This window comes from Hemibagrus wyckioides, linkage group LG02 (genome assembly GCF_019097595.1).
Source record: "Hemibagrus wyckioides isolate EC202008001 linkage group LG02, SWU_Hwy_1.0, whole genome shotgun sequence".
NCBI classification, from domain to species: domain Eukaryota; kingdom Metazoa; phylum Chordata; class Actinopteri; order Siluriformes; family Bagridae; genus Hemibagrus; species Hemibagrus wyckioides.
Window position 1 is genome coordinate 20,125,648 of NC_080711.1, and position 70,151 is coordinate 20,195,798.

The 70,151-nt window shown below is 40.1% G+C and overlaps 7 protein-coding genes across 8 annotated transcripts in view; 4 read left to right on the forward strand and 3 right to left on the reverse strand.

The window, feature by feature from the left end:
* Positions 1–404: 404 nt before the first annotated feature.
* sec24b (SEC24 homolog B, COPII coat complex component) lies at positions 405–20,367 on the forward strand. 2 transcript variants are annotated; one of them, XM_058413922.1, is made up of 24 exons: positions 405–731; positions 3,444–4,055; positions 5,241–5,372; positions 8,593–8,712; positions 10,642–10,725; positions 10,824–10,999; positions 11,104–11,288; positions 11,618–11,720; positions 12,053–12,179; positions 12,391–12,500; positions 13,391–13,503; positions 13,666–13,784; positions 14,157–14,212; positions 14,437–14,643; positions 14,893–15,016; positions 15,125–15,283; positions 15,914–16,087; positions 16,237–16,347; positions 16,437–16,612; positions 16,871–17,008; positions 17,224–17,328; positions 17,681–17,773; positions 17,947–18,050; positions 18,562–20,367. In XM_058413922.1, exons 1-24 carry the CDS (start codon positions 629–631, stop codon positions 18,674–18,676), a joined length of 3,546 nt encoding a protein of 1,181 aa, XP_058269905.1. In that variant the 5' UTR covers positions 405–628; the 3' UTR covers positions 18,677–20,367. The 2 variants fall into 2 exon arrangements, with proteins under 2 accessions (XP_058269905.1, XP_058269913.1); XM_058413930.1 differs by lacking the exon at positions 8,593–8,712 and having other exon boundaries at positions 406–731.
* A 10,732-nt stretch (positions 20,368–31,099) lies between these two features.
* hopx (HOP homeobox) lies at positions 31,100–36,083 on the forward strand. Its single transcript, XM_058375165.1, has 2 exons — positions 31,100–31,622; positions 35,786–36,083. Exons 1-2 carry the CDS (start codon positions 31,461–31,463, stop codon positions 35,861–35,863), a joined length of 240 nt encoding a protein of 79 aa, XP_058231148.1. The 5' UTR covers positions 31,100–31,460; the 3' UTR covers positions 35,864–36,083.
* Positions 36,084–39,314: 3,231 nt separating this feature from the next.
* On the reverse strand, positions 39,315–45,198 carry LOC131369512 (uncharacterized). Its single transcript, XM_058416255.1, has 8 exons — positions 44,118–45,198; positions 44,012–44,039; positions 43,875–43,931; positions 43,618–43,752; positions 41,715–41,843; positions 41,234–41,375; positions 40,998–41,132; positions 39,315–39,991 (listed from the first exon to the last, which is right to left on the reverse strand). Exons 1-8 carry the CDS (start codon positions 44,134–44,136, stop codon positions 39,911–39,913), a joined length of 726 nt encoding a protein of 241 aa, XP_058272238.1. The 5' UTR covers positions 44,137–45,198; the 3' UTR covers positions 39,315–39,910.
* Positions 45,199–45,346: 148 nt separating this feature from the next.
* arl9 (ADP-ribosylation factor-like 9) lies at positions 45,347–47,551 on the reverse strand. The gene is made up of 4 exons (XM_058416241.1): positions 47,220–47,551; positions 46,577–46,748; positions 46,242–46,417; positions 45,347–45,968 (listed from the first exon to the last, which is right to left on the reverse strand). Exons 1-4 carry the CDS (start codon positions 47,448–47,450, stop codon positions 45,783–45,785), a joined length of 765 nt encoding a protein of 254 aa, XP_058272224.1. The 5' UTR covers positions 47,451–47,551; the 3' UTR covers positions 45,347–45,782.
* Positions 47,552–48,151: 600 nt separating this feature from the next.
* srp72 (signal recognition particle 72) lies at positions 48,152–57,274 on the reverse strand. Its single transcript, XM_058416226.1, has 18 exons — positions 57,115–57,274; positions 56,299–56,419; positions 55,024–55,147; positions 54,709–54,852; positions 54,082–54,193; positions 52,972–53,003; positions 52,643–52,767; positions 52,359–52,416; positions 51,883–52,014; positions 50,907–51,035; positions 50,602–50,674; positions 50,437–50,501; positions 50,244–50,339; positions 49,887–50,068; positions 49,530–49,667; positions 49,391–49,428; positions 49,147–49,306; positions 48,152–49,015 (listed from the first exon to the last, which is right to left on the reverse strand). Exons 1-18 carry the CDS (start codon positions 57,212–57,214, stop codon positions 48,847–48,849), a joined length of 1,998 nt encoding a protein of 665 aa, XP_058272209.1. The 5' UTR covers positions 57,215–57,274; the 3' UTR covers positions 48,152–48,846.
* A 3,203-nt stretch (positions 57,275–60,477) lies between these two features.
* Positions 60,478–68,267, forward strand: LOC131369076 (uncharacterized). Its single transcript, XM_058415506.1, has 7 exons — positions 60,478–60,607; positions 60,708–60,817; positions 61,603–61,920; positions 62,474–62,710; positions 63,519–63,623; positions 63,900–63,977; positions 66,231–68,267. Exons 2-7 carry the CDS (start codon positions 60,769–60,771, stop codon positions 66,404–66,406), a joined length of 963 nt encoding a protein of 320 aa, XP_058271489.1. The 5' UTR covers positions 60,478–60,607; positions 60,708–60,768; the 3' UTR covers positions 66,407–68,267.
* A 1,833-nt stretch (positions 68,268–70,100) lies between these two features.
* LOC131369082 (T-cell surface antigen CD2-like) overlaps positions 70,101–70,151 on the forward strand; it is a 6,496-nt gene continuing 6,445 nt past the window's right edge. The window contains exon 1 of the mRNA XM_058415519.1: positions 70,101–70,151. This exon is cut by the window's right edge and continues 73 nt beyond it. Within this exon, the coding sequence (XP_058271502.1) occupies positions 70,116–70,151 (36 nt within the window). The 5' untranslated portion in view covers positions 70,101–70,115.

Here is a 70,151-nt window from a genome sequence, read left to right on the forward strand (position 1 = left end):
TCCGGGGGTGCTGTATCATGGCTGACCCTGCGCTCAACCCCTAAGGATGGGATATGCGAAGAAAGAATTTCATAGTGCAGTAACGTATATGAGACAAAGACAACTTAACGTGTCCATCATCTTCCAAGAACACATTTCTCATGAGTCTATCTAATAATTCCTCGCATTTGCATCAGAATTCAGGACAAAGCAATCTAAAAGTTGTATCTAAACCTTTTTTTCCCCCCACCAAGCTACGGTGTCATCCTCGTCTAATTACTTTGCAAATCCGCACGCATCATAAGACCCACACGTGCCTTATTTCCTCTTCTTTCTGACGCGCGCGCTGACGCAAAGCGCCTCTGACGGAAAGGGGCGTGAACGCGCGCGCACACCCGGAAACGCGCACGTCGCCGCTCTTCGACGTTCCATCGTAGCTTTTATTTTGAAATGGACACGTAGCACCGGACTCCGGTTTCCAGTGTTTGGTCCTACAGGCAGATCAGCTCTGATCAGTGACACATCCTCAGTTAAAGCCAGGTCGATGGCATCGCGAAACTGCTGACGTCGGAGTTTTGTTTGCTTGACACCTCACTGAACACGACATTCGGATCGTATAAAGGTTTTAATAAAGGAGTGGGAAGTTAAGATGTCGGCTCCGGGTTACACCAATCTGAACTCAAATGTTCCGAATTACAGCAGCGCAACGCAGAACGGCGCAGGTCCTGGCACTGCACCCGCTTATCAGAACGGTACGGGGATTAGCTGGCTAACACTGCTTATGCTAGGCTAGGTCATTTTTTTTCTGTTCAGGCGCTTTCCCGTTTGGATTCTAATCTATAATTGACTCATTTGAAAGCAGATATAATGCTAACGAGTAGCTAACGAAGACCAGGGCTTTCGTTTCTTGTTAGACGTTTTAGCACTGTGGCTAAGTTAATGACGCGTAGCTTTGGCTAACTCCGGTTAGCTAACTATTAGCTCATGTGTATTCCTGACAGTATTCAGTTCGTGTGTATATTTCCGAGTGTATATTGTATTGATTTCACGTAATAAACGTTCTAACGGATCTCTGAGAATGCTAGCCGTGTCAGTTTTCTTTTCTGAAGCACTAGCCTCCTAGCTAATCCCGAATTCGACCGAATTCACACGATTCACTGTTTATATCAAAGTAAAATTATTTGACTTGACCCGATTTTTTTTGGTTGGCCATGTTTCCAAACGTCAAATCTGTCACTTTCTAATGTGTAGGAAATGTTTGAAATTCCGTTCCACTGGATAGCTAGCTAGCTAGCTAGCTCATGTCTCGCGACATCTTTAGCTACGCTACAGTCTTTTCTGAGAGATTTGAGCTCACCTGGATTAGTTAGCGGTTAGCCGTGCTCTCGCTTTTCTCTTCTATTTGTTATTATTTACTTTTTAAAACTTTTTAAGCTTTCATTTTCCAACCTTACATATTCATTCTAATGCCAAAGAATGACCTTTGGACCGGTTTAATGTATTAAATGGCTCTGGAGGAACAGGTGTGTGTTATCAGGGCAGATTGACACTTGGAGTCCACGTTAAGAAAAGAGAACTTTTATTTATTTATTTATTTATTTATTTAGACGCCTAAAAAATAATATAAAGTATGCTTTATGGAAATTCTTTTCATTAATTTTTTGGTTTCAGTGCTGAAAATAATTTGGATGATTCATCCTGCACTCGTTCAGCTTTCGTCCAATCAGATTCGATTTAGAATACATTCGCTCCGCCCCTGCAAACAAACTTCTTGAACATCTGCACGAAAGCAGTAGTTTGCATTGCTTACGCATTACTCCTAGCCTCCTGCACTATACGTTTGTATGCTCCTGACCATCGCACCCTTGACCTTTGCAACAGTGTTTAAAGAAAACAATTGTCTTTGTATGCTGTAGCAACATAAAAGAAATCTCCTCTACTGGAAATACGAGGTTCGAACCTGCTACAGCATGACAGCAAGGTCCGTGAAGACATGGTTTTTGCGAAGGTTCTCCTGGAAAGACTTGAGTGTCCTACACGGAGCATTGACCTCAAATCTACTAAACACTTCTGGGATGAACTGGATTGTTGATTGCACTCAAAGGCCTTCTTGCTTGACATTCATTAATGCACCTGTGGTTGAACCACAAATCCCAAATCCTCACAGCCGTGCTCTGAAACTTAGTGGAAAGCCTTGCCAGAAGAGTGGCGCTTATTACAACAGCTAAAGTGGACAAAATCTGGAATGAGGTGGTCAACAAGCACATATGGGTGTGACTGGTCAGGTGTACACATACTTTTTTCCCATATATGTTTGAGTAGGATTGTTTGAAAGATCTGTGTGCCGGTGATCTGTGTGCCGTGAGGCAATGTTTAATATACTGCTACAGCGTACGTACGAAACGACAAGGGAGCGATCATTTGGTCATATCATATTTGGATGAGTGAGGAAGCAAGGGAATGTAACTAACTCTCCTCAAGCCCATCTTGCTCATTTCTGCTCATTTGTGTCCTGTGTTGATGATATTTATCATGTCAGGCAAAATGTCACAGCATGAAATTTTTTAAAAGGAAAACAACAAATTAGATTGAAACGGGTTGGAGAATCTGTTCCAATCTAATGCAGAGGTCTTGAAGCATCCAAGAACTTCAGAATAGTCAGTATTCCAGTTGTTTGAGTTACACCTTACCAAATACAAAACTGGAATGTTGACTATTGTGAGGTAAGTGTAAATTTGTCTCCTCAAAGTCTATGCTGTCGTAAGCATACTCACAAATTTTGAAAAATGGTTTCTGTTTTACTACAGCTTTTTCCCTTGGCTCAGTTTGGACCTTACTGCTAACAAGAATTTGATGGCAATTGAACGATGCTAAAGTAGATGTGGAAACAGAATGAGAAACGTTGCTTAGATGCTCTTGGGCAGGATGTTTTAGTCTGAATGGTGTGTTCTCACCTGCCAAAAGATCTGATCCAAGGAAGAAAATGCATCAGGATATTGACTAAATGTGGAATATTTGAAAGCATTGTTATTCTCTATTCGTTAAGTCTCCTTGTTTTCAGATCATATGTTGTGTCTAGAAAATCCTGGAAATGGTTCACCACCCAAATAATATCGGGCCAGTAGTTGCCCCATGGTGGTCCGATAATGAATTAGGTATTGCATTGCTAATAAGTTGAACACATCAGAAGATCAACAGTAATAAACTAGTAAAAAAAACATGACCTCAATGATTGGCTGTTAAACTGGCAACTCGGTTGGATTTGATTATGAAAATCATTGGTAGCTCAATCCTTCTGGTGCATCTGGTTACCTCGGTGTCACAGCACTCACACGGCTCTTTAATCTAAGCTGTTCAACAATGGCTGAATCTGCACTAGGGCTCCTTTAAAGTCATTTATCTGTTTGTTTGTAATGTTTCCTTTTTCACTTCCTGTTTGACTTTTATACTTTCTCATTCCACAGGACCAGGTCAGAGTCACCCAGCCATGTATCCTGCCTCAAATTACTATACTGGTGTTCCTCAGCATGGTTATCCCACTATGCCGCCTCAAAACGCCCCTTCTGGAAAAGTTCCACCAACAAGCACCAACTACAACACCAACTACTACCCCAACAGCCACCCTCAAGCTGGTCCGCCCCCAGGAACAGGCTCTGCCTATTACTCTGCTGCTCCAGCCCAGCTCCCTGTCAGTTCCAACCCCTCTGCCTCTGTAGCCCCCCAGTACCCGGCGCATTCCTACCAGCACCATTATGCCATGTCTGCAAATTACTACGGACAGAATTACACCACCACTGCTCAGGGGCAGCAGAATCCTCCGCCGGCATCAAGTGGAGCTAACCTTGGACCCCCACTTTACCCCATTGTGTCCTATCCATCAGCCCCTGGGAGCAGCCAGTACGGAACACTGCGGTCGACCCAGGCTGCGGTAGGACCGCCACCTACCCAGAGTGCTTTGCAACCTCAGCAGCAGTATTCTCAGGGCAACGGGGCCACGCCCACCCCACCAGCTCAACAGGGCTATGGCGCCCCGCCCCTTCAACAAACGGCTGCCGTTAATGGCCAATCAAATGCAGGTAGGTGAGATTCAAGACCAGAACACATCAAAAATTGTTTAATAAATAAGGAGATAACATTTGCATTGGTTATCACCATAGAATTGATTATTTTCCATGAACAGCGTGTTGTTACTTTTATACCACAGCAATTTATCAACTGTTTTTGTATTAAACCCCTAAAAGACATTCTGTTCACCTAGATTAGAACTGATTATCTTTATTCCTGCAAGTATTATTTATTGTAAAACAGTATACTCTTAAAATATTTCATAGTCAAAATGAATTTAATTAATAAAACCAAATAGTTATGCAACTCCTTCAGATTATTACTTGCTAGAAGCACCCTTTTTCTGCTATAACAGCTGTCTATTTTCACCCATTCTTCCTAAGTTCTTCAGGTTGTTGGATATTGTTAGCTGGCTGCAGTTTGTCTGAGCAACAGCACCACAGGTTCTCACTTTGGACTTTGACTTGGCCGTTGTAGAACATTCTCTTCCCTCCCCTAACAGACTGAAGCAGGTTAACTTGTAATATCCCCCTCTGTTATGCTCCCCCTTAAATTTGGACAAGAAGCCTAAGTACTGAGAGTGAAAAACATCCCCAGATCATGATTCTACCATCACCATGTTTCACTGTAGGGATGATGTTATTTAAGGTATTTCCCGTGTTGCGTTTGTGCCGCGCACATTGCCTCAAACAAATATCAAATATCATCTGGGTCACTCTTGGGCTTTTATATGGCTCTGCTTGAGCAAGGGTTGCTTTCTAACCATCCCCTTATACACTTCTCATTTGTGAGTTCTCAGAGTGACTGATGGCCTGACTGTTTGCACTGGGAGAGTGTTGTCTAGGTAGTGCTTAGGTACTGTAATGCAGCTTCCACTTCCTCACTATTGATCTAAGAGTGCATACAGGCTTGTCTAATATCTTAGATATAATTTTCTACCCTATACCTATGTTGCCAGATTTCCTTATCTCTTAACTTCCTTAGAACAGCTTAAGCTTTCATTTTCATTCCTTTCCTTCAGCCGAAACAGGTGAAAGGTAATTAGAAGTTAATTATGTCCTAGACGTATGTCTGGATGACATTGTTGTGGAACAGCTGCAAAACAAGTCTTGTTATAACTTGCATTATAAACATTTATTCTTTCCGTGCTGCTGATAATCAGAATCAAGTGCTTAACAGCACTTTGTCTGTCGCAGGCCAGCAGCACTACAATCAACCTGCTCCACCGCCTGTGGGCCCTCGTTACGGCACAGAGGGCACAGACGGACATCGTCTGCCAACGGGCACCCCATCCACATCCACCCCGTCTTCCCCAGGACGTCAGTCAGGTAAGGAAGACCTCCATCTCGTCGTCTTCTCTTCTGCCTCTTCGGCGTCATCAAGGGCTTCAGTGCTGCACGGTTCAGGCTACAACTAAATGATTTGAGGATATTCAGACTAATGGTATTGACTAATATTTTTAATGTATTGTCTTGGACCAAGTTGAGCAAACTACTACTGCATTTGGTAATAAAATAAATTGTTGGCTGAATGAAACTAACACCTTACACTAGCATTTAACACCTTCTTCACACTTGTGAGTGAGAGAAAATCTGTTTTTCAGTAAAAGCTCATCACACCTTAACTGTTCCAAAGAAGCACATTTTTTTCCTATTTCTAACATATTTGGAGGCCTAGTGTTTATACTAACACATTTATAATAATGATACATACCCGTTACTTTGAACGTAATCATAATTATGTTCTTATTTAATTAATAAATCCGGTGATCCTTAGTGAAAGTCATTGAGCTTAGACCACACAGTCATTGGTTCTTAATATGAATGTTTTTAACTCTACTACATAAATCTGTTTACTCACCTTTCCTGATCATCTAGTTATTACTCAAACGGTGCAGCTCTGAAGCTCACTCGTAGTTGCTTTCGTTTTGTCCTGTTTCTTATTTCCGTTTTGAAGTTCTCGCGTCCTGTGTGTGTGTTTACACTGTCGCTCAGCGCAGCCCGTCTGTGTGTGCTTGTCCCGAAGCCATCACTCATCATCTCTTTGTCAGTCACTGAGTCATAATTACTGAGACAAACCTGTGAGCGAAGGTCCCTCGGTGGTTCGGAGTCGCGCGCTCAGCTAGCTCCCTTCGCCTCAGGCCCGTTCTTCAGACACCCGCTTGAGACGCATCCTCATATCTCGCTTCTCGTCCCCGCCTCCCTCGTCCCTGCCTTCCTCATCCTCCTCTGGCTTAGACTGAGCATAGTTCTATTGTGGAGGATTCCATTTTGTTCTACTCTATTATTTTTATTTATTATGAGCAGTGGCTCTCAAGACCCACTCCTGGATTGACCTTAAATTTCGTTCCATCATACACTATACGGCCAAAAGTTTGTGGACACCTGACCATTGCACACATGTGGTTCTTCAGCAAACTGTTGCTATATGTACAGGATTTCTTTCTATGCTGTAGCATTACAATTTCCTTTTATTGGAACTAAGAGGCTAGAAACATGTTCCAGTGTCCGTGTACACAAAGTGAACGAGGGTTGGAAGAACTCTGCTTTGGGACGAACTGGAACATCAGTGCCTGATCTCATTACTGCCACTGTGGAAAGCCTACCTAGAAGAGTGGAGGTTATTGTAAGAGAGATTAAACCAACAAGCACGTTGATGTGATAGTCAGGGGTGCAAAAACTTTTGGCCATGTAGTGTATCTTGCTGAATTAAATCCGAAGAGCGAAAGTGTGTGCCAGTAGTCAGTTGCACAAACTGAAAGATTCAAGTAATATTTATTAAAACTCTCTTAGGCTGATGCACACACAGTCGATTACATATACAGTAATTTAGTACAATGTTCATAATGTACACACACACAAAGACCATCATTTGTCCAGTATTTTGTAAAGCGGTTAAATTTCCGAGCTAAATCTTTCTCCGCTTTCAGTATTTACTAGTTTTACTAAAAACACACCAATAGAGTATTAACATATGAATCTATAACGATTGACCCTTACATACACTATATTGCCAGACGTTTTGGGACACCCCTCCAAATCATTAAATTCAGGGGTTTGGCTCGGCCCCTTACTTCCAGTGAAAGAAACTCAGCATAGCAAGACATTTTGGACAATTTCATGCTCCCAACTTTGTGGGAACAGTTTGGGGATGACCCCTTCCTGTTCCAACATGACTGTACACCAGTAACCAAAGCAAGGTCCATAAAGACATGGATGAGTGAGTTTGGTGTGGAGGAACCTCGACTGGCCTGCACAGAGTCCTGACCTCAACCTGATAGAACACCTTTGGGATGAATTAGAGAGGAGACTGGGAGCCAGGTCGTCTTGTCCAGCATCAGTGCCTGACCTCACAAATGCGCTTCTAAAGGAATGGTCAGAAATTCCTATAAACACACTCCTAAACCTTGTCCCAGAAGAGTTGAAGCTGCAAAGGGTGGGCCAACTCCATATCACATTCATGTGCATGTAAAGGCAGGTATCCTAAAACCTTTGGCAATATAGTGTATGTGTATTGAAGTCTCTGATATTAACCGACACCATGAAAGTTTCTACAAGGATTTACAGAAACCACTAGAACTTTTTCCCCCCAAGAACAGGAATACTTATAAAGTGGAAAAAATGGTGCGCTATTTATTACTGTGATGTAGAAATTTAATATTGGTGCACAACTATCACAGGAAACAACATAAAAATACTTCCAGGAGTGGGATTGAGAACCACTAGGGGTGTGTGTGTGTGTGTGTGTGTGTGTGTGTGTGTGTGTGTGCGTGTGCGTGTGTGCACGCACGCACATGTTGACATCGCATCTCAATCTTCTATCAATCAGATCTATCAATCAGTGTTCCATCCCCATCTCAATTCTCTCTTATTCTTCCTGTCTTTCTTCCTCTTTGTCTTGCACTCTCGCTCTTTTTTTTTGTTCTACTTAGGTTGTCACGCACTTATAGTCTTATACTCTGGACTCTCTCTCTCTCTCTCTCTCTCTCTCTCTCTCTCACCCTTTGTCTCTATTGTCTTTTTTTCTTGTTCTGTTTGTTTCCCTCTGTCTCGTTCTGTTTCTGATCATGTTTCTTATTCTGCTTTTCGTCATGTTTCGCGAGCTTTTTTCTTACCTCCGTCCCATGTGCATCTTTGACCTCTGTTGGTCTCTCTGTTTTTTTGTCTTTGACTTTTTTTCTTTTTTCTCACATTCTTCCTCTGTGCATCCTTTCACTCTGTCTATCTTTCGCACTCCCCCTTTTCATGTGTCATGTGAGACATGTGTGTGTCTCTCTCTCTCTCTCTCTTTCTGTTCATGCCTTACTCTGTTTTTTTTTTTTTTTTGTCTGCACATCCTTTACTTTACCTCTCTTCCTCCTGTATCACCTTCTGTCTCTCTTTTCTTTCTTGGGTTCTCCTGCAAATCCTTCTCGCTCTCTTCCCCTTACATTCTCTCTCTCCCTCCTCTTCTTCACTTACTCGTCTTTCTCTTTCATCCCCCCGACTCTATCTCTCTCCTCTCGTCTTTCTCCCTATCTCTCTGATGATTGGCTGTGCTGTATTTCAGGGCTGCTGATTGGTGGATATGGGGGCAATAGAGCTGCTAGTTCCTCCACAGGGTTGCCAGGTGACCACTCCTCATCCAGTTCGGACCACGAGGACGAGGATGAGGAGGATGAGGAAGCAGGTCGGCTTTCGCTTTTCTTCCTCCTCCCGCCCATGTCATCCCTCCGTCTCTCCGTTTAGTTCCCTCAAAATCACCCCACCCCCGATCCCTCCGTCCGATCCGGAGCCCCAACCGGGAGCACACTCATCACACACTCCTCGCTTTGACTGAACACACAAACATATAACTACACTCTACTGAACAGTGCGTTTACACGACTGCTAACACACACACTCAGAATAAAAAGAGAAACTCTAGTCTGAATCGAGACTTGATAGCTCACATTTTAAGCTCAACACACACACGGTTCAAGTCCTTGAGGACTGTATGTTTAGAGATACATTAATTGTAATCATAGGCTTAGGATTATCAGGAACTGTGTGTATATGTGTTTAGACCTTGTGAGGGCTACAGTGTCCTCACAACGGTAGGATAGTGTCAATACTGTGTTTTTACAGCTTTTATTTGAAAATGTAAAAGCCAAAACATTTCCTGGTTAGAGTTACATGCAAGTTATAGCAGAAGTTAGTGCTGTGGTCCTCACAATGTAAGAAAAAAACGTGTGTGTGTTCGTCGCTGAGTAAGTTTTGAAAATGTTTGCATCATGACATGAAAATATGTCCTCATTCCTGGAGGCATTTTGTCCCAGTTGTTCTTTTACTTTTAGACACACACACACACACACACACACACCACTTAATTAAAAATAGGCTTCACTGTGTGATTATGACATTTGGCTATGCGTGTATGTGTCTTTTGGGTACTGTGTGTGTGTGTGAGAGTAAATAAGACAATGTCAAGAGGTTAGCTCTTGTTAATGAGCATCCCTGCATGGTGTGTGTGTTGCTCTTGGGAGGTGAGAGGACGCGTGTGCAAACCTGTGTCTCATTGTCACTCTGCTTGGTTACGTATTGTGTGTGTGAGAGAGAGAAAGCAGACACGTGTTGACTCGTTGCTGGGTTTTGGTGGGTGTGTTGTGAATAATGATAACTCTACTACAAAGTTGACTGGCTTGTGAGTTTAGGTTTGTTAAGTATGCAGTGTAGCTCAGTTCTGAAGGACATTTTGAATGATTTCATTTTTTAAAAAATTGTAAATTGCCCTCATGAGGATTTAACAGCGTGTCTAATCTAAATCAGAATTAGGCTCTGATTTAGACCTGACATCATGGCGGTCTTCAGTTTCATATTAATGAGAAATTCAACGCCATGTATTCAGTTGTAGAGTCTCGGAGCAGGTGTAACTATTATTGTGTGTGTGCTTTTTTATTTCCCCCACCTGCTCACTCTCTAATCTTTAAGTAAAGCCATTAATCCATAGAGTACAGAGTTTCAACCTGAGTGAACTGCAGTTTAGCCCTCAAATCCTCTACTCCCACTCTCTCATTAACCTCACACACTAATCCAATAAAGCTTTAGAAACTCATGAATATTGATCCTGAATTTAATAGAACGCTGGTCCATTAGCTGTGTCTTAGCAAGAATAAGGTTTTGTGATTGATCGAGTGTATTACGGGCTGGAATTTGCTTTCTAGTGGTGTTTGTCTGCAACAAGATCCTCATAGAAATACCCTGAAACTAGCATACAATACCATGTGATCTAAGCTTAGAATGACGGGACAATTAATGATAATGTCAATCAAAGAAAGAAGTAATCTCGGAAAATCTCAAGAGAAATTACTACAATAAATCTGGGCTCACTGAGACCTTCAACCAAAACGCCAGAAAAGAAATGAGTGTGTGTCTTCAAAGCCAAGTTTGAGCTTGGGAAATAGGTATATTGGATCTTTGCAGAGAAGCAATAGGAAGTGTGGTATGGTGTGAGCATTCGCAAAGAAAAGCTTTTATCTAGTGTCACAGCTTAGATTCCTGAGGATGTATGAAAAATGGTTAGGGCCGGGTATTTCAACGTAGTCTCTCACTTTACCCACTTTTGTGTATTCTCCCATAGGTGCAGACAGCTCTTCCACCACCACAGGGAGTGCATCTCCTGTCCCTAACTGCTATGAATCCCTGGAAGGAGGAAATTTCCCAGGTACACCTTGTCCCTTGGAAGACGGCGGAAGTTCAAATGGTGGTCCAGGAATTGTCTTATTGCTGTTTTATTAATTTCGTTCAACCCGTTTTTCCTAGGCTCGCCTACTGTTCCTCCTCCTGCCCCTCCTAGTGAACCCGCCAAACAAGCCCCGCCCTTTGGTTACAACTATCCAACCTTGCAGCCTGGTTACCAACAAAGCCCTGCCCCTCGACCGGAGCCCGTCCCTGCGCAGGGAGCATATAATCAACCTGGATATCAGCCATATTCACAGGTAAGTGCAGGCAATCGTAGTGTTGCCAAGTTGGGCATGAAGTTGCTACATTCACATGTCTGTAAAATGTGAGCATAACTGTGTGTGTGTGTGTGTATGTGCAGCCCTTCCCAAGTCTGAATCAGCTCTCTACAGCATTGGGTGGTCTGAGTGGAGTTCCCGAGCTGGAGGTGGAGGCCTTGCGCCCTGTTAACCTGCTGCAGGAGAGAAACATGCTCCCTCCAACACCCCTCGTCCCACCTGAACCCAAACTAAGCAGCGACCTGCGCAAGGTCAACTGCAGTCCAGAGTAAGCCCACAAACACACACACTTTTTGGTGCTTCCAAAATGAAACCTGCAGACCTTCATATTGGAAATACTTACAGACAGTGTTAATATAGTATGGCGTGTATCAATAAGAAAAAGGTAAATATTCCAGCGTGAATGGACTAGGAATTGGCATTTAGAGCATAATGATCAGAAATAATCCAAATCCTGCATATTTTAGCGTGAACTTTGCTTTGCCTCTTTCAGATAAGCCTCACATTATTTACTGTAACTCTGCCAGATAACAAAAAAAAAACCTTCCTGACCACATCGTTAAACTCATGCGGACATTTCTCTCTATCCCCCCCCAGTACATTTCGCTGCACTCTGACCAGCATTCCACAGACTCAAGCCATGCTGAATAAAGCTCGTCTGCCACTTGGACTCCTGCTCCACCCTTTCAGAGATCTGACGGTACGTTAAAAACGTTTTCTTAAGAGAACACGTGATAGTTTTCACTAGTTTCTGGACTGTTTAACACATGAATGGGATAGCCAGGTGTAATTGGAGTGGGGCATGTGGGCATGGCTTTGAGTGGGACAGTTGGTTGTTTAGATTTGAGTGGGAAAGCGAGGCATGGGTTTGGGTGGGGCATGTGGGCAGGGACATCTGGGAGTGAGGCAGCTCTTTTCCACCTCTTTATCTTTCTATTATTTTACTCTTTTAATAATATGGTATAAATGAGAAATGTACAACTCATCTCTTTTTTTCCCTCAACTCTCCTCCCTCTTTTGTCCTCACTGTAGCAGTTACCAGTCATCACCTCTAACACTATCGTCCGCTGTCGTTCGTGTCGGACGTATATAAACCCGTTTGTGTCGTTTCTGGACCAGCGTCGGTGGAAGTGCAACCTCTGCTACCGTGTGAACGATGGTAAGAACAGGCGTAGTGAGGTAGAATGCAAGAATGAGTGTCCTTTGTTCCTATACACCCTTTATCAGCTTAATTAAAATTTGTTGTATTAAGTCTTGAAGGTTTTAGATATTACTATAGGCATCAGGAGCATAACTGGCAGTGAGTTTATGCATGTAGATGATAATGAATTGTTTTGTTTTTTGTTTGTTTTTCTCTCTCTGTCTCTCAGTTCCTGATGAGTTCATGTATAACCCAGTCACACGTTCCTACGGCGAACCACACAAGAGGCCAGAAGTGCAGAACGCCACAGTCGAGTTCATTGCCTCTTCAGATTACATGGTGTGTGTGTGTTGTATGCTTTCTGGTTCAGAGATGCAGGATGTACATTTGCATCTGGCTCTGTATGAGGTTACAGCGATTGATGCATACTACAGGATTTAACACAAAGCCACTCTCTGCATCTGTTTATTGTCTGTATTCACATATAAATATAAAGTGGCTTTTCCCTGAACTATTCTGTTCCCTCTCAAAAAAATTCTACCCCAAACATAGAAATGGCAGCAGAGTAAGCATGGTGTGTAAATTCTTCCTCTTACAAATCCTCAACCTCAGCTACAAATTATTCATTACTCTCAAATAGAAATACACTATATTGCCAAATGTTTTGGGACACCCCTCCAAATCATTGAATACAGGGGTTGGGCTCGCTCATCCATGTCTTTATGGACCTTGCTTTGTGCACAGTCATGTTGGAACAGGAAGGGGTCATCCCCAAACTGTTCCCACAAATTTGGGAGCTTGAAATTGTCCGAAATGTCTTGGTATACTGAAGCATTAAGAGTTCCTGTCACTGGAACTAAGCAGCACCTGAATCCAATGATTTGGAGGGGTGTCCCAAAACTTTTGGCAATATAGTGTATGTGTGGGACTATTTTTTTATTTTATTTTTTGTTCTGTTTTAATTTAACCCTCCCATAACCCCGACCCAGCACCCTGTCCCACATGAACGTAAGTTGTTGTCTTTCAAGCAGTTGCCCCATAAAACAACTTAAATAAAACAGTGAGCTTCATATTTGCATGTTTATACATTACATTTGCCTAACTGCACTCTCTCTCTCCCTCCCTCTCCCTCTCTCTCTCTCTCTCTCTCTCTCTCCCCCTCTTTCTCTCTCTCTCTCTCTCTCTCTCCCCCTCTTTCTCTCTCTCTCTCTCTCTCTCTCTCTCTCCAGCTGCGACCTCCTCAACCCGCCGTGTATCTGTTTGTATTGGACGTGTCCCATAACGCCGTGGAGACAGGCTACCTGAGCGTGCTGTGTCAGTCGCTACTGGACAATCTGGAGAAGTGAGCCACTTGATTCTGCATAGAAATTATGAAAAATACTTCCAACAGACCTGAAAGTTTTTCATGCTTCTCTGAACTCTCTGAATGTTGCCGGGCGGACGACAAATAGATGCTATATTTGATTGTGAAAGTGTGTTCTGTTTCTCTCTCTCCCTCTCTCAGGCTGCCTGGTGATTCCCGTACACGCATTGGATTCTTGACGTTTGACAGCACTATTCACTTTTACAACCTGCAGGAGGGGCTCTCGCAGCCACAGATGCTGGTCGTGTCCGATATCGATGGTGCGTTTATTTTTATTCCCAGATCTAAGTGATGACACGTCCTTACCGTAGATAAAGAGGCTAAAATGTTTTATAAGCACTATTAGGGTTGAACAGTTTTATCATATCATGATGTCTCATCGATAATCGAATAAGAATAATGAACTGATGGGTTTTGATAATTACGCAGTAGCACACGTACGCTTTTTAACCCATGTACCGTGTTTCATTATTTATCATAAATGTTACATGGCAATGGTTTGTAATTTGGTATAAAAGTATTCTGTGATTTGAGCAATTTTTATGTTACACTTGGCCTAAAAAAAACGAATAAATGTATGTGTATATATATTTTATAATTCTTTTTTTTTTTTTTTTTTATAATTTCTGTAGATGTCTTCACTCCAACTCCTGACAATCTGCTGGTGAATCTGAAAGAGAGCCAGGAGGTACAAGTTTTGTGTGTGTTTGTGTGTGTGTGTGTGTGTGTGTGTGTGTGAGAGAGAACGAGTGAGTGAGTGACATTCACCTGTTTGTTTCATGTGGCTTGTAACGGTTTCTCTCTAACTATTACTGTGTATGTTCTTGATCTATTTATGACTTTTAGATTGTTTGTTATGCATCACTCTCTCTCTCTCTCTCTCTCTCTCTCTCTCTGTCTCTCTGTGTATAGCTGGTGAAGGACTTGTTGAACGCTCTGCCCAAGATGTTCACACACACCCGCGAGACCCACAGTGCCCTGGGGCCGGCCCTGCAAGCGGCGTATAAACTGATGACACCCACGGGTGGGCGTGTGTCTGTGTTCCAGACGCAGTTACCCACCATTGGAGCGGGGCTGCTCCAGTCACGAGAGGACCCTAACCAGAGGTCCAGCACCAAGGTACATACACAAAAAAACTGTCAGCTGGTGCCACTTTTGCGTTTATAATTATTTCCTCAAAAGTTCTAAAAGTTGTTTCAATTGCAAGAGTTAGAGCTTGATTTTTAAATACCTTTGACTGAAAAATTCATGAAAGCCCTCTATATAATAATGATGATAAAGCTAGAGTTTCCATTAAACATACAGTTGTTTTTGCATGATGTGTGTTTGTGTAATAATATTGACCTGGATGTTATCTGATGTGTATAGGGAGTGCAGCACTTGGGTCCTGCTACAGATTTCTACAAGAAGCTGGCTCTGGACTGTTCGGGTCAGCAGATTGGGGTCGACCTGTTCCTTTTGAGCTCTCAGTATGCAGATCTGGCTTCATTAGGTATGCGAATATAGTGATCGGAAACTGCTACTGCATAAAGCAAATCAACTAGATAAATAAAACATCTCTGAATTAATACTGTTGTCTGCTTTTGTTTTTTTTTTTTAGCCTGCATGTCAAAGTTTTCAGCCGGCAGCGTTTTCTACTACCCGGCGTTCCACCACGTCCACACCCCGGCTCTGAGGACGAAGCTGCAGAAGGACCTGCAGCGCTACCTGACCAGGAAGATTGGCTTCGAGGCTGTGATGAGGATCAGGTGCACCAAAGGTACAGGAGTTTTCACCACAGCTCTGTCATTCACTTTACATCACACATGGAGGAGAGCAGGTCTGACTGGTCACATCCAACCAAAGCAGTTTGACCTGTTGGGTTTGCCTCACTAAAACAGAATGACTGCCGTTATGTGAAACTCCTTCACCCATCCCAGGATATGTGGGGAATTACTTCATCATCCAAAACTTCCATATATACAAAAAAAAATCAATAGGACATTTCTATACTTCACTCTAATCAAGAAATCCAGACCCAGTTCTCCATATCCTGTTCCCTGTCCTGCTAATCCAGTGTTGCATGCCCCACAATTTTGTATTAAATTTAATAGTGTGGAATGTTCACAGGACAAATTAGTTCCTGTTACTCAAGTTATTGCAACTGCAATAGACGTTCCTTCAAAACCATTTTTTCTGTCTTGATGTTTAAGACCAAAAACACTCCTGATACTGTCAGAAAACATATCTACAGCTTTGCCCCTCACTATTGACTGACAATTCCACTATAGAGAGCTGTTAGAAGAGATGTGCTGTTCTGACCAATCAGAATCGAGAATTCCGTAGTCTCACATGAGATTATATGCTTTTGTCTTGTAACGTTTCTCTCACTTCTCTGATTGGCCGACAGGAATGTCCATCCACACGTTCCATGGAAACTTCTTTGTGCGCTCCACCGACCTGCTGTCTCTGGCTAACGTGAACCCGGACTCAGGCTTCGCCGTCCAAGTGTCTATAGATGAGAGCTTAGCCGATACCTCACTAGCGTGCTTCCAGGCTGCTCTTCTTTACACGTCCAGTAAAGGTATAGTGTGTGTGTGTGTGTGTGTGCATGTGTGTTTGAGCTAGTAAGAGAGACAAAATGAGACAAAAACCTGAATGAATTCACTGTAATATATCTGCTTCATTTTTCCACATCATGTCCTGATTGGTCAGTGTGTGTGTGATTGACAGGCAAACGGCGAATCAGAGTTCATACCCTGTGTCTGCCCGTGGTGAACCAGCTCAGCGATGTGTTTGCAGGAGCCGATGTTCAAGCCATCAGCTGCCTGCTCGCCAACATGGGTACACACACCCGCACACCATGTTTTCTTTGATAACTTCATGAGGAAAAAAGTCAGAGATTTCTCACCAATACCCTGTCTGTCTTGCAGCCATAGACCGCTCGCTCTCCTGCAGCATTTCAGATGCCCGGGACGCCTTGGTGAACGCGGTTGTGGACTCTTTAGAGTCTTATCGCACCAATATCTCCAACGTGCAGCAAACTGGTGTCATTGCCCCCTCCTGCCTGCGCCTCTTCCCTCTGTACACACTCGCTCTTCTCAAACAGGTACAGCTCTCTGAGAGAGACACACACACACATACACTCTCACTACACAATACAATTTCAATATCAAACGTTGTATTTAACCTTGGCATATTCCAGGAAATTTTTATGTGTATGTCGCTAGACATGTCGTGATACTGATTCCTCGAATACGTTTAGTTTAATTTTCTGTAACAGCATCTCTGAAAGTAATTCTAGTTTCAAGGCAAATCGAACCCTTACTATCGCTTATACCACGTGATACAACGTGTTCATGTACAGAAAGCGCTGCGGACGGGGACAAGCACACGGCTGGACGAGCGGGTGTTTGCGATGTGCGAGTTCAAGAGTCAGCCAATAAAGCAGATCATGCACATGATCCACCCTGACCTGTACCGCATCGATAACCTCTCCGATCAGGTAATACACCATGGAGGCACAAGCTTGTGACACATTTCTTTGTCAACACTAGAGGATCATCACCACAATAATTCAGCCAGCATTAGCTGTCTTCACATGATATGTTCGAGGTGTAAAAATGTATAGAACTTCAGTAGTCAAGTATCAAGGTTCTTCTCTAAAGGTTGTGTACCTGATGGTGTGTGTGTGTGTGTGTGTGTACGCATGACCTGTAGGGGGCGCTGCAACTGAACGAGCAGGTGATTCCTCAGCCTCCACTGCTGCAGCTGTCAGCTGAGAAGCTCACCAGAGAGGGAGCCTTCCTCCTGGATTGTGGCAGCGTTAGTGCAACTCTACTTAATTCTACACTGCCATACACCTCTACACTATTTTATTCATCTCTACATTATACTACACACACAACCAGAACTCAACACTATTCTAAATACCTACACAACTCTCTACTCCACCACTCTATTATGTCTGACTTTACACTAAATTTTATACTTCTACTACACAACTGTATAACCCTCAACACTGTTCCGTACACCTCCATGACATACAAGTTATTTTTTTAAATATATTCTTGATCGTACACACTTTGTGTTCACTGTATGATGAAACATTAAGAAGTATGTGGAACATTTTACTGTTTATTGCCCTGATGCTGACTCTGACCTTTTTGTCCTGTAGGTGATGTACCTGTGGTTGGGAAGGAGCTGTAACGAGGTGTTCATACAAGATGTCCTGGGCTGTCCTGACTACACATCCATACCGGTCAGCATGGTGAGTGTACATGTGTGAGATTATTTATAGAGAATGATGTTGTATGTCTGTGTCTGTATGACCACATGTTATAGGGAATGTTACCTTTTCCATTAGATAGACACTATTATATATTGGTCTAATAAATAACCTAAGGACTGACAGGCGTGTACACGTGTATTGTTTGGGAACAGAACGATCTCCCCGAGTTGGAGACGGCGGCCTCTAAGAGAACCCGAACCTTTGTGTCCTGGCTTCAGGAGTCCAGAGGATTTAGCGCCGCCTTCTACGTGCTCAAGTAAGAACCCTGTTCATTTTTATCCTTCTGTTTCTTTTCTATCAATATATACATCGCTTCATGTTTTATATGACCGATTCGGAGAACACACTTTCAAACCTCTTTATATAAGAACCCACAAATGATTAAATAGCATCATAAATCCATCCTACAGTCTTGTGAAGTCCAGGCCAGAGATGGTTGTGCGTTGTTTGGAGTCAAAATCTCTAGAAAGTAGGTGGGGAAAAAATCTTTTCTGTTGCACAAGTCAGGAATCCTCAATTGGCGCTTTACATCTGTGGTCACTGCAGTTTTTTTTTTTTAAATGGACTGGGTGCTCTGAAAAACCACACTGCCCTCTACTGACTCCACCCCTTATATTATAAAAAAATCAAGCTTCAACCACTGAAAATGAAACCACAAATGAAAATGTGGTCAATCACAGTTTTTTTTTTTTTTTTCTCCCCTTCTTTGAACACACTACTAGTGAAGAAGTATCTTACCTCCTTGTTTTGTTTTTCTCTCTGTACAGAGACGACCCTTCGGCAAAGAACAGTTTCTTCCAGCACCTGGTCGAGGATCGTTCTGAATCGGCGTTCTCCTACTACGAGTTCCTTCTCCATGTCCAGCAGCAGCTGTCCAAATAGAACCGAGCCCGGTCTTGACAACACCGTGGATCCAGTCCGGCGGGATGCCGCCCCTCCGTCCCGCCATGACACAACCCCCTTCCACCTCCCACTGGCCAGTCACAGCCTGTGGTGCCTGAAAAGGGGGCGGGGCTAAAGACCATTGCGGGGAAAACAAACAAAGCAGCAAAACGAACACGTGACCTAGCGCGTACTGAGTTAATGAGAAAAAGACGCTCTACCCTTTACACACACTCTCTGAACTGAGTCTTCTTTCCTCCCTCGAAATGTTTAGCTGCCCTTATATCACATGCGCTGAGTCTATATCTGTCTTTTTTTGTTTTTTCTTTTTTTTTTCCCCCCCTCATCCTTTCGTGTGCACTCAGACCACCCTGTGATTTTTAAGTTCTGTAGCTGTTAATAACACCGCCGTTTTTCCTTCTCATCGCTTAACACTGCCTTTCCTTACAACCTAACACACTCACTGATTTATATATAGTTTCTCTCACTCTATTCTTCCTGTCATTCATTTCCCAATTAATTTTTTTTTTTTAAATCACGAGTGTGGGTGTAGTTTTTAAAGCCGAGCACTAGTCCGATCTTTATCCCATCTCTAGCAGCAAGAGTTGGAGCGATGGCATAGCCCACACACACACACACACACACACACACCCAGAGTAAGACACACCTCTGAGATGCCTGGATCTGTGCTGTTTCTGAAGCTGAGATCATCCTTCTCTGTTTTCTTGGGGAATCATGCGGTTAAGCCTCGCTCTCCACTTTATAACTCTGGAGAAAAAGAATATTTTATGTGCGATAATTTATGATGAGCTTATTGAATAAAATGAAAGCCTATTCCTCCTCGTGTGTCGTGTCTCGACTTTATGTATGAAGAGAAGTGAGGTGTGTGCCTTTCTTTAAAATTTTGTCGCCTTCAGCAAAATGGCGTCAAATTCAGCCTAAGATCGGCCATTTTTACAGCTTTTTTTCAAATTAGACAGTCTTTACCTTTTACTTTAACGAGTACTGACTGGCTACCTGCAGGAAAAGAACATTTTTCAAGCCTTCAAGAAAGTACAGAAAGAAATTTAATTTATGAATTTTATCACAAAAACCTAATGTTATGTCGGTGAATTAGCTCCATGCTAGAAGTGAGACTGAAACCCCGCCCTCTCACATTCCCGCGTCCTTTCCCTTTCAGTGCACATTGTATTTATGTATGATACAAACACAGCTTTGATAGAAAAAATCTGAAAAGTATATAAATAAATTTTTTTTAACATGTCTCCCTGTATCCTCGTAGGAAAGTTGCCCGGAAATCTTAAGCTATATTTAAACTTTAAACGAAACGATCGATTCAGTTGATTCACAAACGAGTCACTTAAGGTGAACCCTTCAGTATGAATCCCTGTCGTTCAGTTTTGATACTGAAATCTGTGGAAAGCTTATTTGCCTGTGTTAACATCATTCCTAGGTGTGTAAGCCACCTTAACCTACTTACACTCTTCTTCTCCCTTTTATTCATGAATTTCCTACCTCTTGCATTCAGTGAATTGATTTGTTCAACAGAAAAAGATTCAGTGAGTCACGTATGGGCTCAGAACTTGTGTAATGATGTACTTATACTTTTTTTTTTTTTAATGTAGTATATCTAAACAACATAAGAGTGCTGCCTATAATCAAAATAAAATCCAAAGTGAATATATCTGGTACTACCTATTGTGTTCAAAGTCATTATTCTTCTAAAAACACACACATAATCCAAATCTGAGTCTAATGAATAGTGTGTTTATCATTTTTTTTACACCATGAACACATCAAAATGTATCTTTTAGCTAGATTCAGTTGTCTTACATTAAAAGTGGATTATTTTTGTACACTGTAATGAAGCTGAAGCAGAATGAGAGTACGTGTCCTTTTAGGCTACAGCTGATGTGCTGCCACCTAGTGGTGAAACCTTGTTATGACTTCTTTCAGAGATGAGGTCTCATTCCTGATGTCACATCTGTTACATTATATTGCCAAAAGTTTTGGGACACCCCTTCAAATCATTGAATTCAGGGGTTGGGTTTGGCCCCTTAGTTCCAGTAAAAGGAACTCTTAATGCTTCAGTATACCAAGACATTTTGGACAATTTCATGCTCCCAGCATTGTGGGAACAGTTTGGGGATGACCCCTTCCTGTTCCAACATGACTGCACACCAGTGCACAAAGCAAGGTCCATAAAAACATGGATGAGTGAGTTTGGTGTGGAGGAACTTGACTGACCTGCACAGAGTTCTGACCTCAACCTGATAGAACACCTTTGGGATGAATTAGAGCGGAGACTGTGAGCCAGGCCAAAACCAGGACGTCTGTCTTTACATGCACATGAATGTAATATGGAGTTGCCCCGCCCTTTGCAGCTATAACAGCTTTAACTCTTCTGGGAAGGCTTTCCACAAGGTTTAGGAGTGTGTTTATGGGAATTTTTGACCATTCCTCTAGAAGCGCATTTGTGAGGTCAGGCACTGATGTTGGACGAGAAGACCTGGTTCGCAGTCTCCTCTCTAATTCATCCCAAAGGTGTTCTATCAGGTTGAGGTCAGGACTCTGTGCAGGCCAGTCAAGTTCCTCCACACCAAACTCCCTCATCCATGTCTTTATGGACCTTGCTTTGTGCACTGGTGTACAGTCATGTTGGAACAGGAAGGGGTCATCCCCAAACTGTTCCCACAAAGTTGGGAGCATGAAATTGTCCAAAATGTCTTGGTATGAAGCTGAAGCATTAAGAGTTCCTTTCACTGGAACTAAGGGGCTGAGCCCAAACCCCTGAAAAACAACACCTGAATTCAATGATTTGGAGGGGTGTCCCAAAACCTTTGGCAATATAGTGTATATTCAAGATTTGTCAGAAATTTGGATAAATTCCTTGAAGCTGTCACCTACATTCATCGAGTTTCACTTTAATTAAAGAATTGAATGAAATATCTCATGTTTCATTTTAAAGTCTGTATTTTTCAGAAGGGCTGTGTTGCTGACGCTGTGAGCCCAACACTAAAGAATGCTGGTTTAGAGATTCCTGTTCCTTCTTCACTCGGACATCTGCAAATGAAATCTGGACCAAAAGGGGGGAAAAACACACACACACAATCAGACGCTGTGTAAGAGGCTCCTACGTATAGAGAAAGCATGGCTACAGGAAACTCTGCAGGCTTTCTGCTGTTTAGAGAAGAGGAAGCTGACTAGATGGTCATTAGTCTCTCAGTGCTGTTCGTCTCAGTACTAATCACTCAATAATCATCCAGCCTAAAGGCTAAAAATACTCAAGTCATTAGCGTGACTTCCTATTAATGTCTGGCAGAAGAATAACAGTTTTTTTTTTTTTTAAACCAAGCAGAGATGTGATCTACACAGTTATTTTACCCAAATGTACCCAAATCACTATTTGCACCCAGAAAGGAAATTGACCCATGACTTAGAAACAGTAAGTCAGTCCTTATCCTAACACCCTAACCCAAACCTTACAAACAATATTGATAGCAGTTTTCCATGTTCAATATTTCATAACAACATTGTTTTGTTCCATAAAACTGCTAATTGGATAAAATCAGAGTACAATTTCCAAGACTGCCCCCTTGTATGATAATTGCTAACAGTACATGACCATTTCTAAGGTTTTGCGATAATCCGCTATGACCCTTAAATTTGTCTGGGTTAATTTAGTTGGAACTAGCTTAAATAACCATATCTTCCCTAACCATATCTACACTATATGTTAAGACAGTGGGTGGGGCAGGTTTTACACCCTTTCTGACACAACTCTACCATTTCATCTGAATCTGGGACCAAGAATTAACCCCTCGGTGGTTGTTTCCCTGCCTGGGATTCGAACCCTGGTCGCAAGATTGAGAACGCGCGATCCCGTTCAGTTTTCTCATTCTATTGGCTACCAGCTGCTACGGCGAGGTAAAAAAAAAAAATTTACCAATCAGGATTGTGCATTTTTCGTTACTAGTCAGCAAGCTTCACTTTTTTTAAAATAGAGATATTAGTGTGATGGCTAACTAGAAGTTAGAAACTCTTTATAGAGCTACAAGCTAGCTAAAGATACCCGAGGAACCAATTTCTTTTGGAAATGTGTATACTTATTTAAAATGTAAAATAAAAATGTAAAAGTCGATTAAAAATATTACTTGTGCAAATAACATGGCAAATATTTAAAACATGATAAAAAAATAAATAAATATATAAAGTGATGGACGCAGGACAAGTGTCTTAGAATCTGTTTAGAAAGAAACACAATGGCTGAAATTAATCGAGCGCCCAGTGCAGGCAGATAATACCATAAACGCAACCCCCCCCCCCCCAGTAATGGCACTCACGATTGTCCAGCTGGCTATATAGTGTTTATATTTATAGAGTCATGAGTTAGCTTTAAAGGAGTTGAAAGTACATGGAAGTGATGTCATGAGAAGTCCTTGCTCATGCTAACTCATGTTGAACTATTTATGCTCTTTTAATTCAAACCTGCAACTTCATTAGACCAGACCAGCTACTGATCAAACCATCTAAAGATTTTAGCTTTCATTTTTAAAAAATCAAGAACAGTCTATATAGATACAGAATGGGCTTAGGCTACGTCCTAAAAGCTTCTTTTGTACCTAACACTTAATGCTAGGGTCTGAGTAATGGTTGCGATTTGTCAGGAATGATGAAAACAGTGATTGAGATCATGTTTTTCCTCTCTGCTGGTATACACACACACACACACACACACACACACACTGTTGCACAGACAGTGGGTTTTTGGATTATTGGGAAACACCCTTGTACCCTCCTGGGTGCTGTTAAGCATTTTTAGCTAACAGTCATCTGTGTTAAATGTTGGCTTTGTAATCAGAATTTTATGCCATCTCTCTCTCTCTCTCTCTCTCTCTCTCTCTCTATCTCTCACACACACACACACACTAACTGTTCCACTGGCTTTAATCTTATTTTCGACAAGCATGATGTCACACACTTCCTCTTGCCCAGTGATGATGACATTTTCTCCTTCTGAAATGCCAGCGCTCCCTTTCACACCCACACACTCCTTTCTGGTTCATTTGCATCATGTTATGCCTCCTGCTGTGTATGTTATGATTGCTTTGGCTGCTTTAAAATGACCCTTTGTAGAAAAGCACTTCCTTTTTTGTGTTGTTCTCCTTTTCATCAAGCATTCTTCTGAATCGTCTAAAGCCGACATTACAAAGCCGGACAGGATGAAGAGTTCACAATAGCGAGAGCAAAACTAAATCGGGATTTCATGTTCCGCTCCCCGAGAAGATAACACGTTAGCGTCCCATTCTATTGTGTTCAGACTAGAGGACTAGTGGTACTTGACCAACTTGCTTTGGGGATTATCTCCTAGCCAAATATCCCATTGTTACCGCATTATCATCCCTGTACAAACCTTTACAAAAGACAGGTGCTACCACCACCATGCTTCACAGTGATGGATTTCTGCCGAATGTAGCACTCTTTGCCAAGGTCAGCAAGATCAAATTTGGTCCAATCATTTTTCTGCATGACTCCAAATATGAATTAATAATAACTTTCTTCTTAACGCTCCATAAAATCCTTCTTTGTGGAATGTTATGCTTTGAATGTCCTCCCATCTGTGCTCAAGATGTCTCTGAAGAATGCCTTGGCCTGTTTTTTGCAACCATTAGTTTTAATGGATCCACATTTACACTTCAACTTTATCCCTGACTTGTTTTGATAGCTCAATCATGCTGTTTAATTAGGTATTTACTCTCTCAAACTCAGAGGCTGTTAACTGCACAAGTCTCTCCCTTGCCTTCATCTTAATAATGGACAGAGATTCTTCAAGTCAAGTCAAAAAGCTTTTATTGTCATTTTAACCATATATAGCTGATACAGTACACAGTGAAATGAGACAGCGTTTCTCCAGAATTGTGGCGCTACATAAAATAACACAGAGCTAAGAACAGAAGGTAGTTGTCCAGCCGTGTATGGATAAAGCACATCAGAGGATCTGCTACAAAAACCGAGCTATTTATGTTCAGAAAATTGAAGCTGATGAACTACGGCTAATTTTTCTCCCCCTCCAAAAAGCATGTAATAAACCTAGAATGATCCAAACCCTGGCTTACATCATCGTGAATCAAAGCGTAGCATTTTGGTTAAGCTTGCTGCAAAGCGGAAAATAGCTGTGGCGTCCACACAAACCACAATCTCATCAGATTTTGATGCTTTCCATGAACACTTTGCTGCTAGAAATATGTACAAAAACATACCATGCAACATTCTTGACATTCGTGTAAAAGAAAAAATTCTGAAGGAAACACGTCATGTCATTCCTGCATGATTTTCTACCACTACTGTTCTCTAGCAACGCCAATTCACAAGTTGTTTACAGTTGCTAGAACAAACAAGTGTCAATCAGCATCTGACACATCCACACATTTCTGATCAGGCAGAAAGGAGGCGTAATTAGGAAAATACTGGATATTTCTTTATGTACTGCCTTGTTAATGGCAGATCTTTACCATCACACAGTGTTTGGGTTACAACATCGGAAATCCTTGAGCTTTGCCGTGAAATGGAAAACTAGCATAGCCCTAAGCTTCACATGGGTGTGACCAGTGGAACTTCCTCATTCGATCATTTTGTTGCCCTTTTAATAACAGAACAAGAACGTTTTCACCAACAAGCCAAAACTGGAGACCAGAGGTCTTTGTAGATTATCTTTCCCAGCTCGCTCACTCGGTTGGGCCTTAAGGTGCACACATTTCCTGCATGCACACAATAAGTATTGTTCGACAGGAAGTGAGCTGAGATAGTTCTGTTCCGCACACACACAAACACACACACACAAATGGCTCGGTAAATAACCTAAAAAGCATATCATCAACATTTGCCCAGTGCAAATCTTATCTTATGATCATAAATCTGTAGTACTGATTAGTCTTTATTATTTGCTTAGTCATTACTATTTGATGGATTACGACTGTTTGCTATTTGATAAGTCGTCGTTACATATGTGTCTTATTCAAAGAGCATGAATTTGAATTAAAGACTAATAAAAGGTTTTTACTTGTTGAAATGATTAACACTAATGAGCTATATCTCTAAATTGTCCTTGGTGTGTGTATGAGATATTGTGCAGGGTTGGCTCCCCTTCCTAGATAGACCCCAGGCTCCCCATAACCCTGTTTAAGTTAAGTTTGTCTTTATGTGTCACATATACATTACTGCATTCTTCGCATATCCCATCCCTGGGGTTTGGGGTCAGAGCACAGGGTCAGCCATGATGCAGCGTCCCTGGAGCAGGTGAGGGTGTTGGAGGCCTTGCTCAAGGGCCCACCGGTGGCAGCTTGGCAGTGCTAGGGCTTGAACCCCAATCTTCTGGTCAACAACCCAGAGCCTGCCTTAACCACTTGAGCTACCATCAATCCTAACCACCACTTGTGATATGTGTAACAGAAAATTAATGGATGGATTGATTTCTTCATCCTTAGTAACTTCCTGGTCATGGTCTTGCACTGGTAGTTTAGTCTCGAAAGCTATGAGTGTCTGAGGTCATCGTATCAAAACTGGCATGTACATTTCCATAGTTGGGTTCTATTTCCTTCATTTCTTCCATAAACAAAGTATTAGAATTCATATTTAATTAAACAATTTTTTACATCAATTTACTGATAAATCGCAATACAGACATGAATACAGATAGTGTCGTAATACATAAATATATTTAACAGAAATGTTTTTAGTATAGCTGTAGGCTAAGACTGTATTGATAAGAAATTAGTGATTATTTTTTAAGCTAATTACGTCTTTAACAATGCCACTCCGCTTATTGTGCATCTGTGTGTTGTGTGTGTCACAGTAAATGAGTGTCATGAGTATCGTGTGTGTACACAGCCTCATCAGTGGTGCTGAGTGAGTGAAGGGTGTATGATGAGCCCTTTATCCTGTGTTCAAGGTTCATTATTCTTCATCTAGACACAGGCTGTTAATACACACGGATCTTACTCATGGCTGAGTACACACACACACACCAGCCTCTCCATACAACCAGTTTGTAATATTTCCAGTCGTCACAGGTGTATGTGCGTGATAGTTCATGTACTAGCATATAACACACCAAAACTAGCATTGTCCTTAACCCGTATCATAACAAACCACGCATGAACTACAACAAAACAAACCTAGCATATAGTGAGCCTAGCATGAACCCTGAAAAAAATCCCTAGTCTATAATAAACTTATAACCTATAATAAACCCTATTAACATATAATAAACCTAGCATGAATCTAAACCCAAACTAGCACACATTATCCTTTAACCCATACCATAAACTTAGCATGATACTAAAACAAAACTAGAAAATAATAAACCTAGCACGAACCATAAAAAACTAACCTAAGATAAACTTAGCATAGGGGTGTCCAATCTTATCTGCAAAGGGCTGGTGTAGGGGCAGGACCTGAGTCTACTGAAAGCCAAGATTAACTGATTAAACACGTGGAATCAGGTGTGGCTTCTGCCTGATTGGTATGAACACGCGCACTCACACCGATTGGACACCTAGCATATTGTAAACATAGCATTAACCACAACAACAAAAAAGTCTATAATAGTCTATAATAAATGTAGCATGAGCCTCAATCAATAATCTTAGCATGAACCACAACTAAACAAACCTAGCATAAACTCAACCTGAAATGAAATTAGCTTATAATACACGTAGCATGAACCACAATAACAACCCTAGCATATAATAAACTGAACATGATCCTAATCTAAAACTAGCGTATAGTAAAGTGCAGCTACAGAGGAGACATTTTATCTGATCTCTCTCTCTCTCTCTCTCGCTCTCACACACACACACACACACACAGGTATTATGTACTCTTCTACTTTCCATTAAGCTCCATTGGTCCTGTGTTTAGCACATCCTGCTACTAATTTGCTTCCTCTGTTGTTCCTTTAGGCCAGAAGAGAGTGTGTTCATGCTCTGTCTCTGATGTGTCTCATTGGTCTGGGCAGATTTGGGTTCCAGATGTCTGTGTGTGTGTGTGTGTGTGTGCGTGTGTGATGTTACATAAGAACCTCTCATGTGCCTCTCAGTCTGGCTTCTGTCTTTTTTAAATAAACCGTTATGTGAATTATTTTTTGTCCGCTCATACAGTGTGTGTGTGTGTGTTTATTTATTTTGTGGTTTGGGTCCAATTACCTCTTTAGACCGAAGCATAACTGCAAATCAATACAAAGTTGTTCTGACTGTAATGTAAACCTGTAATGAAAGATTCCTGTCCAAGTAGGTGTGGTCTGTTTTAAGATGACTCCTCCCCTAACGAGAGACGAAAAACGATATCTATCATTTGCTGTGGCCTTCATGGTTACCAGATCTTAAACACCAATGGGAGATTTTGGAGCGTCATGTTAGAAATCGCTCTTGCCACCATCAGCAGGACACCAATTGGTGGAACATCTTTTGGAAGGAATACAGCTCCAGAGCTCTGTAGAAGAAGTGCCAAGAACCTGTTCTGGAGGTTTGTGTTGGACTTGAATGACTATGTGTGGAGTCACTGACTAATATAAATCTGTCAACACCTTCTGACCAATCAGAATCAGGTGCAACTTTGATAAATACCATTTATGGATATTCTTAGTCAACAATCATATTTGCTATGTAAATATAACTATAGGCCATGTTGTTTTGCTTTGCTTGGGAATGCTAATGGAATGCAGTTCAACAGGAGTGTGTGTGTGTGTGTGTATGAGTGTGTGTGTGTGTGTGCGACCTTATGCCCTTTAGGGCTTTTGTAATGTGTAAGAAGGATATTTTAGGAGTGCAGAACAAAGTGGGTGTGGGAAAGAAACATCTGTGTCCATCTCTACCGCTCCCCACACATACACTCCCACTTCTCACTTCTCGCCCACAATGCCTGATATAGATGTGATCTAACTGCCAGTTGTTTCACCAGAATGCTCTTCCAAACCCTGAATCATCAGAGTGATATGCAAACTTCCAACACTAAGCTGACCAGACAGTTGTTGCTACTGTCCTGTATTTCAGATCCATTTCAGGTATCCCACAGTTCTTCAACAGTAATCAGGATGTAGATTTAGATCCCTAATGAGCATACAAGGAAAAATGTCCTGAGATGACATGAGAAAGAACTCTTAAGGGGAACCAAAAGGAACACATCCCTATTTTGGGTGACACCAGAAAGTCGTTTATAAATAAAATAATTTTAAACAGTGCTGAAAGGATATTCAGTATGAAGATACTCTGCTTAAGACATCCAGGACACCAATATGAACTGATACACACTGATATACCAAAGGTTTGTTGTTGCTTCCACTCTTCTAGGAAGGCTTCCTACTAGATTTTGGAGCATGGCTATGGGGATTTGTGCTTATTCATCCATAAGAGCATGAGTGAGATCAGGCAGCGATGTCAGATGAGGAGGTGTAGCGTTCCAGTTCATCCTAAAGGTGTTCAGTGGGGTTGAGGTCAGAAACGTTTGAGTTTTCCACTCCAATCTTAGCAACCTATGTCTTTATGGAGCTCGCTTAGTGCACAGGGATGGTGCAACTTTGTGGCAACAGTTTGTGGCCATGAACCACATTTGGGTGTGATTATCAAGTGTCCACAAACCTATAATAAGAAATACATTTGCAGACCACACTATATATACATGATATTGCCAAAAGTTTTGGGACACCCCTCGAAATCATTGAATTCAGGTGTTGTTTTTCAGGGGTTGGGTTTGATCTCCTTAGTTCCAGTGAAAGGAACTCTTAATGCTTCAGCTTCATACCAAGACATTTTGGACAATTTCATGCTCCCAACATTGTGGGAACAGTTTGGGGATGACCCCTTCCTGTTCCAACATGACTGCACACCAGTGCACAAAGCAAGGTCCATAAAGACATGGATGAAAGAGTTTGTTGTGGAAGAACTTGACTGGCCTGCACAGAGTCTTGACCTCAACCTTTGGGATGAATTAGAGCGGAGACTGCGAGCCAGACCTTCTCGTCCAACATCAGTGCCTGACCTCACAAATGCTCTTTTAGATGAATGGTCAAAAATTCCCATAAACACACCCCTAAACCATGTGGAAAGCCTTCCCAGAAGAGTTGAAGCTATTATAGCTGCAAAGGGCGGGGCAACTCCACATTACAAAATACAGATTTTCATACAAAGCTTATATAGTTTTAGGCAAGAATTTTCCTGTCACTGGTGCCCTTTTGCATCTGATTCATGTCATTGTGAAATCAAGGTCGCTGTGAAAACAAGCAGTATGTTTTGGGACATTTTGTAATATCTGGTGATGTTTCTTCACTTCACTAAAAAATCTGTTCAGAGGTGAAAGACCGCACATCACTATAGCTTTGTAAAAGGAAGAGCAAACAAACCACCAACATCCGACCAATCATGATAAGAGGCGTTTCCACTGACTTGATCTAGCAGAGGCTCCAGCCTTTTGCTCTAGCAGAGGCAATGAATGTGTTTAATATGGGAATTGGGAATGGTTTTAAAGTGTATAGGGCTTCAATTAGGTAATTCTGGTGCTAATTTCATTCTTTGAATTTACTGATATAACTTTAGATCTAAATTAGAATTTTCAGCTCGGAAAGTAATTCTGCTAGAATGGTTTATATTATTGGGCTTGTTTTAATAAATATTAATAAATCAATCATTGATTGATTTATTGGAAGGAGTCTCCAGGGTCAGCACTGACCCTTTCATTTTTCCAGCACGCAAAAGTCCATGCATGTTCATACTATAAGAGGCAACAGTGGAACAGATGTAAATTAAAAAGTGGTCTGCAAAATTATACGTATAACGTATGATACGTTTTTCTATAGACAGTTAAACATTTTAAACACTGACTTAATGAACTGCTGAGATGTAAGAGGAATAAAACATTACAGGAAGTTGAGGTTATAGGAAAATAATTCACTTTAGGGTCATAATATGACATCACAATCGCACCGCCTTATTAGTGACAGTTTTTCTATAACAGCGAGCCCATAATTTTTTGTATTCTTTACATAATAATAATAATAATAATAATAATAATGATAATAATAATAATAATAATAATAATACGATTTCAACTGTCTGCATCATCTGTACCTACTATAATGTATTAGACAGTGCATGGGTTAATTCACTCTTTACCTGATTCAGTATTATTATTTATATCATTTTATTTAGAAATATATGTGTGTTTTATTTCATGAAGCTATTCGGCCACACCTGCTCGTCAGGTAAACACACCTGTGGCCGGAACACGAGCTTTGGGTAGCAGCTGGTTTTACAGGTGCATCAGACAACACAACACAAAGGGTCCAAGGTTGTTCTGACGTCACTGGGTAAATATTGCGTAATAAGTACACAAGATGAGGTCTGGCAAGCAGATATAGCCACTGTTAAAAATGTATTAAATCATCAGCAGTGTTAAACTGCTCACTTTGCATAGTTGCATAGTTGCCAGTGCACGCGCATGTGTCTTTCTTTTCTTTTCTTTTCTTTTTTTCTCCTCTTAGAAAGACTGCGCCTTTAAGTTGTAGGATCGTGATGTTAAAGTGAATTGCTTGTCCGAGTGGGCGGGAGCGCGCAAACTTCTCCTCCTGCTCTTCAAGCTTTTCGTTTTTTAATGATATTACTCTCGCGCTTGCTCGCGCCGTTGTGTTTTTACTGTGCAGCACTGTCTCGCGCTGACACTTAGGACTTACTGATATTTATATATTTTTTTATTGCTGTTCGTTTCTCTGAGCCTCTTGTTTCTGAAAAGCCCCATGGCCTCTAACGGGAGCAGGACGGAGGGGCTGGGCACGCGCCTGGCGGAAGATCAGCTGCGCGTGCTGGAAGAGAATTTCTCTCGCGGGAGCCGGAACCCGGACGGAGCAACGCTCGCGCTGATCGCCGCTGAATGTGGACTCAGTGAGGAGGAGACGCTGGTGAGTGAGGAGGGACATACAAAACACACATAATAATAATAATAATAATAATAATAATAATAATAATAATAATAATAACTATTATTAAAAATGATTTTTTTAAATGCACAATAATATTTTAGGATCCATAGAGCTGTTTTATTCTACAACAGAACACACTGCATTTAGGCTTAAAACCCAGTGACAATTTAATAACAAAGTTAATATTAATTCATTTAAAACAGTCAGAATATTAGAGATTCTAATATATCTAAAAATTTAGATTATTACTTTAATTTATTTTTTATTATTATTTTTTACATTTTAGTTTTTTTATTTTTTGTTTTAGATATTTTTGTCTTATTTATTTATTTTGAATTTTTTTTTTTTAACATAATCCAATTTTTTTTTCTTTTTTTATGCGGTATTTTTTCCCCTAGATTTTCTCTCTAGCATTGTCTCATTACTCTCATTGACCAGTTAGATCTTGTGCTGTCGTCGATCATGCGACAGCTACAAGTCCAGTACACAGGCTCCCTCTGAGACACGCGAAGTGAAACACGTTAGCTCTGAGACATGCGAAGCCACCATTTCTTTTAAAACTTCTACTTTTGCAGCTTCAAGAGGAAGCATAACACACTCAGAGGAGAGCGCTCTTCTGCATACATGATGCGCACGATGAGCTAATGATTGAGAGCATGGCTAATTTTGCACTGGGTACTGGGTGTACTGAGTACTAAAACAAAGCTCTGAAAGGTTTTCCTTGCCAAGTTATGTGAAACATCTAGATGATGGCAAGCTGTAAGCCAATACATGTCCTGTGTCCTGTCAAAATAATACCTTCACTTGGAGAAAACTCAGTCTGAACTGGTTGGTTGTCATGATGCATTGATTCATTTAGACCAGAAATTTGATTAATCAAAAAAAAACAATACACTTTGATTTGTTTATGTTTAGCAAAACAAGACTTATAAATTATTAGCAGTTACAAACGGTCATTTCCTCATCAGCCTTTTTTACTAAAACCAGAGACACCGCTTATCATGTTACACAGAAACTACAAAGAACACAATTCCGTGTGACTATAAACTGTTGTAGAAAGGACATTCTCTACATTTACATTATTTACTGTCCAGTGTCACCCAACTGAGGTTCCCTCCTGAGTCTGAGTCTTAAGGTTTCTTCCTCATATCATCTCAGGAGGTTTTTCCTCACCACCTTCGGCTCAGGCTTCTCATTAGGGATAAATTTTAGGGATAAATAGTAACTTAACTTAAACTTTATCATGTTTATACTATGTTTCTATACTTCCGTAAAGCTGCTTTGAGACAATGTCCATTATTAAAAGCGCTATACAAATAAATTGAATTGAACACCAAGTGTCAGAACCTTTACCTCTGACTGTTTCCAAAAAAAAAAAAGTCTGTGGTTCATTAAAGATTCATTTCCATTTATTCTTTAACATAAAGTCAGCAGCAGCTGATCCTCGCTGTCATTTTACCTCGTTACCTCATGAGTCACACTAATGAACTGTTCTGAGGCTGAAATAGATCTCCACGGAAGCATTTAATTAATGAATGAATTAAGTTACACAAACACACACACCTAATAAACCTGTTCTTAACCTAATATGCTAAAGCAGTTAGCATGACCTATGGTAAAAGCTTCTTGTTAGCCTTAGAATTTTAACTCCAAAGCTAAACAATACAAATGTACACTTAACTGATTTACAGAAAAAAAATCAAAATCTTTTGTACAGTTCTAAACCTGAAACCTTTCTTGGCTGATTGCTTATAAAGTTCTAAAAAAAATTATGGCAAAAGAAAATCTACCTCCTGCCTAAGGAGGTGTGTTAGAGCAGTTAGTCTGAGCCTAATAGCTCAAAGCCTGAGTATAAAGAACCAATATTTGCATGCAAAACTCCTCTTGGCTGATTGGCAACTTTTTTATTTAAGCGGAAGATGTGTGCAAATTTCCCTGAAATGTCACCGTCCACTCCTCGCAGCTCATTAAGCATATGTAAAATGCTAAAATGACACCAAATCCCACTGTTTTATCCGATGAATCACATTTGAGGTAACATTTTGAGGAGAAATTGTGCAAGCGTTCCTTTTAACATCATCAGCCACATCCTGAATACTAAGAGATGAGGAAATGTTTCTCAGTCTTTGTGTAAATGATCTGTTTTTTTTGCATAAGTTGGAATTTTTCATGCTCTATTACAGTAATCTAGCCTGTTACTGTATTAGACATGGACGTCCCTGCCTTGTTTTCATGTCTGTGTCTGCTCTGAGATAAACTGTGCTGACAGTGTGAAGTTGAACAGGCCGGAATTGGTGAGATTCCTCTAACGCGTGAAGAGTCTAACGAATCCGCTGACCAATCAAACATATGCAGGTTTCTGAAACAAATTATATTTCTCTGAAACAAAAGGTAGGTAGGTAGATAGACAGACAGACAGATAGACAGATAGACAGATAGATAGATAGATAGATAGATAGATAGATAGATAGATAGATAGATAGACAGACAGACAGGCAGATAGATGGATGGATGGATGGATAGATAGATAGATAGATAGATAGATAGATAGATAGATAGATAGATAGATAGATAGATAGATAGATAGATACCACAGCAACATGCACACAATATCCACAAACAAGATGCCATAATTTTGATTTGTTTCCTGTTCTATTTTACCGCTCTTCCAAATCTTTGACACTGGAGACTCCTTCCACATACTGTACATTTTTCCTAGTTAAATAACAACGTGGATCGTACACTATACAAATCAGCGCACATTAATATTAACCCGTTCTTTGCCGAGAGATTTACTGTCAGAACTACTGTTAAGGAAAAGGAATTGACACCCTTCCGACCAATCCCAAGCAAGAATTCAGTAGCGCTGTGGTAAAGGAAGTGCTGAACTCTCCAGCTTATAGGAGTGCGTATCCTGCACCGATGATTTCCAATGCAAATGCGCCCCTGGGGAAGCCCGTGACTGAACGCTGGATTTGAATTTTAGGAACTCAGAGTGTAAATCGGAATGCATTCAAAGCCGATGCATGTGACCTGTCTGTCTTTGTCACTCATCCTTTCTCTTTGCCAAACTGGTTCAGCCTGAATCCTGACCTGAATTAGAGAAGCAGCACAATAGTGTGCGTGTCGCTAAGATCACGATGGGTGGAGCTTGTCATGTTACTATGACATAATGATACCACTGCTAAATGTATTATTAGCGATCTGTTGTCATATCATGAACACGTACTTAGCTTTCATACGCTGACTCTATAGGAAACGTTTTTTATGCCTACATTTCCACTGGTTTAGAAGCCAAACCATTACAACATAAGATTTGGGCGTTTACTGATTGAACTGATTTTACAAGTTTTGACCATTAAAATCCGAATCCCATAGTGACTATACACAGCAGACAGCCATGCAAATATGCATGCAGAGTTGCTTAACTTGTTGTCATGACGATCAAGCGACGTGTCCCCCAAACCCTCTGACGTCACTGTTTTATCCTTTCTTTGTCACGAACAAGCCCATATGAAAAAATATATATAACATCTTGGATGTGTTTTTGTTTCGTGTTGTTCTAGCAACATCTTAACTTGATGCTATTCTTAGCCTCAGATCTATTGTGCTAGCATGAAAGAATGTTTTCGACAGAAACTACAAAACACTTCCGTATACAAAAAAACAAAAAACAAGTCGGTCTGTAAAGTCAAGTTAGGACTTGATGGTGCAGTGGGACACCAGGTTCCAGGTCCTGAACTCTCTTACTCCACAGGGGTTTCCTCTGGGTCCTCAGGTTTCCTCCTACATCCCAAAAATTGTGTCTGTGTAAATTGTATATTTTAGTGGATTGGCATCCAAACTATTGGACAACCAAAATTCCTTCAGGCATATTACATCAGGACACAATAAACATTACAGGATCACCCAAATCTGGTAGTTTGTTAGAGTACCAACAAATAAAAAGCTTGAAGATATTTGATGCTTTTTTTCTGTAGAAAAACTGAACACAGGAAGTTGCGCTGATTCCAGATTCCACATCCGGTTTACTTGATATGAATTTGACATGTAAATGTATGTGGTTAAAATTTTAGTGAACTGTCCATTTTAATAATCAGACAATCTCTCTCTCTCTCTCTCTCTCTCTCTCTCTCGTGTAGAAGTGGTTCAGGATGCGTAACGCTCAGTGGAGACAAGCAGAAGGACTGCCTCCTCAACCGGGATCAGTCAAAGACTGAAGACAAACAGGAATCTCTTTCCACACACACACCGCTCGTCCTCTTTTTCCATCCATCCTTCTCGTTCTGTTCATCCGTCCAGTATCGGACAGGTCTTCCTGCGTTCTCATGCTCTTTATTTTCGCAGTTAAACTATACGTGTTGGCTGTATGTGAAGTAAATGTATATTGCACACACTAATGTCATGTTTACATAATGGAATAAAGTGTATATTTGGTTATGGGTGAATGCAGTGCTTTTTATAATGCTGCTGCCTTTCTTGTCTTTTAAGAAAATAGTTTCATTCAGTGTTCTGGGAAGTTTCATCGCGTATGTTCTAGCAGCTGTAAACCGTCGTTACCTCACCAGGCTCTCTAGTTTCCTGTGCTGACGTTTAATTAGATAATAAAATGCATGTTTTACATCAAGGTACAATGTTACTCCTGACAAAGATATTAAAGGTAATAATGAAGTTAATAACAGAGCTGCGATGATGTGAAGTGACTGTCCTCTCTGTTTTTGTATGATGAGATTTTCACTGTATATGAAAAGCTGGATTCGTGACAATTATATTAAGAGTGTCCTAAATATTCAAATCAGTGTTTCATTTGAATAGGCTTTTAAGCCAACACGTTTCCACTGTGATGAATGAGTGTCTGTTATGAAAGAACCCAATGCAAAGAGGCACTGTCAGAGTCCTGGCTCAAAATGTTCACAAACAGCAAATTAATGGGGTGTGTGTGTGTGTGTTTTGATTAGAGTTAATGGGTGTCAGAATGGACACACACCCAAAAGGAAAAATAAACATGTTGAGCTGAACACAAATGCTGCACTCTCTAAAATTTGGCACACACACATACACACACACACACATACATAGAATATAATCACACAGCACCCATAAGCACTACTGTATTTGCAGATGAATAGCAGAAATCAATAACGAGTCCATCCGTCACATACGCTTTTGATATTAGGTCCTGAATAAAAGCCCCTAGTGAGTGATGAAGGAGTGTGTTGGAGTAAATGAGAAAAGACTGAACTCAACTGGGCAGTACACACTGCGAGACTGAATGTTGCCACAACGACTAGACAAATACATGTGGAACCTATCAGCGAGAGAGAGAGAGAGAGAGAGAGAGACGGATGAATGAGAGACAGAGAGATTCGGATGTCAGCGGGCCAGCTGGATGCAGATCCTTTCCTTCCTCTCTCTCTCTCTTTTCTCTCAGTTCCAGGAAGAGAACCGTCTCGTCTTAATGATCTGAAAGCTGATCAGCAGAGTAACTCGCTCCAGTTCATTCTACACGCTGCGTCTGTGTTTGAATGTCTGAACTCAGCATATGATAACGTTTTGTGGTCAGTTACTTCTGTCCAGCCTTGCCTTAATATGGACTAATAAAATCTGCAATTTATCCCTCAATAGACGCTACACAGCTCCGTCCCTGGGTTCAAAGTAATAACCATCAAATCACTGATGTAATGAGGTTTGTCGCTTCTGCTATTTCAAGTGGGTGTGGACTCCAATTCCAATTCTGTCAAGGATCCAGCATACAATGTATACACACAGCATCTTGCATATGTTGTCACCCCTAACTATGTAGCTAGGGGTAACTTTTAAGGAGCTAGAGAGATCCAGAGCTTAGACACAAGAAGCTGTTCACAGGAAATCGAGGGTCGGAAATTTAATTCCACTTGTAGAGACTCAGCAAATGTGTTGAAAATTCTCTGGTCTGGTGAGAAACATGCCGCTATGTTTGGAGGAAACCTGATAAAACTCATCATCCTGAGAACACCATGCTTGGCCGTGAAGCATCACTGAACTTTACCCATGGCCCCTTGGTTGCTACTCGGGTTAATGCCCTCATGCTCACTGAGTTTTGCTTGACAGTCTCTTCTACGCAGCGACATGGTTTTTTTTTGGATAATATTATGCTAACATAAGCTGATCACTGCTAACAACCACTTGCCTGACATGCTGATAAAGCATTAAATGATAAGAAATCTGATTTATTTGATTCACCAGTCTATTGAAATATCTGCACTAATATACACTCATTTATTGATAATGGAGTTATTTTTAATGCAGATCTAAGCATGTAAACTTGATTATTATTATTATTATTATTATTATTTAAATCTAATTCAATTCGGATGCATGCACATTAGCATGTGTTACTTATATACACTGATAACATTATGACCACCTGCCTAATAGTTGGTCCCCCTTTTGCTTCCAAAACAGCCCTGACCCGTCCTGCACTGTGTATTCTGACACCTTTCTATCAGAACCAGCATTAACTTCTTCAGCAATCTGAGCAACAGTAGCTCGTCTGTTGGATCGGATCACACGGACCAGCCTTCGCTTCCCACGTGCATCAATGAGCCTTGGCCATCCATGACTCTGTCTCCGGTTCACCACTGTTCCTTCCTTGGACCACTTTTGATAGATACTGACCACTGCAGACCGGGAACACCCCACAAGAGCTGCAGTTTTGGAGATGCTCTGATCCAGTCGTCTAGCCATCACAATTCGTCAAACTCGCTCAAATCCTTACGCTTGTCCATTTTTCCTGCTTCTAACACATCAACTTTGAGGACAAAATGTTGACTTGTTGCCTCTAATATATCCCACCCACTAACAGGTGCCATGATGAGGAGATAATCAGTGTTATTCTCTTCACCTGTCTGGCATAATAATCTAGAAACATTAGAATGTTCCATGATCGTAGTTTTTTTTTGGTGTCACAAAGTCGCTTTGCTTTCCTGGTGTGTCACCATTTGCAAAAGCGTGATATCATAAGTAAAATATGAAGATACTTGTCACCATCTGATCCTAAACACACACCCACACCTCGTGCCACTCTTTTCAGTTAGTTGAATCACTTCATATCACCAATGAGTCAACTCTTTTGACTCACAAATGACTCACTGGCAGTAAAAATGTGTTAGACCATCATTCATTAACAAAAAAATGTGCAAAAGAAGTTTGGAATGTTTTAGGTTGTGGGTTTACATAATGCTGACACCTAGTGTTTGAAATAGAAACTGCGCAAAATAATTCGTTTGGTTGGTTTTTGTCTACAAATCTGTCTGGATTTTTTGTCTAATACAATCATATCAAGTATTTATTTAAGACTTAAATTAAACAGGCTATAGAGTATAAATTTTATAATCATATATTATCATCTTAGATTACAGATTATAAATCTTTAAAAGATTATAAAAGGAAACAAAGCCATGGCCATAATAAATAAATAAATAAATAAATAAATAAATAAATAAATAAATAAATAAATAAATAAATAAATAAATAAAAACAAACCCTTACTTTAGTAATTTACGAAATAATCCAAAACAAATAGTAGGAGACTTCAAAAAGTCCTTTAATGACTAAATGATTCTGATTGGTCAGTAAGTGTTGATTAATTTCCTACAATAGGAGTCCTGACAGTATGTGTATAGTGGATGTTCCACTATATGTGGATTTATTGTAAAGTGTGTCATTGCTGATTTGAGGTTTCCTGTAAGTAGATGGTTGAGTCTCCAGTGTCAGTGCTTTAACATTAAATTAAGCAATAATTTGATGAATGTACATGTTCTGTCATGTGAATCATTTCACTGTTTTGAATATTCACACGCCCGTAAAAGCCGTCTAGCTATGAGAGAAGGTCTGTAACGCTTTTCCCACACGCTAATTGAAACTAAAGCTGCGTGAATATCTGATGTGAAAAACACACAAAAGACACACTGAGAAAAGTTCTCTTGTCCTCTGTGTTGGCTGGACGAAGTTTACCATTCTGGCATTTTGCTTAAAATAACACAACCTTTCCAACATTTTGGAATGAAACGTTCCAAAGTAAAGTCTGACGGCTTGCAGAAAAAGAGAAAAGAAAAGAAAAGAAAAGGAAAAACAACAAGGAAACATTTATATGCTTTTTAGTGACATTTAATCGGTCCATCTGTTACTCTTGTTTTCTCTCTCTCTCTCTGTTCTTTAACCAGGACAGTAACACTGGCTGTGTGATTATGAGGTCTCGGTCTCTATTTCTTTCTTTATTTTATTTTTCAAGGAGGGATATAGCTCCTTGGGATGGAGAGCTCTCTCACACGAGCACTTGCTGTGGCTTTTCTTGCTGCTTTAGATACCTGGTTATAAAATAAATTCAGTTATGAATACATACATATCAAAGCTGACATTAGGCCTCATTTTTATCAAACTGGATACGACAAATCATCTATTTCACACATAAAGAGTATGTATTTTTGCACATCACCTCACTAGGTCTGTACCTTTAAGTTCTTGTTTTTTATTTATTTATTTTCACAATACTTTTCTTATATTCCTTAAATCTCTGTATGTAGTATTTTCGTGCTATATTTTTAACTCTCTGTACCTAGTAGTTTTGTTATATTTATTTTATTATAGGTTATTTGTCATATATATATTTTTTTTGTTATATTTTGTTAAATTTGTGTTATATTTTATTATTTGTTATATTTGTGTACCCTTAAATTCGGGTATTTATTTATATATTTTTTTTTTGTTATATTCCTTCTTATTTTATTTATTACCTGTGCTTGTGGATACTGCTGGAAGCTTTAAATTTGGGATGAATAAAGTATCTATCTATCTATCTATCTATCTATCTATCTATCTATCTATCTATCTATCTATCTATCTATCTATCTATCTATCTATCTATCTATCTATCTATCTATCTATCTATCACTCCACTTGAAAAAAAGAAAGGGCTTAGAATGAGATAAATATGATGGAAAGTCTTTGCACAGCTATATTACACAGTTTTATCCAACTTTCCGAGAACTAAGCAATACTGAAAAGTTTTTACTCTGATTATTGTTGATTTCTCGAAGGATATGTGGTATCAGTGGCAATCAGACCCACTCTACTGTTTTTTGGTAACACAACCACAAATTCCTCTCACTTGAGTGAGTTTGGAATAAACATAATTAGAGGTGTAGAAATTCTTGTAGCATTAACTCTCTCATGCTCTTTCTCTCTCTCACCAACACACACACACATTACATAACATATATTCAGGGGCTAGAGTTCAAGAAAAAAATACTAGAGTATTCCTTTAACACTCACACATTCACAGACACACACACACACACACACACACACTCTTACAGGCCTTATTGCGCTCTCAGGCTGGCCATACTGGTAGAAGAGTTTGCTCTCTCGCAGTTTGGGCGCACACAGCTGTTCGAGTCTCGGAGTCGCCTGAGATGATTTAGCTGCACACGAGATGCATGTTTCTACATTCTGCAGCACACACACACACACAGAGTCAGCAATTTGTGGACATTTTGTAATCTATTCACTGTGGTTGGTTTTTGGATTGTGTGTGTGTGTGTGTGTGAGACCTGGCGGTTGCTCTGGTACTCGGGGTGTGCGTGTCTGGGCTGAGCAAGCTGAAGAATGCGAGGAGAGGCGACTGCATTCCGCACCGCAGAGCTGATGTGCCACACAGGACAGTTGTGCTCACATCGCATTGTGTGAGGGAGACTACACAAACACACACACAAACACACACACACACACACACAAACACACACACACACACACACACACACATCAAAAAACCAACCATACTCACTCAAACTGGGCTTAAGATGAGCTCCAAATTTAATCAGATATAAATACTAACAGTAATAATAATAAAACAAATCAAGTTTACATGCTAAGATCTGCATTAAAAATAAATGAATGTATATTACAGCTGACTGATATTTCAATACACTGAGGAATCAAATGAATCAGATTTCTTAGAGTGTTTGTCTTAGAGATTCATTCAAGAATCATAAGTGGCGTCAAACACGTCAGACTTATTCGGTGACGTCATACCTCACTACCTGAGAGCTCCTGTGACGAGAATTTGGGGTTGCCAAGCGCGAGAAATGCTCATACTGTGATGTACCAGAAAGAAGACACGTCCTTCTCTTTGCTGCTTCTTCAGCTTCCTTCTGCCGTTTCCTGAGGGGAAATACAGGTCACAAGAGGGTGAGAAGCGAGCTCGCGAAGAAAGCTAATCAGTGTGGAACGCCAACAAGACCACATTTCTTATTTCTGAAATAAGCGCGTTTTACAATAGACCCTTTTTGGGCCGATGTCATGATTGCGTCACAGCGCTAGTTGGAGGCAAAACAATGGGAAAACTGGAGGCGGCTAATACAAACCAGTACAGAGTCGGCTACACAAGGAATGTAAATGTCATCTTGTCAGAATCGACGGAGTACAGGTTCTAATTTGAAGTTTTATCGCATACCTGCTGCCACTGCCAGACAAAAAGAAACAATGATAGCTGTAGTCAAACTCAATAAAACGAGCGGACTGGACAGAAACAATCATGAAAAATGCTGGCGATTGCAGCGCACACTTCATATCAGATACAGTTAAAGAAACTATTGTTTTTCGTTGGTATGGTTTATGGTTTGGTTATGTGTCTAAATATTTCTTGTGCACACCCACCTTGGGCAACAAGTTAAATCATTTCTCATGTAACGCTATCTTTTTAGCGTGTAAGTTAGCTAACTGGTAGCTAACGACCGGAGACTAAACAAAGGAAACTGTTTCTATAGTTGCCAGAAGCAGTCGGTTTTTCTATCAAATAGGTGTAGATGTCAGGTCACTCAACTGGAGGTCAACCTGTCACATCGCCCATCCACTGGGCGTGTACGTGTCTGGTTCTGTCTGTTAAAGTTAATTTTGTCAGTGAGTGACCTACATTGTCAGATAAATTCGGATTTTAACTAGAAATTGTTTAAAAACAAACTAACAAAACTTGATTACTACCACTTGTAAAGCGGTCAGGGATCTTTCTGCCTCCACTATAGCTCCGCCCACAAAAAACGTCACAATGTTTGCTAACAGAAAAAGGGTCTATTACTTCAGATTAAAAAAGGCGATCATTTTTATGCCCTAGAATTTATTGAACAACGAAATGTTTTTGAAATTATTTCAACGAGGTACAAAAACGTCATAAGCTTTTGTACCTCTTGTGACTAAGTAAAAAATGCCGTCGTCTTAAATGATAATCAGAAGCAAACTTAACATGCTAATGGCACTGACCACAACTGGGGGCAAAACCAATATACACTTCTAGCAATATTAGCACTTGGGATGGAAACCTGTCATGAAAAGCTCAGGCTTTGTTATGAAATGCTCTTAATGTTAGCACACTTAGCTTCAGACATGTTTGAGAGGAGAGCTAAGGAAAATAGTCAGTGAGTACTTATAGGATTTACAAAGATTTTACTTTCTATGCTAACAGGACACAGAAGGTAAGTGTTCTTGTTAATGCTATAAAATCTGAGAGAAATGGATAAAATGATAACTAGACAAATGCTATTTGCAATTATTAAGGTACTAAGATACCCTCTTAGCCTTGGCAGTTAGCTTGCTTGTAATGATTTTTGACTTAACTGGCAGGAACAATTTGGCCCCAAAACTTTTTGACTGGAGCTACATGGATAAAGTAGCTAGCACAGAACGAATGCTTACAGTACAACTACTTTCTTACTATTATAGAATTAAAGGCCCATTTATTTTTATGTTGTCAGAGTCGTTGCCTTGAGCGTTAATAGAACAATCGAGCGCTGTGCAGGTTTTTGGAATATGGCTTATCCTGCTTATAGAAAGCCAGTCTTGCGTGACTTCATATGACAGAAACTACACCCACTTTGTGCACCTTTAAGCCAAACTACATTGATGTAAGCACTAATCTCACACTGCTGTGATAACCCCTTACCAAAGCAGGTCTCGATGGAGGGCAGAGAAATCTTTTTTGGGTTGCGACAGAGCCAGAATCCTTGACATACTTCTGGCTTTTAATGAAGTCCAGGACAGTGGCCATATTGTCTCTTGGTTTCCCCAAGTCACGTTTCTGCAGTGTGAATGTGAATCGGAAAAAAAAAGGAAGGCATCTGTGGATTTACTAAGGAGCATTTATTTGAATAGATTTGCATTATTTTCACATTTTATTTTAGAAACCTTTAGAGAACCTACGCTGGTGTTGTGAGCCAAACTGTTTTAGATTCTCGCGGCCGAGCGAGCTCCAGGATCCTGAAAGACAAAATCGTTGTGTCCAGCAATAGACAACAATGTACCATGCATAGGAATTATAAGCATGATCCTTTCATTACCTGGGTGATGGGGTTGAGTTGAAACGCCCTGGTGAGGAGAAAAAAACAGCAAAGATATAACAAGTTGCACTGTAAAAATATGTTAACTATCAAATAAAGACATTACTCGTGTTTGGAGACGCCATGCTCTGCTCCTCAGGTGGCAGAATCAGCGAGCGGAACTCTCAACCGTTTCCACGGCGCCTGTTACCTGAGCTACAGGTGTCACATGGCTTGAAGTAGCATAGATCCAGTAGCGTGGAGTTACAATAGCAGGGTGTGCTATCAATTGTGTCTCTGTGATGCAGGGGAAAGCTGAACTTGATGGTCAATCAGGAAATAATAATAATGAAAAAAAAATAAGGAATAGAATACATTATATTGCCAAAAGTTTTTGGACACCCCTCCAAATCATTCAATTCAGGTGTTGTTTTTCAGGGGTTTGGGCTCGGCCCCTTAGTTCCAGTGAAAGGAACTCTTAATACTTCGGCTTCATACCAAGAACATTTTGGACAATTTCTCCCAACATTGTGGGAACAGTTTGGGGATGACCCCCTTCCGGTTCCAACATGACTGCACACCAGTGCACAAAGCAAGGTCCATAAAGACATGGATGAGTGAGTTTGGTGTGGAGGAACTTGACTGGCCTGCACAGAGTCCTGACCTCAACCTGATAGAACACCTTTGGGATGAATTAGAGTGGAGACTGCAAGCCAGGTCTTCTTGTCCAGCATCAGTGCCTGACCTCACAAATGTGCTTCTAGAGGAATGGTCAAAAATTCCCATAAACACGCTCCTAAACCTTGTGGAAAGCCTTCCCAGAGGAGTTGAAGCTGTTATAGCTGCAAAGGGCGGGACAACTCCATACATTCATGTGCATGTAAAGGCAGACGTCCCAGTTTTGGCCTGGCTCGCAGTCTCCACTCTAATTCATCCCAAAGGTGTTCTATCGGATTGAGGTCAGGACTTTGTGCAGGCCAGTCAAGTTCCTCCACACTATCCATGTCTTTATGGACGTTGCTCTGCGCACTGGTGCGCAGTCTTTTTGGAACAGGAAGGGGTCATCCCCAAGCATGAAATTGTCCGAAATCCTTTCACTGGAACTAAGGGGCCGAGCCCAACCCCTGAATTCAATGATTTGGAGGGGTGTCCCAAAACTTTTGGCAATATAGTGTATATAAGAAAACAACCCATTACAATATGGTTCCTATATTCATCAGCCCCTAAAGTTTGTGGAAAACTAAAGAATGCAATCGCCAAAACACTATCAGCACGTCTTGGCGGACCGAATACATTGGAGTTTTTTTGTACATTTCACATCCATGTAAATGGTTATGACTTTTGAAAACAGCATCAGACATTGAAACTTTTTATTGGATAGTTAAGTTCTTTTTCAACAAATATATTGCTTTAAGAATCAAAACAGCATCTAATAAATATAAGACTATAACAATAAGAAACAGTTACAAATGCCTGCGTATCACATCCATGTTAAACACAGATCCATCCATAACAGTGTTAACAGTGCTTAGCAAAATGTGCTAGTTAAACATCTAAGAACATCTACCATCTATGCCACATTGCATAAAACCAAATGAAACCACAGTTAACACACCCAAAGAACTGTCGCTTTGCTAAAATACTGATGCAACGATAAACCCGTAACCCTGAAAGATCATGTTTAAGTGCATTCTGCTTTAGGAATGTCTTTGGTGACAAAATAGCCCTGATTCATTCAGACATTTGTTAGTCTATTGTTGAGGCTGATATCAGCCAATCAGGTGCAGCTCTGCTACTCCATACAGTTGCTGTTCATCATGTCCAGGATGAGCTCATAAGCATCCTGCACGCTGGGATGAGCATCGGATGAGCCTTTCTGAACTTGCGTGCCCAAAACACACAGCTTATGGCCTTCGCCTAACAAACCCAATGCCATCGCGTCGTACAGCTCGGTCACCCCACGTGCACCTGGGAGATCCTGAGAGAAACAAACACACACACACACACACAAATAGGCCATACATCATCATCATTATTATTTTCAGGACAAAACATATATATATATATATATATATTTCTGAGGACAAATATTGCCTCCTGCAAATTCAAAACAAAGAGGAAAAACAAAGATTTTCTGTGTATATCCCTATATAATTTATACATATGCACATACTTTTGTCAGCTTCCAAGCTCCATAGTAAACCGGCCACACACTTGCACTCTTGCTTTAGTAGCGCTAGTGTATGTTTACCTGTTTATTAGCGATCAGGACCAGTGGGAGGTAAGGTTTAGAGGTCAGCAGCTGGTGCAGGCTGGTCTTAGCCAGAGGAAAGCGTGTCGAGTCGGCCGCGTCAAGCACAAACACCAACACCCTAGCATTCTTCAGATACATGGGCCAATATTCCCGGAGCTTCTCCTCACCACCAACTACACGCAATCGTGAAAGAAACAGGCATGTGTACACTGATGACAAGCACTAGGTTTATGATGTGATATACCCCAGCCTTGTGATTTTCTAATTAATGTCCCGTTCATGTCCGCTTAATGAAATAATTATTAATTGAGCCGCCCAGTATGTGTGCATACTCTCAAGGAACTCGATGTGCAACTCCTCTCTGTTGATAGACACTGCATTGAACCCCTGAGTGGGTGACACGTCCTGCTCTGTGCTGCCGGTCACGAAGCACTGAAGAAGACTGGACTTGCCAGCACCATCCAGACCCAAAACCAACACTTGACCACCTCTTGACTGTCCTTGCTGCACACAAAAGCAAAAAAAAAACATCATGAAGACACTGACACTATATATTATACGTCCATCAAAAGTAGGTAGACATATATGAGGTTGCTGGACATCCTGTTCCAGGGCAGATCTAAGGTGGTATCCTATAACAGTGCCACGTTTCAGTACGACTAATTCTACGGTGGAGATTGTATGGTGATGTGATTGATTTCATGCGAACTCAACAATTAGGAGCATCCATATACTTTTGGCCATATAGTAGTATATAAGTCCTGCACTTTTCCATCATACTTCAGATGGTTGTTTATTGTATTTTTTTTTTTGCTTGTTGTGACTAGCTTGATCTTCACAACAACTATTTATGACGTCACAATCTGTTTGAATAACATGTGGACCAGGTTAGCTAAAGTAGTTAGCTAGCATTAGCACCAGCTAATATAACGCAGTTATCTCAGCGAAGTGATCGGCAAGGAGGTGGAAACAGACCTGAGAGACTTCAGGGACTTCGCATGCGGTTTCGATCCTTATTTCTTCCTCGATGAACTTTTCTTGCTCGATGAACTTTTCTTGTTTATCTGCGTCTACGTTCTTTTTTAACGCCGCTTTCTCCGCTTCTCTCCTCTTCTCCCTGCCTCTTGAATTCCAGATAACATACACGACGCCTCCGGTTAGTGCCAGAGCAGCTCCAGCTAAACCAAACTCTCTCAAACCGGGCATGTTGGGTCGAGACTCCGATTATAACATCCGAGTTTCTGACAAACTCACGGCCATCACGAGCCGCCCTCGGAACATGCCTCCAGGGTTGCCAGATTGGAGCTGGCAAGCTCCACTCGGGTTGCCAGATTGATTCTTATTACAACTTTCCATCTGTACAAATTCATGAAGCAGGGCTGCCACAAAAAGTTGAAATAAAATAAAAATAATTCAAAACAAACCAAAAAAACCGTTTGTTTTCTTTTACCCAAATCTTCACAGCCATGGACTATTTTTTTTGAATTGAAGCTTTAACAAAGGGGTGTCCAATCTTACCCGCAAAGGGCCGGTGTGGGTGCAGGTTTTCATTCCAACTGAGCAGAAGTCTACTGAAAGCCAAGATCAGTTGATTAGCCAGATGCAATCAGGTGTCCATCTTCTTGGTTGGAATGAAAACCTGCACCCACACTGGCCCTTTCTGGATAAGATCGGACACCCCTGCTTTAACACTTCACAGATCCCAGATCCTGGTTCCATCCTGAGCCATGGTTACCATGTGTAATGGATCGTCCCCAATAGTGAATAAGTGCAAAATGTGTGTGTGTGTGTGTGTGCGCAAGATGCCCCTGGGATAAGCTCCAAGTGTGAAAAGACTTAATACACAAGGTATAAACCAAATCAAGGCACATGTATGGAGAACTAGTCCCATACAGACCACACAAAGATTTTCTGTTCTCAAGGAAATTTTTATTAAGACTTTACATGGGAGCTGCTCTTCTTGTTAGACATACACTTTCAGCCTCCCATGCCACGGAAAAACGGCAGAAGGACAAACCTTTCTTGAAATTATAATTACAAGTGATATTTATCCAGGAGTTTTGAAAAATAAATAGATTTAAATTTGCATAAACAGCCTCTTTTTTGTTGTTGATTGACACAAAGTTACTGTCTCTGCATACAGATTTAACAGGCAAGTCTGTGACAAAATATAAATGAATGAATGGTGGGTCAGGCAGTTTTTGTTTCTTTTAATGGGCCACAAAAAAAACAAAAAAAAAATAAACAAAAAACAGACATGCTCATGGAACATAGAATGAAACCAAGGTCCTTAGATAACAGGTATGCTGGTTACAGAAAACAAAAACCAAAAGGACCATCAAACCTTTGATTATTTATTTTAAAAGGAGTTTTATCTTATTAACCAGTGGATGTGATGGATTAAAAACTTGGAAAAAAAAAATTCCCTGGGTCAGATTTCTGTTTCTACTCATCTCCGTCTGTCCGATCCCAAATCAATTCCTGATCCCTCCTTGGACATTTTGTGTGTTCTACCTCCCCCTAGCTAGCATTTTAAATCCTCAAAAGGTGGACATATAAGGAAGGAGCTGCGGAACGACTCGGGACTTCGGTCTTTCGTCTCTCACCATCCACTTTTTCCTCCCTTCTTTTTCTTCGGCGGGGCTTTTTTGCGTGTTGCACCAGGAGCGGCAGGTTTCTGTTGCCGTGGCGGTACGACGTTGGGGGCAGAACCGGTGCCCGAGCCAGGGCGAGGGGACGTGGGGGGACTGCTCGCTGTTTTGCTGGCATCTCTGAGTCACAGAAAAATGTACAGTGAGGAAACGTACAGTGCAAAAAAACTGATGAAACAAAATGAACAGTAAATAATAATTCTCCACTGTGATTACAGTATAGCAGATTCCCAAAAAACAAACAAACTCACAGTTCTGTTGCAGCTCCTGACGTCGCTCCCTGAGTCCCTCTTCCCACCTGCTCCTTCTTCTTGCCCTTCTTCCTGCCACGGTAGTATGATCGCTCTCGCATTGGCAACCACCGCTCGGGGTCAGGAGTCGATTTAGGGTCAAAGTTCTTGGGTAGTTTACCTGTGAAAAGAAAATGCAAATCATTACTGAAATAATAAAAAATATGTACACAGAATAATTTAGATATGCAACAGGCAAACATACCTTTCTTCTTCTTCTTCTTCTTTTTAAGGTCCACTTGGCTATAACAAATATGAAAAGCGTTTAATTTAATTGAATATTCCATCTATAAGAAACTGCAATAAATTGGTGTGTGCAGCAATATTTGAAAGACCACATGTACCCCTGCTCCTTGGGCGGGTTTTCCCCGACAACTTTGGCTGCTTTCTTTCTGACGTTCGTGGCTCCATGGGAGTTCTCCAGCTCGTCCACATCAATGTTAAAGGACATGGTGTCAGGTGAAGGCAGATGCTTACTGAGCCTGAGAGAGATGGCTGCTGAGGAAAACTTTAGCACACACACTTGTTCAAATCCACACACTGGACATTGAGAACATGTCTGCTAGAGAGACTGATGCTTTTTAAACAACACAGGATTTGTCTTAAAGAAAATGTAAAAAACACAAAGGATGCAAAGCACAATTTTTTCCTCAGCACTTGTGGCATAAATATCGGAACGGTATGCATGTGCATGAGGATACGCTTTGGCCTTGTTCTGATCCACCAATGAGTATGCAGAGATGAGCTGAGCAAGTGTGTGTACATCTTTAGGGTTTTGCTTCCAAAGCTGCTCCAGGTCACTGATGCATTCCTTCTTTCTGCCGTAACGAAGCTTAAAATTTGCCGCCTCACGGACAAGGGAGAGGTGCACCGGAGAGCCAGGCTGAGAGGAAAAGGGAGACATTTTCACAGTGCTTTTAATGCACTAGTTCAATCCAATGTATTGTGCCACAGAGGCCACAACTCTTAACTTCAGTCTACTGTGGCTTTAAATTAAAGTTTTAAGATGTTGGATTTTTTTCGGGAACTGAATTACCGAGTCAGGTGTGTGGTGTTACCTGTTCTGATTGATAATACTGGATAGCTTGGGTGAAAACATCAATAGCGCTGTCAATGTCCTCCTCGTGTGTGTACATTGTCACCAGGGCAGAAACCTGCATCACATACATACAAGTATTTAACACCATATAAAACTTCTACTACCTTTTTAACAGAATCGGAGTACTTCACATTGCAAATCCTATAACATACCATTCCTTGTTTGTGCTTAAAATCCTCTATTGACCTCAGAATGTCACAAGCTTTAGTCACATGACCTACAGCAAGAGCGGAGAATGAGAAACTTCATAAAGTACTAATAGTGCTTTGTGTGATTGTATGTGTGTGTTACCAAAAGCAAACAAATCATAAACAAACCTTGAGTAAGGAAGAGTTGTGCCATGGTCAGTTTGATTCCAGATGCGCTTTCTGGATGCTTCTCTGAAAAGCTCTAGAGAGAGAGAGAGAGAGAGAGAGAGAGAGAGAGAGAGAGAGAGAGAGAGAGAGAAAATTTTACATACCTACAGTTATCAGCTGACTAGCTATCTAGCCACATTTTAATTTACTTCCCTTTAAACTCTGTGCAATTTGCACTTTTGCACTGTCAACTGGGGGACAAATGGAAGGGAATGCTGTTTTAGAGCACAGGGTGATATGGGGTTACATTAGACATGTGTTTGTACCTGTAGCAGCTCCACAGCCTTGCCGTGTTGCTTCTCTCGACACAGCTGAGCCACTTGGATGAGAACTGGCTGTGGGTGTCCAGGGTTCTGCGACTGCAGGTTTGCCAACAACTTTCTGCACTGATCAGCCTATCAAAAAAAAAAAATATATATCACAGAACAGTCACAGTTAATTACTGCCAACAAAATAATCTGCCATCTTTCTTTCTTCAGGTGTATAAAAACAGGTCCCACAAAAGCTGAAAGCTGATGGTGATCATGTTTTTTTTTTTTAGGTAAATCCATCATAGAGCAGCTTGGTCAGAGCCATAGTTTGAGAAGTAACCATCATTTTTAATCTCTATAGAGCTCTCACTGTTATTTGTAATGTACACAAATCAGGCATAACATTATGACCATCTGCCTAATATCGTGTTGGTCCCTATTTTGCTGCCAAACAGCCCTGACCTGTCCTGTGTATTCTGACACCTTTCTATCAGGACCAGCATTGACTTCTTCAGATATTTGAGCAACAGTAGCTCGTCTGTTGGATCGGATCACACGGGCCAGCCTTCGCTCCCCACATGCATCAAGAAGCCTTGGCCGCCCATGACCCTGTCGCCGGTTGGACCACTTTTGATAGATACTGACCACTGCAGACCGGGAACACCCCACAAGAGCTGCAGTTTTGGAGATGCTCTGATCCAGTGGTCTAGCCATCACAATTTGGCCCTTCATCAAACTCGCTCAAATCCTTACTTGTCCATTTTTCCTGCTTCTAACATCAACTTTGAGGACAAAATGTTCACTTGCTGCCTCTAATATATCCCACCCACTAACAGGTACCATGATGAGGAGATCAGTCTTATTCACTTCACCTGGCAGTGGTCATAATGTTATGTCTGATCTGTGTAGCTTGTTACTTAGATCTTAAACATATGCATTCAAGCACTGGATGTTATTGTGCATGTTATTTTGACTTGCAGAGTGCATGTACCTGGTTTGTATACATTGCTAGCAGTGCTTTGTTAAACTCAATTGCTTGCAGCTGCTTCTTAGCCAGTTTGTATTCCACACCGTCTGCGCTCATCAGCTTCACCTTCTTCTTGGAGTCGAACACGTTTTGGTCCTGCAGAATCACAGAGAGCACGTTATTGTATTCGTACAGAAATGGGTCATGTTTCACTGTTCTGAGAGTATAGAATTGACACAATATGTAGCAAATCCTTTACATGTTCAACATTTAAGATGATTGTTGGTTGTTACTACTGACAGGCTATTCTCTCAAAGACAGAGCTACAACATGTAGAACTCTCTGTGTCGTGTTACACCGTCAGCTAACTGCACCATTCAGCTTGTTCCATAATGTATTAGCAAACCACACTGTAAACAATAGCATAACATTCTCATTTTTTCCATATCACGCTCACAGCTGCTGGACTGTAGAATTAAGCACTTAAGACGTTGTATTACCTTGTTGATGGTGATGATGTTATTGGCAGTAACTGCTAGCAGACCCACGTCAGATGGCCTGAGGGGGAGAGTTATTACAACGGTTATAAAATCTGTCTTAGATATTCATATATTTTTATACCACAGCACTGCTGAATGCTCAGTTCTGATTGGTCAGAAGGTGGTGTTCAGGTAATCAACTCTAAGCACAAGTAGAAATGGATAAAAAACAAAACAAAAAAAGTTCTATCAACGGTTGAAACCAAACACAAAGAGAAAAAGCATGAGTATGTGACTGTCCTTACTTCAGTTTGATGACTTGGTTATACAGCTGCAGCGCATCCTCGGTCCTGCCTTGGAGCTGCATGACATAGGCCATCTGAGAGTGGATCACTGCCAGCTCAGCGTCTATATCCTCCTCCGTCATGTCCTACAAACCGCACGTTTAAAGCATTATTATTCTTTCAGATGCATTTTAAACTACAAAAGACTTGGAATGGAGTCTGGCCAACATTCAATTTTAAGCTCTGCTTGTTTTAAACCTAAAAAGGCAAATTAATACATGGGAAAGGAAAATTTGAACAATGAAAGTGTTGTCTTTTAAAGGAGAGAAAAAAATAGAAGAGACACTCACCGAGTCTTCTGCCAGAGATATCCTACAGAACTCTGTAACAAAAACCAGACAAAAGTTCAGCTTCTACAACTTTCTCCAAGCGCCATAGAATGTGCTGTTAGTGAACATGAAACTATAATCCAATAACAATAATATACTATATTATACACTATATTGCAAAAAAGTTTTGGGACACCCCTCCAAATCATTGAATTCAAGGGTTGTGCTCGACCCCTTAGTTCCAGTGAAAGGAACTCTTAATGCTTCAGTATACCAAGACATTCACATCGGAGTCTCTCTTCCCTCTATCACAGACATTTTCTCCACACGCTGCATGCGCAAAGCTAACAGCATTGTGGATGATCCCACACACACCCTTCACCCTCCTGCCATCTAGAAAGAGGTACCGAAGCATTCGGACCCTCACAACCAGACTGATGAACAGCTTCTGCCCTCAGGCAATCAGGTATCTCAGGAACTGAACTGAGCTGGACACGGACACACGCACACACACACACACACACACAACCAAGATCTGATCTCAACAGAGAAGCTGAACTGTGCTGGACACGGACACACACACAACTGAGAACTGCTCTCAACAGAGAATTATACTGTGCTGGACAGACATACTCACAAAAATTGTCCTGTTTGCATGCATATTACACTTTACATTGATCCTGTTTACATGTTAACTTTAATATTTGCACTCACTGTCAACACTTCTTATAGTCAACACTTATAGTCGGTCTATATGTTGTTTGTCTGCACCGTCTTGTCTTGTCATCCTGTGCACTTCTGTTGTATGTTTAGTTTTTACTAAAGATTGCACCTTAAGTATAGTTTAGTTTTATCTCTATGTTTGTCTGCATCACTGTACTTTGTCTTTGTTCTGTGTAGCACCTTTGTTCTAGGAGGAACGTTGTTTCACTCCACTGTGTACTGCATCTGCTATATATGGTTGAAGTGACAATAAAGCTTCTTTGACTTTGACACCAAAAGGCTTTCTCGAATTTCCTGAGTGTTCACAACAGACGCTTTTCTCTTTTAACTTACTAGATTCACTCTGTAAAAGTCTCGGTAATTAGTTGGAGTGTTAAATCAGTGAAAGTCTGCAGTCGGACACCTGACCTTCGGCTTGTTGGAGTTTCTTCATGGCCTGAGTGAGCTGGCCACTGCCGATCAGACTGCAGGCTGCGTTGTAGCAAAGCTCGTACGTGCTCTCGGGCAGCCCCAGGTCCTCCTGCACAGTGACCAAGGGAGCAAATGATGTGAAGTAAAATGCATTGCTTTCCAAATGTATATTAAAAACCAAAAGACAGCTTGATAATTTACTGCATGATTTATAACATACCTCTATGCATGAGGAAGAAACTACTATTAGCTTTGATGAATAATTTAAATACCTAAATAATTGCTCATTTCCTATTGGTAATTTCTGTCTGTGTGAGAAAATAAAATTCTTACAAAATAACTTATTTCAGAAGCATGGCAGTGAAATATGACAGTTCACACATGTTGTTGCCATCTGCAGGATATGTTTTAACTGCACTAACAAACATTTTAATTTCGGTCAGTTATGAAACGTAAATATGAAGTTTTAATTCTCCACACAATGAGATGAATAAGAGTGTCCTAGATGTGCTGTGTGTGTTTTATCTCTGGTTTTCCTCCAAGGCTTTTGCATTGCTAACTGATGCTCGTGTGTGTGTGTGTGTGTGTTGTAGTGCTTTTTAAATTGCATGTGTTTTCACTCACAGGCGTTGCTTTTTCCCAGGTGCTCCGTGCAGCCTGCACTGCAGCAAGGTTCGTCTTTCTCTCCTCCTCGTATTCATCTTGGGAGTTTCTGATCAGGTCTTTATACACTGCTTCACACTCAGTGTACCGCTCCAGTCTGTACAGCTACACACACACACCACACACACACACACACATACAACTACGTCAACTAGTTTCAACCTCTCTAGACAAAACAGTGACTTGTAATCTAAACCTTGTTGTGTAATAGCTATTCAATAATAATTGCTTTTTAAACATTATTCCAAGGCTGTGTGCGAATATTTGCATTCTCACCACTTGGCCATAGAGCTCTTTGAGTTTGTCGGTCTGTTCAGAGATCCCCTCGATGGTCTTCAGCGCGCTCTCCACACGGTTCAGCCGATATTCGCAGTATGCCTTCTCAAACCCGATCATGTCACTGTGGCCAGATATGACAAACCACATTCAGACCTCACACTGTTAGGTAAATCTGTGCTGCGGAAAAATTAGTGGCTTTTTTCTTGCGCCAAAATATGAGTCACTTCCTGCTGACGGGTCAATACAGGGTCAGACAGTGTTTGTACTTCCTTACTATATAATCCCACTAGCACTCACTAGAACAGGAACTGAAGCGTGTGATGGCTTTGCTCTCATTAGGGCTAGAGCTAAAGATTTTTTTTTTCCAGATTAATATTTATTTTTTTTAAAAATATATAAAATTCTTTGCAGCATTTCATTTGGCTAATACTACTACAGAATCCTTACCTTAATGATTAAATAACACATTACTAACAGCAATACTACATTACAAATGATCTCTTACAGCATGTGAAATGTGTGATATACACTATATTGCCAAAGGTTTTGGGACACCCCTCCAAATCATTGAATTCAGGGGTTTGGGCTCGGCCCCTTAGTTCCAGTGAAAGGAACTCTTAATGCTTCAGCTTCATCCAAGACATTTTGGACAATTTCATGCTCCCAACTTTGTGGGAACAGTTTGGGGATGGCCCCTTCCTGTTCCAACATGACTGCATACCAGTGCACAAAGCAAGGTCCATAAAGACATGGATGAGGGAGTTTGGTGTGGAGGAACTTCACAGAGTCCTGACCTCAACCTCATAGAACACCTTTGGGATGAATTAGAGCAGAGACTGCAAGCAAGAGTTGAAGCTGTTACGCCGGCTCTATATTAAATTCATCTGCATGTAAAGGCAGTTTTCCCATGACTCACAGTCTCCGCTCTAATTTTTCCCAAAAGGTGTTCTATCAGGTTGAGGTCAGGACTCTGAAGTTCCTCCACACCAAACTCCCTCATCCATGTCTTTATGGACCTTGCTTTGTGCACTGGTGTACAGTCATTTTGGAACAGGAAGGGGTCATCCCCAAACTGTTCCCACAAAGTTGGGAGCATGAAATTGTCCCAAATGTCTTGATATGCTGAAGCATTAGGAGTTCCTTTCACTGGGACCAACCCCTGAATTCAATGATTCGGAGGGGTGTCCCAAAACATTTGGCAATATAGAGTAACTGAGAAGTGGAGAATGCCAGACTAGTGAAAACCATGAAAGTCAACAAGGCGGCGTTTACCTTGTGAGCGACTTGGTGTGGGTGTTGATCACGTTGAGCGCCTCCTTGAAGCCACCCGTCTGGATGAGACACACGATTTTGCAGCGCAGTGCCGTCACGTCATCCTTATTCTCGTGAAGAACTGGAGGGGGGGAAAAGAGCACCACAAATACAAGTCTGATTACTTCGGAAGCAGCACTGACCCTGGTTTAAAGGAAAATGAAAGTACAAGTGACAGCAGCCTATTAGTGTGTACACAGAGCTCTCTATTACTGCTCGAGACCCCCCCCCATGTCATTATAACTGTGCTGGCAGTGTCGCCCTGTGACGTCACCGCGGGACCCAACCGTTAACTTCTCCCTTCAATAAGGAAAATACAGGACTGACCAACACAATAAAACACGAATTACTATTCACATCATATTTTGCTTAATATAAATATCTATGATGTCTTATAAGGTGGACTTTTCCTTTAAATACAATGCTGTAAAGCTGCTGACTGTAAAAAAAAAAAAAAAAATATATATATATATATATGGACACGTAATCATTCATTAACTTTAACACGTTACACTACACACTAAATCCTCACAGGCAGAAGTTTCACATTTACACCCACATGACATTAAGAATATATATATATATATATTGTTTTTATTTTTTTTAGACAAAACAGCTGACCAGCAGCAGAACGTTCACCGGTTTACAGCCAAGTCACATTAGCTTAGCACGCTACATGCTAACATGCTAACAGCTGACCGAAAGACAGGCGTCAGTAAAAAAAAATAAAGAAAGAAATATAAAATTGAGCTGAAAAGAAGATTTTAGAATAGTTACTCTTGTTGACAGCCTTAAGGGCTCTTGTGAAATCGCCATTTTGTCCGCAGCGGTTGATTTCAGTCCACAGCGACGCTACAGACCCCGAACCACTCGCCATCTTCACCAGCGTGAACCGACTCCAGTGGAGTTTGTCGCCTACTCCGTACCCCACCCGTATTAGTGCAGACCCCACCTGCTTTGAGCTCGTGGTTGCGCTGCGCTGCGCTGTGATTGGCTTAGACTTCGGCGTTGCCCAAGCCAAACGGAAATGACATCACGTTCTCTTCCCTTCAGTGGAACACTTCCATAATAAAAGAATAAAGAGTATGTAAAAAAAGAGTATTTAAGATAACTTAATTGTTGGCACCCTTCATTAAAATAAGTAAAAAGGAGCACAAATACTACTACTAAAAAAAAAAAAAAATATATATATATATATATATATATATATATATATATATATATATATATATATATATATATATATATATTAAATTAACTTAAATGAAATGAAATGAAATTAAATGTTATTTTATTTATTTATTTATTTATTTATTTTAATTATTGCTTTGCATCAATCGGCGAAGTTTTTTTTTTTTTTTTTTTTTTTACATAAGAGGAAATGTGAGAACCTGGATTTTACATTTACAGCATTTATTGCAGATGCCCTTATCCAGAGCAACTTAAATTTATCTCATTCTGAGCAATTCTAAGTCTAAGGTGGCACATTTAGAATACATTTTCCTCAACAGCAGATATAGAACACCCACAGAAACATCCAACTGAAACTTTCTGTTCTATTTCTTTCTGTCTCCCTGCTCATTAAGACCACAGGAAATTAGTGGTTTATAGAAAGAAAATTGCTACTTCCTGTACGCATGTTTTATTAGTGAGCTAAAATAAGCTTCTTCTTGTAGTTGCTCATCACTCAGGACTCAAGATCTCTAGCTGGAATAGAGAGATACAGTGAGAACAATAACTAAATATTTACTACATTTTAGGTACAGTTTGTTCTCTATGGCTTTACCAGGTGACTTAAGAATAGTCCATCTGAAATAAACTGAGTAAACATAAATATAAAGCTATGGCTTTGGAGGAGATATGTAGCACAAATATACACCGATCAGCCATAACATGATGAGCACTGAGAGGTGAAGTGAGTCACACTGATTATCTCCTCATCATGGCACCTGTTAGTGGGTGGGATATATTAGAGGCAGCAAGTGAACATTTTGTCCTCAAAGTTGATGTTAGAAGCAGGAAAAATGGGCAAGCGTAAGGATTTGAGCGAGTTTGATGAAGGGCCAAATTGTGATGGCTAGACCACTGGATCAGAGCATCTCCAAAACTGCAGCTCTTGTGGGGTGTTCCCGGTCTGCAGTGGTCAGTATCTACCAAAAGTGGTCAGAGGAAGGAACAGTGGTGAACCGGCGACAGGGTCATGGGCATCCAAGGCTCATTGGTGCACATGGGGAGCAAAGGCTGGCCCGTGTGATCCGATCCAACAGACGAGTTGCTGTTGCCAAACTCGTGGGAACTCGTTGCTAAAGAAGCTAACGCTGGTTCTGATAGAAAGGTGTCAGTATACACAGTGCATAACAGGTCAGGGCTGTTTTGGCAGCAAAAGGAGGACCAACACAATATTCGGCAGGTGTTCATAATGTTATGCCTAGTCGGTGTATATATATTTGAGAAAAGGTGTAATTTCCATCTGTTTTGGGAGTGTCTGTGTTCAGTTTTAAATTTATTTGTGGTCACGCTCCACAGTAATGGTTAAAGGCTCATATGAAAGTAGATATGAATTTTTTTAATAAGTATTTATTTTTCTTTCCATAGGCTGCAAGGTTTAAAAGTTACAATTAGATTGTGGCAGTTGCATACAATGTTTTACCATCAAAAGGCTTTAGTTGTACTATCTTTTATGGCATTATGCATTACACTACCCCACACCTCATAAAGGTCTTATTTACTTACTGAGTAATTATTAATTAGTAGATATTAGTCATGAATTCTTTATATATTATATAAGTGAACAGATTACTGACCAGACCAACTGGACATGTGAAGAAAGAAAGTGGAAGGAAGGAAGGAAGGAAGGGAGGGAGGGATGGAGGAAGGAAGGAAGCTGCTAAATGAAAGAAAGAAAGAAAGAAAGAAAGAAAGAAAGAAAAAGACAAACAGAAAGAAAGAAAGAAAGAAAGAAAGAAAGAAGGGAAACTGCTCTATGAAAGAAAGAAAGAAAGAAAGAAAGAAAGACAGAAAGAAAGAAAGAAAGAAAGAAAGAAAGACAGTCATAACTGTTTATACCTGGAGCTAGATAAGTGAACCCCCCTACCCGCCACACACACAACAAGTAGTGGGTTCTATAGGCCAGTAGTACTGACCGCACCATTACAAATCAGCCTTTGCACAATGACAAAATCTATGCTAGTAAGAGTACAGGATGTTAAGTCATTCTTCTTGCATAGTTAGTAATATAGACGGAGAATTCTGCAGATTTCATTATAGATTGCTTACAGACTCTAGAAAATGTTAGAGTGTGAGGACAGTTTCTGTAGAGGAAAAGGCTGGATGTCTGCAGAGTTTGTTAGCCCCCAGCTGTGAGTCCTCATAGTGACCTGCTTGGGTGATGAGTCTTTCTTTCATTATTTAACGATCTACGATCTCCCCGCATGACTGAATGACTGGGGGAATGACTGGGGTTCGATTCCCATGCACTTGCTTTCTCCAAGCCTGGATAAAATGCGAGGATTGTGTATATTATCATAATATTTTAGTTGACTAAGTTTTGTTTTGGTCTGAACCAACCTGACATGATACAATTGTAATTTTCATTACAGTAGTAATTCCCTTAAAACTGGCCACTTCCTTTCTTATTTATGTAAATATGTAAATCATATGTAATTCAAATAAAAAAGTCTTCCACTCACTGAGCTGGCCTTTTGCCTTGCAGAAAAGAAGGGTGGTAGTGTGAACTGTCTGTGTCTGCTATAATGTAACAGGAACTTATTTTGCAACTTTGACATCTTGCACAACTTTGAATGTTGTGGAATAAGAGGAATAACACACTAAAACACGCTGTTACAAGAAAATAATCCATAACAGTAACATAGCTTCAACACACCACTATATCAGTTCGAGTTTTACTCTAACAGCATGCCATGTTATGTTTTATTCCTGACATAATAAGCAATATCTACATCTATGTCAGTTGACTGAGCCTTAAAGCACTATAAAAATTGATTGTACAAAAATTTCTTCCCTTTCTTCCCATCTCAGATTCCCTAAACAGTGGACTGATTTTTCTTGGAAGTAAATGTGACATGAAACTCAATTTGTTTCAGTCCTGAAACCAAATGTAACATTCTGTCCATTTCTTTAGGAGAGAAAACAGGAAGTGGACATTGCAGAAATGTGATCTTGCTTCCTCTTTTTTCTTACAAGAGTATAATTTGTCATGTAAAACGTTACCCACAGTTTCACCCTATCTGCTACCTTCCACAGACCTAAGGTGAGTGTTGAGTGTTGAGTGTTGGTGTGGGTCTAAGTGTAACTATCTTCATCTTGTGAAAAGCTTCAGAAAGAACAGCGCTGTGTTCATTTCCTTTCAGTTGGTTTGTGGGCTTCTGGATATTTTGACCTCTCTTCTCAAGACTTAGCGAGGGGGGAAAAATGCAGATCGTCTTTGGGATCCTGCTGATGTTCACAGGAGCTGCCTCGGGTAGGTGTCCTCCGGAAACATCATCTTTCTTTCTTTATATTCTTTTTTTTTTTCACTATACCATTCTACAGTGTATAATGTTTTACGCAAACACACTTCTGACTGAAGTTTTCACAGCCCTATTCATATTCGTCATAATAAAAAAGTGAAGTGCTTTTTCTGGAAGTTTTTCCATACAAGATTTATTAATCTTGAATGAAAATATAGTGCTATAGTATAGTGAAAAAAATCTCACAGGCACCATGCTTGCACAAAAATACATCAACTACAGAAATAGATATTTTGCCTGCCTGTCTCATTAGTCAGCAATTATTCTTTTTTTGCTCAACATTGTTTAGCACTAACGATTTGTTCGCTTTTCCACTAAACCTTAATATTATAAGTATAAAGGAGCACTTCCAGTTTCAGACTTTGGCAGCATGTATTCTCGTGATATTCTTCCATCCCAATACACAAGTTTACGATTAGAGTAACATTATGAATAAACGCCTAATTTTATAGTATGTCTGAATGTTGAAAGTTTTCCCTTTTTTTGTGTTAAAGCTTTTAGATTTTGTTTTGTCAGTTGAGTCTGACTTCCCAGTTTGGCTGATTTGCAACTATGTTTTCCTTAAACTGTGAAAGGAATTCCCTTTTGAGTGAATTTGGTGTGTGGTGTGTGAGAAGACAAACACACAAGGACATGTTATTTCTAATAAGAATAATAATGAGAGAATTTTCACAGATCTGGTGTGTTTCAGTGTGCAATAATATTAACAGCTGATGATGTTTTTCTTCCTCTGCAGGTTCACTGTTTCAGGATCATGTTGTCTGTAGATTTACTCAGAGTAATCAGTGTTATGTAGCTGTGGGACAACCTCTGCACCTGCAAATGCCCCAGGAGGATGGGTTTGAACTAAAGACCACTAGTATAATTTTAAGATATAGAAAAACCCAAAGTCCCCCACCAACACCACGTCTCCCAAGATGGCAGTTTGTTAATGATAATAAAACTATGATACTAACCAGTGCAGAGAGGAGCGACTCTGGAACATACACTTTAAACAGCTTTGATGTAAACGGGATAAGTAAAGGCAGTTCTACTCTCCAGGTGAACATTGAAGGTAGGACCACACAACTTCTGATTACATGAATCTGTAATAGTTTTAAAACACACTTCAACATTAGTCTATCTGAATTCATTATAGAACTGTAAAACTGTGGCACAAATTATTGAATTCTACTGAATTCTCAAATCTGATTATTTGGAAAGTCTTTTCTTTTAATAACAGGTGAGGATGTATTTATAAAAGACCAAATGAAAATTGTGAATAATGTACTTAATTTAAATGCCTTCCTTCGGGTGTGTGTCAAATAAATCCAGATGTTTTTGCTAAACCACTGCCATCATCATCATCATCATCAACATCATCATCATCATAGTGCAGAAATATATCCATATTCAAAGTTCCTGTCAAATATACAGGTTAGATATATATAACCAGGATCATATATCCAGTGAACCCAGGACCTGCAGTATTAATGCATGCATGATGTCATTATCTAACAGGCTAACAGGACATAATGAGGCTAAATATCAAGATTAGCTGTGAGTGATGCAGCAGAGAGGAAATCATTAACAACAGTTATTACATTTCTACATTCTGTCATTTACAGCCAGGGTGTCCTCAGTGGAATTGTCCTACAGCTGCTTGTTCTCTGAGGTCAGGAAAGTGTACTGTTCTGCTGATGGAGACAACCTCCGCTTCAACTGGACTTCTGATTCAATCACTCGATTGGAGGATGACAACAAAACTCTCGTACTGGATAAAAAGCATAATGACAAAGTCACCTGTCATGTCGAAAATCACGTCAGTCAGAGCCAAAATTCCACTGAACTCCCAGAATGTGCTGGTGAGTTTTGTATTTATTTTTTTTATTTTAAATAATAAATTAAGGACCTGTCCCTTTGACCTAGTGAAATCCAGGGATAGATCAATTTCCTTACCCTTTTATTTTCATAATCTGTCTTGATTGTACTTTTTTCAGTGCTTTACAAGGCGCTTGGCCAGATTTTTAGAACATTAAAGCCACACGCTCAGCTACTATTGCCTGAGGTAGGAATACTGATTGGTCAAGCTTGTTGCTAAGCAACTGCTTATTTATTATACCTGTACTTTCCTGGTATCTGCTCTATGCAGCAGCCTACATGCTCCGGATTATTTTAATCAGTAGCATTTATAAGAATAGCATAAATATAACACAAAGGCTATATTACAAATACATTTTTGTTATTGATATTTTAGACTACTTGTCCAGCCAGGCAAATAAAATTTTATTTCATTCCCCATATAAAAAAATATATATACCTGGTTTATATACCTGGTGGTATATAAACAGCAACAAAAAAAACATAATCCTTACAGTTTTGCCCATATATATGACAATTCCATAGTTTGTCATTAGAGAACGTATAAGTGATACTTCACTGGCTTTCACAATGACGAAGGTGATCTCATGGTTAATTGATAATCTCAGAGATGAGCAAAGTCATGTGCTACTGTATAAAAGAGGAAGTACTGAGTGAAAAACTTTGTCAAGTTATATATAATAAAACATGTATGTTAAATATACGCCTGAGTTCAAATTCAATTTGTTTTCATCATCATTTCTCTTCACATATCTACACCTTAAATGACTGAAATTGTCTTTCTTCTTGTAGATCTCACTTTGCCTATCCTGATCTCGGTTTGTGTGATCCTCATTGTGCTAGCTGTCTTAGCATTCTGCATCTACAAGAAGAGACAAGACCTAATGAACAAAGAAGGTCAGAAGGAATCTGGCTTTTCACAGCATCGTGTGAAATTCATTGCCTGGCACTCACAAACATTCAAGTCGCATTTAAGTCACTTATTTAAGATCATATTTATTATTTGTGCTTGTTCTGCATGATCTTGTATAAATTGTACTTTATGCTGATTTTATAACAGCCAATCATGTGTCAGGTGTACAGGATAATAAATTGGACAATGAGTGCATTTCTGAATCTTTTGTAATATTCTGTAGCATTATGTAGTTTAATAGATGTGTGTTTTGTTGACAGCCTCTTCTCAGGACAACAAGGAGCTTGTGTATGCAGAGGTCACCCATTCAGCCACGAACAGGACAGAGACAAGACCCAGTACGTGTGAGACTTTACCACACTTTAATAATACATGCACCAAATGTCTTTCATGGATGTGCTCTTAGTTATTAGTGTCAGTCCGTTAACCTTGTCTGATTACATTTCACCTAATAGAAGTTCTCCAAATCTGAGCAATGGAGTCTGAATAATCTGCAGATTATGTAGAAATTCATTTAGACAAAAGAGCAATAGATCATAGAATCATGAATCATAGATGAATAAATTCAGTCCCAGCAGTGTGGATCAGTTTGAATGTGCTTGGCTGAATTCTACACCAAATTTAACACTTATGGTCTTTTAAAATGAATGTTTGCCCTATCCCTCAAAGAGACTGCAGCCAGAGGTTCTAGCTCATTTTAGCCAACTAGTAAATAAACCTAGAAACCACTAGAAAAGCTAGGTGTAAAAATTGTTTATTTTCAGTGAATGAAGCCATGTTGGATATTTGCCCAGAGAATATAATAATAATAATAATAATAATAATAATAATAATAATAATAATAATAATAGCAGTTCAACACACAGTTAACATGCAGGTTTTTAACCTAAAGATAGAAAGAAAGAAATTTAAAAAGACAATTATGTAAATTTATAAAAGAAAATAAATAAATAAAAAATATTGCACAATACAAATAGTAATAAACTAATAGCAATACATATAGTAAAAGAAAGTAAGATTATATAAAATGATAAGATATAAAAAAAATGATAACATATAAAATTATAAAATGATAAAATATTGCACAATGGAACATCACTGTAATGCAATGTTGTAAAGTCTGACAGCCGCTGGTAAGAATGACCTGCGATAGCGCTCCTTCCTACACTGGGGGTGTAGCAGTCTGCTGCTGAAGGAGCTACACAGTATCTCCACAGTCCCATACAGGGATAATAATTACAGCAACAGCAACCTCCTCTCCGCCCACAGTCGACGCTCAGCCACACCCTCCCATGACATACTCTTGCATGTAAAAATGCCAGGAGATCAACAGTTATTGAAACAGTCAAACTATCTCATCTGCACGGTGGTCGAGAAGTGCAAAACAAAACAACAAATCTAAAAACACAATGACAATTTAGACAAACCGGAAAAGGTAGGTATAGTTTGTGAATGGAATTCTTACTGCTGATTGGACGAGACATCTGCCACTTAAGATATACAAGAAGTAGGAAATTGTGTACCTAACTTTATTTCTTGTACATATGTAGAGTTCTGTGTTCACTTTAAACCATTTTTTTCGATAGTGCAACTTTAAATCTTTTAAAGAAAATAATAAACATTTACACTGATCAGGCATAACCTTCTGAGCAGTGACAGGTGAAGTGAATAACGCTGATTATCTCCTCATCATGGCACGTTAGTGGGTGGGATATACATTATTAGGCAGCAAGTGAACATTTTGTCCTCAAAGTTGATGTGTTAGAAGCAGGAAAAATGGAAAAGCGTAAGAATTTGAGTGAGTTTGAAGAAGGGCCAAATGTGATGGCTAGACCACTGGATCAGAGCATCTCCAAAACTGCAGCGGCAACAATGGGCACGTGAGCATCAGAACTGGACCACGGAGCAATGGAAGAAGGTCACATTTTCTTCACATGGATGGCCGGGTGCTTGTGCGTCGATTACCTGGGGAAAACATGGCACCAGGATGCACTATGGGAAGAAGGCAAGCCGGCGGAGGCAGTGTCATGCTTTGGACAATGTCCTGCTGGGAAATCTTGGGTTCTGCGGTTTCGAAGACAAAACAATTCCAGATTAAGTGATGTAAGGAATGCTATAAAAACAGAGCTGCATTCATATACACATGAATCAACTTTCTACTGCTGCAGTCAGCTGTACTTCCTGTATATCCTAAGTGACAGATGTCTGTTCGGATCAGCAGTAAGAATTCCATTTGCAAACTATACCTACCTTTTTCGGTTTGTCTAAATTGATGTTGTGTTTTTGGATTTGTTATTTTATTTTGCACTTCTTGGTCACCGTACATCTGGCACCAAAATCATGCCAAGTCACTTAAATGATTTTACTGCAGTCAAAGTCACTAATGGAAGCTCTTTAACTCTTTTTTTACATGACTTGTATGCCTGGTACTGCTGTCACTTGATTAGATCGTTGCATAATTGAGCAGGAGTCATTTAGAAACAGTTATGGCATCTACCATTTTATAAGTTAAAAGTCTGCTTAATACTATGTACATGAATAAATTTTATTTCATCTGTGATTTCTCTGTGTGGTGTTGTCTTGTGGTTCAGCCCCAGTGCAGTACGAGGGTGTGGAGTACGGCACAGTGGTCACTTCCAACCAGAAGAAGAAAGAGGACGAGGTGCAGTACGGAGAGCTGGTGTTTAACACTCCTGCACAAAAGAAGAGCAAAGTGTCCAAAGTACAGGAAGAGTGTGTGTACTCAGGGGTCCAGCACAGTCAGTGAGTGTCACAATCTCAGTCTGTTTCAGGATGAAGCATTAACATAGATTTTTTTGTTTCTTTCCTTTGTACAGAGCTTTGTTGCTCTGATCATCCTGGTAGAGGAAGTTGATGACATTTCAACCATACAAACTAAACTCCACTTACAGTGAAACTATTTCAGTATCTGGTTATGCAATTGCTGATTTTTTTCAGGCTGAACAGCAGAACAATGGTTTGTCCGTCTTGCTTTCTAGAACTCAGGTAACTGTTTGTGTGGAGTTTTACATGTGCTCACTGCATCCATGTGGTTTCCTCTGACCTCCCAAAACATACCAGTTGGTGTACTGGCTATGCTAAATTTCCCTGTGTGTGTGTGTGTGTGTGTGTGTGAGAAAGAGAGATGCATTACAGAGGACTGTTATAGACTCTGCATATAGACTATAGATAGTTTTTCCACAATGAAACAGTGTTCATAGTTAGTTATTTATTTTAATGAAAAACACTCATCACTGATTCTGTACTCACAGCACAAAAAGATATCTTAACAAATATCTTTATTCTTGTTTAGAAATAAAAGCTTATATATAAGTTTTGCTGTTGTTTTTTCTTGTTTTCATGCTTGTGTCATCACCATGGTCCTTAATCATAAGTAAGGCTTTTGGGACTCGATTAAAAAATTGTTTCATGATTGTAGAGAAAATAAAAAGGAAGTTTCTTGTTGCAGTTTTAAGTGTTAACCCACAAAGCTGCAGCTTCCTAAGCAGATCACACACTGTTTGAGTTGCTCAATTTTTTTTCAAACCATAAAATCTATATTAAGCCTATATTAATAAAGTCTATATTTTATTAAAAAAAAAGATTATGTGAGTGAAATAAATGATCAAAATGTCTAATATTGTTCAGCTGTAAATAGACTTTCAGTTTATATGATGGCTAAAACTTTCAGTGGTGTTGATTTAAATGTCTGTGGCTTGTATTTTGTCAGGAGTTATAGGGACAGTTCCTTTCCAGACCTCTAGGGGTCCTGACAAGTGGTTTATTTATTATTGTTATTCCTATGTTGGTGGTGCCACGCCCTTTCCTCATGTGTTTTCTCGATTTCTCACCTGTCCCTTGTTTTCCCTTGATGTGCTGCTTTATATATGTTTGTCCTTCTGTCTTGGTCAGTGTCAGTCATTATGTTTATATATGTGTGGACGTAACGGTGTGTGTGTGCTGTAAGGCCGGACGCTGTGTTATTTAGGTTTTTATGTTATTGTCATGTTTTGTTGAGGTTATTTAAGTTTCCATGTCATAGTTCTGGTTTATTTCTGTTAATGTTAATGTAGTTGTATTTTGTTTTGTTAAATGAAAGCAGTGCATGTACTGGAGCCCTGTGTTTGGGTCTGATCTGCTACTGTGGGTGATCAAGCTTATGGTGGAGATCCGGGTTTGATCCCCGCCATCGGCGGTGTCCGCCCCATTCATTACTGATTTATTAAAATTATGTTTTTAAAAATATAAGTATATTTTATTCCTGATATTCTGTATTATCTATCACTATAAGACCTCAGCACATTTCCTTTTTGTTTTCTGTGAAATGATACCAAAAAAGGAATTTGTTCAGTTAGACTGTGTTTATGAGTGTGTGTGATATCGTGCCTTAAGAGTTAACGCCTGAGGTTTTACACCACTGTTAACTCAGGGGCAGAAACTTTATTTCTGCAGGCGACTGGCTGATCAGTCCGCAAAGTCATGAGTTTTTTTTTTGTTTGTTTGTTTGTTTGTTTTTTAAACCTATAAATATAGATTTCAAAATTGCGTTATAATGTAATAATTAATGGAAATCATATTTCTGTAATATTTCTGTAAGAAAATAATAAAGTCTTCTAGCTTACATGCCACATGGAGAGTAATTGCTGTGCTTGCTTCTATAAATAAAAAAACAAAAAAATAAAAAAACAAATAATTAAATAAATAAATGATGAATCGTTCGTCCCTGGTTGATTGAAGATTGATTGATTTCGATTTTTGTTATCAACTTCAGGTCCTATTAAGATCAATATATCTGATATAAACATAGAAAAATCAAACTCAGGATTTCAGGATTAAATGGTAAATAAACTATTTATTAAATAGTACTAATAAACAAAGGTGGATATAAATGCAGATTCTATTTATTATAATGTGCAAATAGAACTTAATATGTGAACCAGGATAACTAAGCAAAAACACTAGGACTGTCACTGACTTAAAAGATACAAACATGAGGACAAGGATGAGGCACATGGTAGCATCAGTAGCAAGACCAAGACACAATGAGAAAACATGCACTTAAATGATTTGGAACTAAAGGGATAATTCCACAAAGGTGAGCGTTATCATGGGGGAAATGGAAAACACAATAATGATGAGACAACAATGATGCGGAAGTATGATGATACCTAAAAAAAGGACCAGGCTGGTGTGAGAGGTTTATTGACCATGTATGACCATGTAAGTATGAGTGTGAAAAATATTTACTCAGACAAGACGACCAAACCACAGTGGTGCTCTACCACTTCCAAGTTTCTTGCTTAAAAGTCAAGGGGCCTAGATGATGCACGGAACTTCCTCTGTTTCTCAGTAAAGTGTTATTAGTGCTGTGAAAGAGCCTCATCTTGCTTTTGTAGTCGTTCATCCCTCAGTACCAAGATCTCTATCAAGTACAGAGAGAGGACGGTTCTCTGGGCGAAATGAGAATACAGGTCATTTTTGGAGTCCTGTTGATTTACACCCAAATTGCCATGGGTAGGTTTTATAGGTTTTATTATCTAATAATGCATGATTCTTTTACTTACTACATGTGCAGTTGTACAGTTTCAGCTTCATGGTCTTTTAGTGAATACTTCCTGTACATAAAATATAGAGAATGTTCTTCATCAATAAAATTATGATTTAATAAAAAAAAACATAAATCCTAAGAAAATAAAGTCTAATATATTTTAATACGTAATTTTTCTGATCCTACTTCTTTACCCTGTGCAAGATTTTCTTTTCCTTTCCATCATCAGTGTTAACATGTAGCTTTAAAGGAGTCTAAAACAAATGCAGTTTTCACAGTGCAGCTTAGGGATTGGTGATCTGACAAAAATATTTAATCACAACACTTAAAGTCAATATGCTACTACAATATGATTCTACGATATTTGATATTTTGGGGATTATTTTGTGTGCTCATGTAAATGGTGCATCATTTATTTTATGTCAAGTTGCACAATTTTTGTGTATAATTAAACATCTAGTCTTTGGATGATATTTTAGGAAAAATTCTTCGTCAGGAAGATTTAACAGTTTGCTGAAATATCATTTTTTGTATAATTTAATCACCTGTGCTGTTATAATGTTTTTTCCTGACATTTTATTCCAAAATTTACCAAATAAGTAAATAATCACTTAGATAAGATAAGTTTATAATAAGATTACACAGATCAGAGGTGTGTTTCAGTGTGTAATAATATTAACAGAATGACGATGATGATTTTTTTTCTCCCTCTGCAGGTTTGCTGTTTCAGGATCATGTGGTCTGTAGATTTAATGAGAGTAATCAGTGTTATGTAGCTGTGGGACAACATCTGCACCTGCAAATGCCCTGGGAGGATGGGTTTGACCTAAAGACAAACAATAGTTTCAATTTAAGATATAGAAAAACCCAAAGTCCACCACCAACACCACATCTCCCAAGATGGCAGTTTGTTAATGATAATAAAACTATGATACTAACCAGTGCAGAGAGGAACGACTCTGGA

Coding starts and splice junctions, on each gene's coding strand:
- sec24b (XM_058413922.1), top strand. CDS start 629: ATGTCGGCTCCGGGTTACACCAATCTGAACTCAAATGTTCCGAATTAC. Junction 12,180..12,390: donor CTGCTACCGTGTGAACGATG/GTAAGAACAGGC, acceptor TCTGTCTCTCAG/TTCCTGATGAGTTCATGTAT. Junction 17,009..17,223: donor TCGATAACCTCTCCGATCAG/GTAATACACCAT, acceptor CATGACCTGTAG/GGGGCGCTGCAACTGAACGA.
- LOC131369512 (XM_058416255.1), bottom strand. Junction 43,932..44,011: donor AACTCAACCCCATCACCCAG/GTAATGAAAGGA, acceptor TTTGTCTTTCAG/GATCCTGGAGCTCGCTCGGC. Junction 43,753..43,874: donor GTTTGGCTCACAACACCAGC/GTAGGTTCTCTA, acceptor TTCACACTGCAG/AAACGTGACTTGGGGAAACC.
- LOC131369076 (XM_058415506.1), top strand. CDS start 60,769: ATGCAGATCGTCTTTGGGATCCTGCTGATGTTCACAGGAGCTGCCTCG. Junction 61,921..62,473: donor TCTCCAGGTGAACATTGAAG/GTAGGACCACAC, acceptor TGTCATTTACAG/CCAGGGTGTCCTCAGTGGAA. Junction 62,711..63,518: donor TGAACTCCCAGAATGTGCTG/GTGAGTTTTGTA, acceptor TTCTTCTTGTAG/ATCTCACTTTGCCTATCCTG.
- srp72 (XM_058416226.1), bottom strand. CDS start 57,214: ATGGCGAGTGGTTCGGGGTCTGTAGCGTCGCTGTGGACTGAAATCAAC. Junction 54,194..54,708: donor CCTGGGAAAAAGCAACGCCT/GTGAGTGAAAAC, acceptor GTCACTGTGCAG/GAGGACCTGGGGCTGCCCGA. Junction 49,016..49,146: donor TCAGGAGCTGCAACAGAACT/GTGAGTTTGTTT, acceptor TCTGTGACTCAG/AGATGCCAGCAAAACAGCGA.
- arl9 (XM_058416241.1), bottom strand. CDS start 47,450: ATGCCCGGTTTGAGAGAGTTTGGTTTAGCTGGAGCTGCTCTGGCACTA. Junction 46,749..47,219: donor AAGTCCCTGAAGTCTCTCAG/GTCTGTTTCCAC, acceptor TTTTGTGTGCAG/CAAGGACAGTCAAGAGGTGG. Junction 46,418..46,576: donor GCACATCGAGTTCCTTGAGA/GTATGCACACAT, acceptor GATTGCGTGTAG/TTGGTGGTGAGGAGAAGCTC.
- hopx (XM_058375165.1), top strand. CDS start 31,461: ATGGCCTCTAACGGGAGCAGGACGGAGGGGCTGGGCACGCGCCTGGCG. Junction 31,623..35,785: donor TCAGTGAGGAGGAGACGCTG/GTGAGTGAGGAG, acceptor TCTCTCGTGTAG/AAGTGGTTCAGGATGCGTAA.